General features: G+C 40.1%; 4 protein-coding genes and 1 long non-coding RNA gene across 6 annotated transcripts in view; 3 read left to right on the forward strand and 2 right to left on the reverse strand.

Moving 5' to 3' along the window:
* Positions 1 to 21,536: 21,536 nt before the first annotated feature.
* LOC148898785 (uncharacterized) lies at positions 21,537 to 31,228 on the reverse strand. The gene is made up of 3 exons (XR_016114633.1): positions 31,155 to 31,228; positions 21,751 to 21,884; positions 21,537 to 21,670 (listed from the first exon to the last, which is right to left on the reverse strand). It is a non-coding gene; the product is annotated as an uncharacterized LOC148898785 (long non-coding RNA).
* lzts1 (leucine zipper, putative tumor suppressor 1) lies at positions 21,621 to 33,696 on the forward strand. The gene is made up of 8 exons (XM_088993688.1): positions 21,621 to 21,854; positions 21,927 to 22,046; positions 25,975 to 26,137; positions 26,227 to 26,612; positions 27,888 to 28,061; positions 28,148 to 28,279; positions 29,180 to 29,374; positions 32,940 to 33,696. The coding sequence occupies exons 1-8, from the start codon at positions 21,621 to 21,623 to the stop codon at positions 33,447 to 33,449; spliced, it is 1,914 nt and encodes a 637-aa protein (XP_088849814.1). The 3' UTR covers positions 33,450 to 33,696.
* Positions 33,697 to 34,997: 1,301 nt separating this feature from the next.
* On the reverse strand, positions 34,998 to 43,723 carry hspb11 (heat shock protein, alpha-crystallin-related, b11). The gene is made up of 6 exons (XM_088993692.1): positions 43,617 to 43,723; positions 43,396 to 43,502; positions 41,214 to 41,282; positions 41,089 to 41,132; positions 40,913 to 40,991; positions 34,998 to 36,095 (listed from the first exon to the last, which is right to left on the reverse strand). Exons 1-6 carry the CDS (start codon positions 43,706 to 43,708, stop codon positions 36,001 to 36,003), a joined length of 486 nt encoding a protein of 161 aa, XP_088849818.1. The 5' UTR covers positions 43,709 to 43,723; the 3' UTR covers positions 34,998 to 36,000.
* A 121-nt stretch (positions 43,724 to 43,844) lies between these two features.
* Positions 43,845 to 49,796, forward strand: smn1 (survival of motor neuron 1, telomeric). Its single transcript, XM_088993691.1, has 8 exons — positions 43,845 to 43,963; positions 44,485 to 44,556; positions 44,648 to 44,767; positions 44,851 to 45,042; positions 46,593 to 46,766; positions 48,296 to 48,364; positions 49,441 to 49,551; positions 49,644 to 49,796. The coding sequence occupies exons 1-8, from the start codon at positions 43,916 to 43,918 to the stop codon at positions 49,698 to 49,700; spliced, it is 843 nt and encodes a 280-aa protein (XP_088849817.1). The 5' UTR covers positions 43,845 to 43,915; the 3' UTR covers positions 49,701 to 49,796.
* Positions 49,797 to 55,476: 5,680 nt separating this feature from the next.
* Positions 55,477 to 72,089, forward strand: part of rtkna (rhotekin a) — an 86,761-nt gene continuing 70,148 nt past the window's right edge. Inside the window, exon 1 of one of the 2 annotated variants that reach the window (XM_088993675.1) lies at positions 55,477 to 55,897. In XM_088993675.1, the coding sequence (XP_088849801.1) occupies positions 55,787 to 55,897 (111 nt within the window). In that variant the 5' untranslated portion in view covers positions 55,477 to 55,786. The remainder of the gene's footprint in view (positions 55,898 to 72,089) is intronic. The other variant, XM_088993673.1, reaches the window with a different exon arrangement.

The raw sequence follows: 72,089 nt of genomic DNA on the forward strand, positions 1-72,089 counted from the left end.
TATTGATTTATATAGCGCTTGAACAGCAGCTGAAGCAGTTTACCGCTTTGTATAACCATTCAAATTCTTGTTTAACATTTGAGGTGCAGGATAAGAAGCGAAATGTCAGACACCTTCAAAGAAGTACAGATGACGGCTGAGGAAACCTTTTCATCGATGGACCACTCCTGTACGACTGAGAGCTTACACAAACGTATTTGAGGTGCAGAGCTTTCAGCCGCTCTGCTCCCAACTTCTGGAACTTACTTCCACCCAAATCCCACCTCAAAACCCATCTGTTTAAAATCGCATTCAAAGTTTAGTTTAATCAGCTATTTGAGCATTTATAATTTTATTTATAGTTTTATTGTTCTGGTGTTTTATTGTTCCATTTTTCTTTTTGATTGTAAAGTGTCCTTGGGTGTTTTGAAAGGAGCTTGAATGAAGTATATTAAATGTATTATTATTATTATTACAGTGATACCTCAGTGATAATCTTGGCATATGAACTAGTTTTCGGCGGACGAATCAAACCACACAGCGCCACGGTGGCTGGCGGACTAGTTTTCCACACCTCGTTTCTTTGAGTGCAGACATGGTTTGTTATCGAGTGGAGTACATTTGCTATTATGCGACAGAAAAAGACCCCACCACAGGCGAGGGTTAAGACGAAGAGGAAGCAAAGGAAAATTACGGTCGAGCAGAAGAAGAATATCATCGATTGAGGTGTGCTTTTGTGTGACTTAGCATCCCAGTACCAGTATGCTAAGTTGACCATTGCTACGTGTGGCTAAGGGTGTATCTGTGTTGTCTAAGCAATGGTGTCAGGCAATAGAAGAGTTTGAAAAACTTCTGTTGATTTGGATTAACGAAAAGCAGATAGCAGGGGGCAGTGTGAGTGAGGGTATCATCGGCAAGAAAGCACGGCGACTTCACTCGGATATCATGAGGCAACTACATCAACGACCATCACAAAGGTAAATAAAATGACTTTATTATACAGTACAGTTTATTTCTTCAATTACAATACAATCATGCATTTATTATACATAAAATAAGGTATATTTTGAGTAGTTTTAAGGCTTATTTAGTAAAAAAAATATGTTTTATGGGGACCTAGGAACGGATTATTCTGATTTTTAATTATTTCTTATGGGAAATAAATGTTTGGCAGACGAACTTTTCTCCTTACACACACTTTCTGGGAACCAATTAAGTTCATAAGCTGAGGTATCACTGTATTACAGTAAAGTCTCGTTATATCGATATTCTCGGTAGTCGGAAAAAATATCGATATAACCGGACTATCGATATATCCGATCCTGCGTCATGTAAATTTTCTCCTTGCGTTCATAGAAATAGTATCGTAATAAGCAGTACTATCAATATAACCGATATCGATATAACAAGACTTTACTGTATTATGATTATTATTAGTAATAGTATTATGATGATGATTATTATTATTATTATTATTATTATTATTATTATTAGTGTAGGTCTTGTATACACAGATGAAATGCCATGGAACATCTTGTATCGCTCTTTTACGATGGTAGATGTGTTTGTCCAAATAGCGGGTGGTTGTGTGACGTCACTTCCGGTACGATTCGAACCGGAACCGAACATTTTAGAAAAAATATTTGCAAATATTTCAAAACCTTTAAAATCTATTCTTCGTGTAAACTATGAGAACCGCCAAAATCGTTGCGGATTTAAACGTTTGTACATTGTTTTCACAATTTTTTGTTTTGTTTTCACAACACAGGCTCATACCGGAAGTGACATCACACGATCGTAAAACGCAGCCAATCTTGTTCTCAACAGCCTCAAAGAACATTGGGAACGGCTCTCAGGAGAATATATTCCACATCAGAATTAAATACAAGCATTTTATTTCACTATTATCCACAAAAGGCAGTATAAATGACAGTGCTCTTGTGTGTCATTTTCGATAATCATGCAGGTATTTCAAACGATATGGTCAGCGTGCATCTCGTCACACATACTAGCAGCTGTCACTATGTCCCACGCTTCAAATTAAGAAAAGCTTAATATTACCCAGAATTATAGGGTTGTGGGTCATTTAGAGACAATTTCCCAGTCGAATGATAGAGGAAAGTCTGCAACAATTTCCCCAAATTACCCTGACAGCCAAAACCAAAGTGAAAAAAAAACTTCAGGCAGAAAATTCGACTCATTCCAAACTTGATATTCACAGTGAGGCAGCATAAAAACAGTAATATGTACTTCTAATTGGAACGCAGGAGTCCGTGTGTAGAATAGGAGGTAAGAAAGCGGGTTGGATGGACAATTGAGAAAGGGATCCTGCTGAAGAGGCTCGACACTTGAAAAGAAACAACATCAACAAGAGAGATATGCAGGAGCACAGACGAAATGATGGACACAGGAAGAAAAAAAAAGGGAAAAGAAGTACTCACGCCTCAAATCATTTCCCGCCAAGATTTTCCAGTGGGGTTTAAAAATGCACTGCCATTCATTGTCATGGGCTTCAGAACCAAATACCATAGCACAGCCGGCCTCCCCGTGCCTTGTTATTGTCTTCTGTTCGCAAATGTCACACAAAACGACGTCCTACACATACTAAATAAGGACTGATTTCAATGGGTGAAGGGGTTGGACGGATGGGGCGGGGGCGGGGGGGTTCTGGTACTATTACACATCATTTAAAGGACAACCGACACCTACAGACAAGTTGCGTAAAATCACTTTAAATGACTTCTACTGAGCGTATTTTACAAAGATTCCACGGCATATAGTTACATTTTAAGACTTGCGCTGAATATTCAGGAAGTCTTGTTTGCGAGTTGATGACGATGCCTAACATCACGTCATATCTGGAACGCCCCTGACCGAGAAAGCGACACGCAATGCATTTTGGGTACTTTGTTTGGGCTAAAAAGTTTGTGTTGATCCGCGTTGATGGCGAAATTAGACGGAAAACACATCAATAACGCGATGGTGAATCGTTGTGTGTTGCACCAAGACTACTATTTGATACTAGTTGACACAAATTCCCAGCAGACAAATTAGCCCATTTCCAATGGAGCTTGGGCGCCATCTTGTGCATTTTCTGGGACGCTACATTGGAGTCCTGACGGCTCGAATTGATACGGGAGGACTTCTTTAATCGATTACAAACATTGATGCTTTCCTCTTCAGAACTATTTCAATCATATTCATAACAAGAAAGCATCTTCTCCGAATCTGAAGCCATTGTTTTGATTCTAGAGCAAGGCAAGACGTCCTGGCGTGACGTCACGAACGAGGGGGCGGTACCTTCTAAAACTCGGCATCTCTGAGGTCATTTTGAAGTAGTTTTGGGATACTTTAACTCATTTTTATTGGTGTTTTGCATTTGACTAAAACTATCAGCCTGCGTGTTTTGGGTTTTTTAGATGCTATAAAACATTTTTCTGATTTCAGTTAGGAAACAAAAAAAATGGTGTCGGTTGTCCTTTAAATGTCAAAAGAACAAAATAAATAATTAAATCACTTTCCTTGAGTCATGTACAAGCCTCTTTTAAATTAATCGAGAGTAGGCATTTGCCGATAAACAGATGATACCAAAACTCAATCCAGCAAAAATAATTTAGAAGCTTAAGTAGAAAGAAAAGAAAGTAGAAATGTCGATCTAGCTTTTGCCACTGTACTAGTGGCGGGCCGTGGATTTCATTGCTAGGCCTTCAGTAGTGCTATGTCTGAATCAATCAAGACTCAAAAAAGTATGGTGTGATTTACTCCAAGTCCACCAGAGGCTACCATTAGCCAGGAAGTAACTGATCAACCGTTCTTAGTGATGTCCAAAAAAAATATTTATTTCCTAAATTATATGGGTCTGGAGTTATTTGATCTTGAAATGAGGGCGGCTATCCAAAATACAATGTCATACATAAATATTGGTTCGTATAGGACTTTAACATCAGCTGAAGCTGGAACAAAGCGCCAACATGAGAAAAATAGGAAAATGCTACCACCTTGTGGAAGGGAAAAACATTACCACAGGTAGGGCCAGCACTTTATTGCCACCCAAAAAAAAAAAAAAAAAAAAAAAATCAACAAATTCAGGAATGGTGTTCTACGTTCACAAACCAATTTGTGAATGGCAGTGAATGAGTTAACAACAGTCCATGATTCAGATATTTTTAGGCCAGCAGAGAAGGCTTTGCAGGTCATGAAAGTCCGCCGCTGTACAGTAGGTTGCTAGGTAAGTCTTTTTTACCCACTAGTTAGCCAAGCTTGACAAGTAGCCTTGGGCCAATATGACTGCCATACATTAGCATGTCAAACAATTACAAAAACTAATTTCCTCATTTGACAAAAAATGTAGCGTACTTACATTCACTCATGTGGATCGCAGAGGATGGAATAAGCATCTTAAGCAGGTAATCCAATTCCAAATGGCCTGAAGAACTGGTCCAGAATACCTCCAAAGATTTTCTTCTCAAAAAAGAAAGAAAAAACACCGGAATAGGAACCAAAACTACAAAAAAAAAATCATTCCAGGAACATTTAATCCTTCAACAACAAGCGCAATGAAACTCAAGCACAAACAAGGAATCAACCAGAAGCGACCCCGACTCATAACGAGAAACAGCTGTGCAAGAGGGTAGGGAAGAAGCCAATTGATTGACATAAGAGGGCGAGACCAAGTAAAACGATCACCTTGGCAACATGTCACATCGGAGAAACAGGAAGTGCTTTGGTGCAGTGAATGCTAACCAAGACAACTAGGCAAAATTGACGAAAAGGTTTCTTGAGCCGTCATTTGTACTTCGGTTGTTTCGCTCCTCATCCGAAAAGCTTCATCAGCAAACTAAAATTTTGCTGGTGGCTATGTCCATATATATCAGAATCCGAATCAGAATCAGACTCATCTTCATTGCCAAGTATGTAGAACACACAAGGAATTTGTCTCCGGTAGAACACGTTGCACTAGTATCATCATGAGAAAAATTGAGGCACTATACAGTCCTATTCGGGTTACTGTTTAGAGAGTTAATGGCTTGGAAGAAGAAGCTGTTTAAGTCTGCTGGATTTGGTGCGCATGGATCGGTAGCGCCTGCCTCAGGGGAGTAGCTGGAAAAGGTGGTGGGCAGGGTGCGGAGGGTCCAGTAGGATTTTCCACACTCTTGTTTGGATTCTTGCAGTACCACTGCTTTAATAGGTCCCTGCTCAAAGGTCGGGGGAGCAGAGGACTATTCCCTGAAGGTAATCTGATTACTTCTTTGGTCCTGACTGATTATGTACTATGACTGGCCCTGATTGCCCCATTCGCCCTGGTATTACCTCATCAGCATGACTAAGCCTACGTGGTAACGACCTAAGAATTCTGTGATAAGCATGATGCAAATTAAACATCATACATGAGGGATATACTGTATATGTAGGGCTAGAGCTACCAGCAAAATTTTAGTTAGTTGACGAAGCTTTTCGGATGAGGAGCGAAACGTCCGACACCTTCAAAGAAGTACAGATGACGGCTGAAGAAACCGTTTTAACCAATGGACCACTCCTGTATGACTGAGAAACTAAATGTCACACATGACATCTTTGACCCCGAAAAAGGTCAATGTTTCCAAAAAAATCAGGCCATCAGTTGTCCACTAAACTGCTGACAACAATGTGGGATATTTTAGATGGATTTATTTCAGTCTTAGGTGACAAAAAAAACTCACTTTAGAGCTCAGGGATGATTTTTCTTTAAGGGACCAAAATGGGAAATGAAGAGAGGAGAAGTGCATGCTGAAGGAGGATTTAGTCGAGCCTGTTTGGACGATGAGTGACAGAGCGGAGTGAGAGATGGGAATTCAAGTGGAGGTGAGAGGGGGGGGAGGTACAAAGACACACTGTAAAAGAGGGGGCGGGCAGAGAGAGCCCGAGCGACTTTTTGGAGGAATGTGAGTGTTCAGTGGATGGACTGATTGCAACATAGTCTGCTTTTGACAGAAGGTGAAAGGGGGCATCATCGTCATCCTCGTCCGTGGTTGTCCACATCGTTTTTTTTTTTTTTTTTTTTTGTGGGGAGGTGCTGTCCATGTTTGGGACGAGGAAGAAAGACTGATAAGGTAATTGCCCACAAATATTTCATTGTAAAGTTCCATTTTTCAAAGTGTGAACTTGAAACTTGAGGTGACCCTCCTTTGTCTTGCTAATAGGCTGCCCATTCTACTAATATTTGGACAAGTTTGTATGTCGTGAATGAGGAGTTAGCATTCCCACATTTTCCTATCAAAAACATAACCGTTAGTGGACAAACCTGTTTTTAACGGGATGTTTTATTTTAGTTTTTTTTTTCACTCCTGATCACCTCATATCAATCCGTCTCATTTCATTGAGTAAGACAGCAAAAGGAAGACATTCCGTTCGCATTGCCGTTCAACTTTGTTCAAACTATGCGGAATAAAGTGGGAGCTAATGTGGAAGCCATCCACGTTATTGGGGTGTGACAAAAGGCGAATAGACGCGTCCGAGCATGTTCGACATTGCTGTGCGTTGTCGTTGACAAAACATTGGGTGTGTGTGGCAGGTTTTTCGGAGGATGTTATTGCACCTGGTATCGAACTCAGAGAATTTGAAATTTCACAAATAAATGAAAAATATCGTGCAATATAGTACAGTGATACCTCGGTTTATAAACCCCTTGGCTTACGAGCGTTTCGGTTTACGAACGTTAAATTTATGAAAATTTTACCTTGGCATATGAACTATTTTTCGGGATGCACACGGAGCTGCCACAATGTGGCCCGTTCTCCTAAATGGCGGCCAGCTTGTTTTGGTCCTCTATTCCCAGCCCCCAGTCGTATGTTAAAGCCATCTGATTGGTCAAGAACGCAGCAGCGAGGGGGTGGTTTTCAGACAGAGAGAGAGAATGAAGCCATTCTCCAAAAAAGAAAATGGCTGCCGACATTTTTTTTGTCCTCTATTCCCCGCCCCCAATTTTCAGTTAAAGCCACATGATTGGTCAAAAATGCAGCAGTGAGGTGAGGTGAGGTGGTTTAAACATTAAAAAGACAGACAGACGACAGAGAGAGAATGACAAAATGGATAGAAAACTGTGAAATTTGGACTAATTCCTAAATTATATGGGTCTGGAGTTATATGTGCTTGAAATGAGGGTGGCTGTCCAAAATACAATGCAACACATACAAAGTGTTTATATCGCGCTTTAACAACGGCTGAAGCTGGAACTAAGCCACAACATTAAAAATGGAAAAGGCTGCCTCCATGTGGAAAAGCAAAAAAATTTCCAGAGTCCATGGCCAGCGCTTTATCGGCACCTAAGCATGAAAAAAACAAAACCCGAACTAATTCGTAAATGGCGTTCTGTCATATTTTCAATTCCTGAATACATTTGTGATTGGCGGTGAATGAGTTCATAAGAATGTATAGACACAAGATAAACAACATTAGTCTGTGATTCAGATATATTTAGTCCAGCAGAGAAGGCCCTGCAGGCCCAAAGGGCCCACCACTGTTGTGTGGACAACTAGTTTCATTCAAATGATATGCCCAAAGTGCATGAGGTTGAATGGTATTCGCATAGTTAGCTAGCATGCTACTGTGCCGATGACGATTTTGTTTTTGGGAGCCGTTTACTGAGCGAGTTGCTTGTTCTGTAGCCACAAAGGGACATAAATCTTCTTGTGCCGGTCCCAAGCCCGGATAAATACAGAGGGTTGTGTCCAACGTAAAAGCTTGGCCACAACAAACATGCGGATCAAACCTTTAAGATGGAGGACACAGATTTGCTGTGGGAAAATCCGAAATAAAAAGAAGAAGCGAGCATGCTAGTTAGCATCAAATGTAATGATTATTTCAGACTTCACCATTTTAGATCGTAAATGTTGAAAGTGTCTTACTGACCATTTTCCAAGCAGAAGGAATGAATTCAATTAATATTGTGTTGAAAACATTCCATACCACAGGATCATCTTAAAGACCTGATAATCGGGCCGAGACTGACTTTAATCCGAAGATGTAGCGGGAAAGAAATGTGCAAATTAGGCCCGCTTATCTACTTTGCTTTTAAGAAGAATTCCTTAACAACTCACAACCTAAATGTCGCCTCCATCATTCTGACCTACTGAGAAAGAGACACTTCTTAAAATAACTGTCCTAAATAGAGCATCCCCCCTCATGAGCGAACACTCTGAGTCGCTAACGTGCAGCTAGCGACCGCACATAGCCGACTTTCATTTTCGTACAAAAGTATTCCGCATTTCATCTAGATATTCTTACCCCTTGTCATTGAACAACTGACCGCTAACAAGGTCAAACGGCTTTTTATTCTGGAGATAATAATAATAATAATAATAATACATTTCATTTATAAGCGCCTTTCAAAACTCTCAAGGTCACTTCACATTCACAGGATAAGTGTTTTTGTGGGTGAGCAGTGGCAGCCACAAGCGCTAGCGTTCACTCAACCCGGAATCACTCAAATAGATAGAAAGCTAGCTAGTTAGCGAATAGATAGCAAAAAGCTAGCTGACGAGATAGCTAGATAGTTAATATACTGTAAAGTGTCTTTGAGAGTTTTGAAAGGGACTTAGGAATTAAATGTATTATTATTATTATTATTATTATTATTATTATTATTATTATTATTATTATTATTATTATAGCTAGCAATATAGCTAATAGCTAGTTATCTATATAGCTAATAGATGGCTAGCTAGATAGCCAGCTCGATAGATAGATAGGCAGCTAGCTAGATAGACAAAAGACATTTAAAGAGATTAAAAAAGATATACTGTGTATATACTATATATATATATATATATATATATATATATATATATATATATATATATATATATATATATATATATATATATATATATATATATATATATATATATACACACACACACATACACACGTGTGCGCACACACACACACACGCACACGGGCACAGAGCGTGAACAGATTAAGAGGTGGGAGGATGGTTATGCTCCAAAATGACAACCTTATCACTCGCTGCTCAGCTTGCAGGGTCAACGGGCCCCCGTGCAAAGCAAGGCCTTGTTCTTTTCTACCTCGCTTTTCACATATAATGCTTCAAACAAGACTGCTTTGCTATGTGTGTGTGTGTGTGTGTGTGTGTGTGTGTGTGTGTGTGTGTGTGTGTGTGTGTGTGTGTGTGTGTGTGTGTGTGTGTGTGTGTGTGTGTGTGTGTGTGTGTGTGTGTGTGTGTGTGACATGCTGATTTTGGGAGATTTTCGTTTTTTTATGTGTAATTTGTGCCTCAGAGGTACAATCATGCTAGACAGCTAGCATTAAACAAGCCATGGAAGGTGTTTAAAAAAGGTTAAGAGGTGAACAGTAATTTTAATTTTAAAAAAGTCCAATGTACTTCCATGGGTAAAAATCCACTTTGCTGCTTTTACTCTGGAATAAAAGCCCGCTCGTTGAATATTTTATGAGAGACAAATCAATTTTTACCGAACGCAAAAAACGGACACTTTAACACTTTTGCCTTCATTTATTTATTTTTTTATGGTGATTTATCGGTCCAAATTGATGAATTACCGTATTTCCCAGTGTATGAGGCACATCCAAAAGCCTTGATTTTATTTTTTTTTAATATGACGCTGCACCTTATATGCAGGTTTGCCTTATTTGCAAATTTCCCCATTGTGGGACTACTAAAGGTTTTCTGATTCTGATTCTTATATGTGAAGTAATATTGATTCACAACAGGTCTCGCTCCGACTGTCAGCAGCCACCTACTCCGTTTCCCCCAATAGAATAAGTTGTGCGTAACCCCAGCCTCGACTGTAGCGACTTATAATGTGGTGTGCCTTATACTTTTATTTTAAACATGTATATATTTATATATTTTATTTTGATAAGTGTTTTTCATTCGTTGAAAGTACACCTTATATATGGAAAAGGTTTGAAAATACACCATTCATTGGGGGTGCGCCTTATACTGCGGTGCGCCTTATACACCGGAAAATACGGTAATGGTGTTAAATTTAAGAGTAAAAAATAATGGCTGTTATTGTGGTTGACATTGGACAATTTGTGTATCTCTATCTCTTGTTTCTTATAATATAATTATAATTATAATTTCTTTACAATTGTATTTTCTTTTATAATTGTATTTTATTTATTGTATTCTATTTACAATTGTATTTTATGTATTATTGTATCTATGCTTGTCTGTGACTGGTAAGTGTCCTTGAGAGCTTTGAAAGGCGCTTGAAATAAAATGTATTATTATTATTATTATTATTATTATTATTATTATTATTATTATTATTATTATTATTTGAGATTTTGGTTCGGACTTTGATTTGCCTTATAATGTGTTGTGTCTTATATTTGGAAAACTTTAATATATTCATATATTATAGTATTTGGAAAACTTATAAATGGAATGTTTTTGAAAATACACCGTTGATTGGGGGTGCGCCTTATACACCAGAAAATACATTAATAGTTTTCAAATTTCAAGTAAAAAATAATGACTGTTATTGGGGTTGACGTTGGTTAATTTTAAATTTTGGTTCGGACTCAAGCTAGCATCATAGAATTTCACAAGATTGATTTGCCTTATAATGTAGTGTGACTTATAATTGGAAAACTTGTATATATTTATATATTATATTTTGAAAACTTTTTTCATTCGTTGAAGGTCTGCCTTATACTCCGGTACGCCTTATACTCCATATGGAAAAAGTTTGAAAATTCACCATTTATTGGAGTTGTGCCTTATACTCCGGTGTGCTTTATACACTGGAAAATACTATAATAGTTTTCAAATTTCAAGTAAAAAATAATTACTGCTCTTTTAGTTGACATTGGACAATTAATTTTGGTTCGGACTTTAGCACGCATCATAGAATTTCACAAGATTGATTTGCTTTCGCCGGCCAAATAAAATGATGTGGCGGGCCAGATTTGGCCCTCGGGCCTTGAATTTGACACCCGTGAGCTAAGCTAAGAATCAAATGTGGTGTGCCTTATATTTGGAAAACTTTTATATAAACATATACAGTGGAAAACTTTTTTTCACTCGTTGGAGTGTGCCTTATAGTCCGGTGCGCCTTATATATGGAACAGGTTTGAAAATTCACCATTTATTGGGAGTGTGCCTTGTACCCTGGTGCGCGTTATACACTGGAAATAGTGTCATGGTTTTCAAATTTGAAGTCAAAAATAATGACTGTTGACATTGGATAATTTGAAATTTTGGTTCAGACTTTAGCACGCATCATAGAATTTCACAAGATTAATTTGCTTTCGCCGGCCAAATAAAATTATGTGGCGGGCCAGATTTGGCCCCCGGGCCTTGACTTTGACACCCGTGAGCTAAGCTGAATCAAAACCTGCAATAGTCTTTCCAGGGGATTTTGTTTATCTGTGGTCGAAACCAAATTATGACCAGATTTTCCCCGTGTGGACTTCAATTTTCATATTTCATAATCAAGCCTGTTTAAAAGGAAGTTCCAATGATTTAATTGTCAGACTGAGCGTGAATCGAACTCTAAAAGCTGCCCTTGAGACCCCGTTAAAGTCACATTTACCCAAACGCATTTGCGGCTGTTGATCTCACGCAAATGCCGCCATGGTGTAATTAGTATTTAACCAGCCCCACAAACCCAGTTGACTTCCTTATCTATTAATATGTGAGACGCTTGATTGTTTTGTTGACCCGCGGTCTCATTTAAATGCGTCATCTGAAGCCAATCTCATTTCACCAGAAGGGGGTACGTCATGAAAAACTGGCCCGGTATCAAAAAAGAGGCCAACAATGAGCACAGATAGATGATGTGATAGCTGTTTGATTAAAGGAGATCATTTATCCTTTGCATCTCACAGATGAGACGACATGCAGGACAATGTACCAGTCGTCGGTTTATTATGCAGTGTTACACTCACGCGCCGTAAAACGTCCTCATAGACACTCAACTTTCCCTTTCAGTCCGAGCCTGCTGCTCCGTGTCGTCACCGTGTGGCCCGTAATGACTATCTGCTATTCTGCTCTTCAACCACCGACCCCCACCCCCTTTTCATTCATGCTCAATCTCCTTTTACAATGCACTAAAAGGATTAGCCAATTAGCCGCTATTTGGTGTCATTGTGAGCATGCGTACATGCATACGTGCATGCGCGAGCACTGGCAGTGGGAGCAATGAAAGGGAAAGATACAATAATCCCTCGTTTATAATAATAAAAAAAAAAATAATAATAATAATAATAATACATTTCATTTTTAAGCGTCTTTCAAAACTCTCAAGGTCACTTTACAGTCACAGGGTACGTTTTTCTCTGGGTGAGCAGCGGAAACCACACGCGCCAGCGTTCACTCAACCCGGAAGTAACTCAAATAGATAGCAAGGTAACTATCTAGCGAATAGATAGCTAATAGCTAGAAAATAGATAGCTAACAGCTAATGAATAGTTAGCTATTAGCGATCAAAAAGATAGCTAATAGCTAACGAATGGATAGCTAATAGCTAGCAAATAGATAGCTAATAGCTAACAAATAGATAGCTATTAGCTAGCGAATAGATAGCTTTATGCGCCTTTCAAAACTTTCAAGGTGACTGTTGGTTGTTTTTCTTTGGGTGATCAGTAACTCAAACAGATAAGAAAGCTAGCTAACTAGCTAGCTAATACATAACGTGCCTACAAGCAAGTGGACCTTAAAATGGAGATTCAGATTAGCTTAAACGACTAATTTAATGTCAACAAGTAGGCTGACAGCGTCTCACTTTGTGCGTTCTGATATTCAATGACATTTTTTGAATGGGTTAATGTACATTAAGCAAAGTGATTAAAATTTGGTTTAGATTAATTGTCGACTCATTGTCAGGTGTGGCTAAATGAAACCAATGTTTTTGGTTGCTGATCTAATGTTGGGTTTTGTGTATTTAGAGCACAGTCATGCCTCAAAATGGATGACTAAATTAAAAAATAGAGACTTTCGCTGCCATTGGCGACCTTTTTTAAAAAAAATGTGAGGTTTTAAAAAAATCTGCGATGCACCAAAGGCCGCAATAATCAAACCGCGAAGTATCAAGGGATTACTGTAGATGCAAGTCTGTCCCCCACTCTTCATTCCCATTTAAAGTCTTCACTTTTTTGTTTATTAACTGACATCAGAAAAACGTTTTATAGCATCTAAAATACCCAAAACACGCAGTATGATATTTTTAGTCAAATGCAAAACACCAATAAAAATGACTTAAAATGTCCAAATCTGCAAAAAATGGAGCTGCAAATTGGGCATCTTCAGAAAGTCCCGCCCCCAGTTCGTGACGTCACGCCAACACGTCTTGCATTGCTTGTGAATCAAAACAATGGCTTCAGATTCGGAGAATATGCTTTCTTGTTACACATCCAGTTATGAATATGATTCAAATAGTTCTGAAGAGGAAAGCATACATGTGCAATGCAATCGATTAAAGAATTATATGTGCCATTTTGAGGCAACATTGGAGGAAAATCTCTCACCCAAAAAAAAGAGGCACAAAATGGCGACCTCCAGTGGCCACCTCTGCTTCCACAGGCTGATAAATTCCTTATATGGAGCTTGAATGCCCTCTTCTGGCGGCTTTTGGGTGCAACATGGTTCTCAGCCGAAACATGTACAGCAAAATACGTTGACGCTTTTTTCGGTCAGGGGACGGCGTCCTTTCGTGACGTCACGTACGGACTCGTCATCAACTCAAAAACAAGACTTCCTGAATATTCAGAGCGAGTCTTAAAACGTACAATATAGATATATGCGGTGGAATCTTATTAAAATACGCTCAGTAGAAGTCATTTGAAGCCATTTTACAAATTATGGACACAACTTGTCCGGAGACGCCGGTTGTCCTTTAAATTGCTGCTAGGGGGGTCATATTAGTCATCCCTGCATTTCATCCAGCGACACAAATCATGACATCGGCGTGAGTCTTCGTGCATCCGACAGGCCGCAATGGCTGACGGAGAAAGTGATGGAGTATTACTTTTCAATAATTCAACCCATCATTCTCCGATGCCCCCCCCCACCACCGTCGGCATCCTCCTCCTCCTCCTCTTCTTGCTCCCGTTTAATTTGTGAGTTTAATTTCCCCCGTGTCATGACAATGATAAGGGGAAGTGCTTGCTTCATTACACGGGAGTCATCATCAGTTACTTTGCGTGAAACACAGATTGATTCCGGTTATCTAATGTGTTACATAAGACCAGCAGCAATACATCTCATGTTTTGCATTCAGGCAATCCAACCTGAGAAGAGATGCCCAATAAATCCTACGCGAGTCGATATATTGCCGCCATAATGGGAATAGTTTTCGCTGTGTAGAATTTGAATCGAAATGTCTGTGAGAGAGTAGCCAGTGTAGCGATGAAAAGGTTTCTTTAGCCGTCATCTGTACTTCTTTGAAGGTGTCGGAAGTTTCGCTCCTCATCCGAAGTGCTTCGTCAGAAAACTAAAGTTGTGCTGGAAACTCTGGCCCTATATTTATCCCTAATGGACAGAGGTGGCAGTGCCAGATCTCTGCTCTGATAGGTCCCTGCTCTAAGGTTGGGGGAGCAGTGGACTACTCCCTGAAGCTACTCTGATTACAAACAAAAGAAGTAATCAGATTTTCCACTGAACAATGCGGGGCTGTGGAAATGCTGCCCATCACAGGCACAAAAAAGCACAATCGCCCCAGGGTTGTCCAGCGATGATAGTTAAATGGCACAGAGATTCCTCCCAATCAAAAACAGTGCTGGCATATTCGTCCTGCCGAAAAGGCACAACCGCTCAGCATAGTCTCCTCCTTAATAAATGCCGTGGCCAAAAATGATGAGAAAAAAAAAAATAAATCCACATGACGCACAACAACACAAAGTAACAAAAGAAAACACAAAGACAACACAAAAACAAAACAAAGCAAGGCTCGTGAGAGCACTTGCAGACGGCTGCCTACTCGGACGCCATCTTGGACTTCGAAACATAATAAAATAAAGAATAAAGAATAAAGAATAAATAAAGAACAGACAGACAAACTCATGACAAAACTCTTTTCTCTAGACTTTTTTCCTCTCTTCACTTCTTTTTATTTATCTAACTATCCAGCGACCTAGCTATCAAGCTGGCTACCTAGCTATCTATCAAATTGCGATTTATTAGCTAACTATTAGCTATCTGTTAGCAGGCTGGCTGGCTGGCTATCTGGCTAGCTATCCAGTAGCTGTCTGGATAGCTGGCTAGGTATGTAACTAGGTATGTAACTAGCTATCTATTAGCTATATACCTACCTACCTACCTAACTACATACATACATACATACATACATACATACATACATACATACATACATACATACATACATACATACATACATACATACATACATACATACATACATACATGCGCTTAAAATAAATTGTTTTTTATTTATTATTATTATTATTACTATTATTATTATTAGTAGTAGTAGTAGTAGTAGTAGTAGTAGTAGTAGTAGTAGTAGTAGTAGTATATGGCGCCTCTGGCTATATAGCTATCTAGCTAGCTATAAGCTATCAATTGATTATCTATTAGCTGGATGGCTAGCTTTCTATCTATTTGAGTTACTTCCGGGTTGAGTGAACGCTGGCGCATGTGGCTGTGACTGTAAAGTGACCTTGAGAGTTTTGAAAGGCGCTTATAAAGTAAATGAATTATGATTATACTCGTGCGCCATCTTGGACTTCGATATATAACAAATAAAGCATACAGAAGAAATAAAGAACAGACAGAAAAACTCATGACAAAACCATAACTTTTGTAGCAGTAGTGAAATCGCAATTCAGTAAAAGTGCAGCAGCCACAACGGTTAAGTTATATACTAAAGCTTAAGAAATCCCGACCCAGAGAACAATACTGCGGTCGAGAGTGACCTAAAAAAACAGACACAGTGAACCAGATAGATTATACATGCATCTGTTCAAAATTAACATACAGACAGTGAGAATTAAAACGGTGCCATCTGGCAATGTGAGGTACAGTGGAAAGTTCCACGGTCATTGTGTGGAAGCGGCAGGTATAAATCTTAAAACGCGATAGCACAATGCTGCCTTCCACCGGCTGCGGTAAAAACGATTGGCTATGCGCTATGCTCGATGTCAGTGAGTGTGTATGAGCTTGGAGGGGAAGGTGGGGTGCGGGGGGTCTATTGTGAGTCAGCCTTGCTTTGTGTCAAGCGGGTCAGCGGGTGCTCAAAAGTATGATACCCCCCTTGTACACACAGAAAGCCCCCTGCTTGGACACAAAGAAGCGCAAACACTTTTGTGCGGATAAAAGACGTACACTTGTATCTATCATCCTTCGCCATCTCACATAAAAGCTAACGACACGCCGACCGCTCAATCAATAGTGAGCACTTTAAAACTCATAAAAGTAAAATGAAAGTGTCATTCCAGAAAAACGGGTCATTTGGCTAATATCTAGCGCTATTTTGTAGCTAGCTAGCTAGCTAGCTATGTTGACACCCACAAAACACATCTTTCTGAGACAGGGAACAGCTAAGTTTTGTAGCTAGCTAGCTATGTTGACACTCACAAAACGCATCTTTCTTAGTCAGGGACCAGCTAAGTTCTGTAGCTAAGTAGCGAGCTATGTTGACATCCACAAAACACATTTTTTCTTAGTCAAGGAACAGCTAAGTTTTGTAGCTAGCTAGCTAGCTAGCTATGTTGACACCCACAAAACATATCTTTCTTAGTCAGGGAACAGCTACGTAGCTAGCACACAACCCACACAAGCCATCTGTACACTTGATGCAAAAAGCTATCAACCCCGCTAAACAGAACACAATTGATGATGAACAAGGTAAAATTATCACAGAGAAAGCATCTAGAAGGGATCATTCCTCAAGATGGTGAAAGAAGAAGGTTACGTTCCACATAAAGTGTTTAATGCTGATTAAACCGGCCACTCCATTCCATCAAGCGTCCACCAAGCATCAAACGACCATCACAAAGGTCAATAAAGTAAATGTAAATTTCTCCACTGCGAGACTAATAAAGGCAAATCCAATCCAATCCAATCTAATCCAAAGCAACTTTATTATACAGTACAGTTTATTTCTTTAATTACAATACCATAGCACATTTATTATACATAAAATAAGGTATATTTTGTGTAGTTTTAAGGCTTAGAAAATTAGAAAATTATGTTTTATGGGGACCTGGGAACGGATTATTCTCATTTTAATGGTTTCCCGTGGGAAATTTATTTTTGGGATACACACTTTTCGCCTTACACACTCTGTCTGGGAACCAATTAAGTTCGTAAGCCAAGGTATTACTGTATCTTCAATTCTTTGTTGTTTTTTGGGGGGCAGGGGGGTGTCTCACATATCATCCCGCGGGACACTCCCTGAAACGTTCCATTTGAATCCGTGTGGCGCCAAGATGGCAAATCACAATAAAAAGTGAGGCTCTCCAGCTCCTTCTCCATTGTAAGGTTGAGTCCTTTATTTCACACTCAAATATGGTCTTGGGTCCTTTTGGGTTGAATATATCAACAGGAGTAGAACACAAAGAGCGGCACACTTCAAGACACAAAGAAGCTAACAGCTTTTTTTTTCGTCTTTTAGCTTGTTTGCTTAGTGTGGGTGCGGGGCGTAGTGCGGCCCGATGGGACCGAGGGAGGGGCGGTTAGCATATACAAGGCCGATCCGGGAGCAGGAGGTGTCCGGGTGACAGCGGGTGGGAGAGAAGGCGGGAGTATACGGGCGGATCTTTTGTGAAAGCCTCGAGTTAATCACTTGAGCGGCACACGTCGCTTCTGAGGGTGCACATGTTGTACACTTACTCCCCCCAGGGAGCGGTGGTGCGGTAGGAAGGGGAGGGGGTGTAAAGAGGGAGGTTCCAAAAAAAAACCACAAACACACGCACACACAAAAAAATGCCATTTACATGTCAGTTATAATGCAAAGCCAACCCCACCCCTCAACTGCACATCATTGGACTCCGTTAGCCAAGTAGCGGTTTTTGGGTGTTATGATACGGGTCTGTGCATGTGTGCAGAACTGGACGGATCACCCGTGGGAGGCCTGTTTAGAGGTGGATGCTTAGTAAGTAAAAAAAAAAAGCTGTTTCTTTCACTCTGTATGTGTGCGAGGGCTGTGAGCGTGATAGTGAAAGCCGGAGTAGCACAATGGGGGCGATGACTGTTTGTGGCTTTTGCAGATGAAAAGTTAACAGCATTTGTTTGGCTTGCGTGTAATATCTGCCTGTTTCATGGATTAGATAATGAGATACTGGATTTGTTTTCTTTTATTTTGACGGCGATCAGACTTTTGTTTCCTTTGAATGACTTTTTTTTTGTGTGTGTAAAAGGTTTCTCTGCCGTGTCCTCCGCCCTCTTTATCTTGCTTCTCATTGCATTTCGGCGTGATGTCGTGTCTTGCTTATTGTTTTCTCAGATGATGAAAATTGATCAGCGTTTGCACCGCTGTTTATTCTTTTATTCTTGTAATCAAAACAAGAAAATCAAATGACACTGCCGATGGGTCGCAAGATTGGGTACACCTGGACTAAATCTGTGATTTGTGAATACGAGAGATGTTTTCATGGGAGACTGAAAAAAAACAGTTGATTGACATTTCACAGCAATAATGATGATTTGTAGTAGATTTATTTTTACATGTCGAGATAAGATAAGAAACCCTAAATTCTCACAATGGAGAAATTCCCAAATTCACAGCAGCAAAGTTATGAAAGTAAGAAATACAATAAAGTATTAGGAGTCACCTTAAAGTCAAAACAATATGACAACATAAAGACACAGAGAGTTATTCAATCTTAAACACTTTTTTTCCTGCACCCTCTTTGTTGTTTGAAGCTATTATAGATGAAAGAGCAGAGGATCAAAGTGGCCTTTTTGCTTCGATTCAGAGACGGTATGATGAAATACAATACATATTGGTTTATATAGCGCTTTAACAACAGCTGAAGCTGGAAAAAAAACAACTATCATATACAGGAAATAAAGCAGTCACAAAGATAGTAGGAAGGACCATGAACCATGGAGTAAAACTAAGGTCATGTATGAATCATCCTGAGTCAAATACTAAAGAGTACAAGTGAGTTTTTAGGTAAGTGTTAAAGATGGGCAATGAGGGGATGCTCAATGGCAGGTCATTCCAGAGAGTGGGAGGAGCAACAGAAAAGGTACGGAGGACTGAGGCCATTTAAATATTTTAAAACAAATAAGATCTTGAAAAGAACTCTAAAATGTATAGGGAGCCAGAGTAGGAGTTACTGTATATGCTCCCTCTTACGAGTACCAGTCAAGAGGCGAGCAACAGCATTCTGGAACAACTGGAGACGCTTCAAGGAGGATTGTCTGACAAAGCGCATTACAGTAATCGCGCCGAAATGTGACAGACATAAATTACCGCTTCAAGGTGCTCATGAGAAAGTCGACTCGAAAACGCTAAAATGTATAGGGAGCCAGTGAAGGGTTGCCAGAGTATGTGTACACGCCTGCTACGAGCTAAGCTTTCAAAGTAAACACGAAGGTGTATCATCCATTAACGAAAACGAGATTGGCTTTCCTGTCCGATGTAAATCCGCTTCAATTCCAAGCTGCGACTAACAGTTCCACACACATATGCTAACTACTGGACCACCGTGCAGTCCACCATGATATCACATAAATAAAAATAATGAGTGTATTATGTATCGCCTCTGGACATGTGGGATATATACATAGCGGGCCAGAGCTACCAGCAAAATTTTAGTTCGCTGACGAAGCTTTTTGGATGAGGAGCGAAATGCCCGACACCTTCAAAAAAGTACAGATGACGGCTGAAGAAATCTTTTCATCGATGGACCACTCCTGTACGACTGAGCTTACACAGACGTATGAATTTAAAACTATTATCTTTACAATGACCTTTGACCTCTCATGAAATCACAGCCATACCACCAAAGGTGTACCTCATTGCGGCTAAATGACCCTTTTAAGCCCGATGTGATGTGATTAACTCCACGATAGTCCAGGTCTTTGTTTGCTGCGGTTATTATAAGGGGGTAAGGGGTTGAGGACCAGCTGGTGGGAGGGGGTGGGGGGTGCCTCTGAGCGTGATAGCACACCAGTCTCCACCGTGGGGCAGATCATGTCACATTGCATCTGGGGCCTCATTGTCTTTTTCCGTGGATGGACAGAATCACTCGCGTCGATGTGGAATTATTTGGCGGGGGGGGGGGGGGGGGGGGGGGGGTAAACATGAAGAATACATGCATGTTTTTTCAGTCAAATGAGGGCGAGGTATGAATCAAATATTTGTGGCCAGTCAATATCCCAATTTGTTTAAAAGTAGGGCACAAAGGCCTTTTGAGTACAATCCAACGGTTAAGCCATAAATCGAAACACACAATGCCGGGCACAGAGCCAACACAGGCTTTTTTTATTCCACTGTGTTTACTTTGCAAATGAAAGCACACCTGCTCCAGGTGTCGCCCTCTTCAACGAAGGGGAAGCAATGAAGTTTCAATAAGCAACCGTTAAAATTGCTTTCAACCAGTGCCGGCATGAATTTTATGAGAGAGGGAAAAAGAGTAGCTTCCATCTTCTTAACTTGTGGACAAATGGACAAAATCCGACTTCAATGGACAGTTAGGATGGCGTGAAAAAAAATCATTGGCATCGCCATACCCACTCTTGAGGAAACGAGGGTGCGGAACAAAAAACCTGCTGGACCCTCCGCACCCTGCCCACCACCTTTTCCAGCTACTGCTCCATGCGCACTGAATCCATTAGACATTTAAACATCTTCTTTCCCCATCGCCATTAACTCCCTAAACAGTAACCCTAATATAACTGTATAGTTGTCAGAGATGTTCGATCGGACACTGTGGACAAAGACTCGAACCCAGAAATATTGTCTTTTACTGCCGGCAGGAGACACAGTCATTCATGACAGACGTCTGAATTCTCCAGCCCTCTGCCAAGCTATTCATTGAGAGTATATGCAAATTATAGTGATACATTAGGAAAACATAGTGTTCTTGATTAGAATACCACACCTCTTGAAGTTCTAAGCACGAACAGCTGTAAGCAATAAAACATTGTCTTTTCCATGAACTGATAAATTTGTAACCTGGCTAATGAGCTCTTCCTGTGAAGAAGTTTCAAGTCGTAAATTGCTCCGGTGATAAAGGAGTTTCACAAGTCCTAAATTCTGTCCAAGGCCAGATCTCTTCGATGAAGATGACAGTTTAACTTGCTGTGTCTGTTGACCTCAAATTGACCCCAGGTTGTCTGTGCTTCAATTGTGTATTCGAGTCACACATGTGGACTAAGCATATAACAGCATGAAACTTTTAAATATGATAATTTATTATTCTGTCTAATCTCTATCACTCTCTAAACAGTAACCCTGTATCAGTGCCTCATTGCAATTTTTTAATGATGATACTAGTGCAGCATGTTCTCCCGGAGATAAATTCCTTATGTCTTCTACATCCATATTTTGCAAATTTCCCCATTGTGGGACTATTAAAGGCTTTCTGATTCTGATTCTGGCCAATAAAGAAGATTCTGATTTAACTTAATCGTGCTATGTTGCAGATGAACTTCTCTGGAAGGGTCATGAGCTGAGTCAAACCCCCTTTAGTTGCCCGGCGGGAACATGGGAAGCGTCAGCAGCGTCATTACCAACGATGAACTCAACAGTCAACACTGCAAGGCGTCAGAGTTGAGGTTGAAAAACAGAACAAATCAACCTCGACGCAATGGCGGCTGCAGTCTTGATAACCTACTCAAGTGTGGCTTCACTCAGGCCTCCTCTTCTTCGCCCGTCCATCTCCCCAAAGGCCTCTCGCACTCCCGGTCGGGACGAAGCGAGGATTTTTTTTACATCAAGGTGAGCTCGTGTGCTTTTTGACGTGATCTCCTGTCGGGTAAAGACGAGAAAAATGAATGTGTTTGACATCAGGTGAGTCATAACAAACCGAGGGCAGCGCACCACAGAGGCTCAAAAGAAGACTACGTCAGTGGATGGAACGGACAGGAGAAATCTGACCAGCGACCCAAACTCATGTCGGGAACTGATGGGGTAAGAATGATGTTAATGTCAATCCACCAATTGGTGGGCCATCAGGGCGTGTAAGGCCTTTTCTGCGCCGAATCACATACTAATGTACTTATATTCTGTCCATGAATTATTATTAAATAATTCCAAGTCGTCTTTCAGCTTCTTTTCATTGCTTTTCCCCTGTTGTGCTTCTTCCAGATGTGTGTTTTCATATTTAAGCATTTAGCCAATCACATTTCAGACATTATTTGTTACCAGGGTAAGAGATCTGCCTATACACCGTCTCAATCAGTTCTGCAGACCCTGCACTCCAGCATAAAAATCAATGGCGATGAAACTGTTGTTTTAACTAATCAGACTTTGAGTTGGCAACACAATGCTTGCTGGAAGGCTCTGGAAACGCCGGTTTTTGCAAACTATGTCATATCTATCATAGTATGATAAGCGCATACTGGCCAGAGCAAGCACACTGTATCTGTTGCGAGCTGCAGAAGCAAATATGTTGTTGTGTTGATTTCATGGCAGTTTTGTCAACCCGCAATGGCTGAAGGAGGCGAAGAAATTGATTTGGTTGTAGAAATACTGTTCAAACCATTTTAAAGATGGACTTTTCAAGAAAAATGGACATCATTAAAAATAGCAAATAATATTGCAATTCCATGGGGTTATCATGAATCCACTTGTTCATAGTAAAAATTCAAACAGTTTAATGCCAGTATTTCTTGTCACTCACTGCCAGACCAGTGGAAAAATATGTCCACTCTAGTGCCATGGTTTTTGTCATTTTCACTCACATTCCAGGAACCACAGAACATAGATATACAATAGAGAACAAATTTCCCCATTGTGGGATGATTAAAGGCTTTCTGATTCTGATATTGAGTTTTAGGACTACATAAACATTGAATGCAGCGTAAGAAACTTCAGACTCTCTTCTTTCATCAGAAAAGAAGTTAATTATATATATATATATATATATATATATATATATATATATATATATATATATATATATATATATATATATATATATATATATATGGGTCTGGAGTTATATAAGCTTGAAATGAGGATGGCTGTCATGAATACAATGCAATACATACATATTGGTAGCACTTTAACATCAGCTGAAGCTGGAATAAAGCATTAACATCCCTTGTGGAAGGGGGAAAATGCTAGAGGTCTGTCCAGCGCTTTACGGGGTGCCGGTAAAGCGCTGGACAAGCAAGAAATACCAAAACTGAACAAATTCGAGAATGGCGCTCCGATGTCATATTTTCCATTCACAAATAAATTCAGGAATGGCAGTGAATGAGTTAAGGTTCTTCAAGTCACAAGTTATTTCCTGTCCAACGGCACCCTCTAGTGGATTGATTCAGACATAGAATTACTGAAGGCCGAGGAATGACATGCACGGCCCGCCACTGCAATCCACGTATCATTGTTTCATGACATATGAAACATTGAAGTCTTACATTTGTTCGAATGATTGTTATCATCAGTCGATTGTTATCATCAGACGTATGTAAATTTCTCCACTGCGAGACTAATAAAGGCAAATCCAATCCAATCCAATGCTTACGTACAAATCGGGATTCTTGACTTGGATTGGATATGCCTTTATTAGTTTCGCAGTGGAGAAATGTACATTTCACAGCAGCAAAGTGATGAAAGGAATGAAAGACTTCTACTTAAAAAAAAAAATTCACGGTCATAACGGCACAAGGGAAGCCATAACGATAATAAGTCTCGTGATAAAATTGAGTTTGACACACCAAAAAAAGTAATCATAATGACATTATATACTAAGTGCTTGGCTATTATAATTTTACATTTAGTACATAGCCAATGGTTCGACAGCAGTGGGTAGAAGAAATTCACGTGTATTGTACAATTGACAGGAAGTCGTTTTGGCCCCCGGATCCGACTTCCCAGCACTCCATTATGCTCCATTAATGAGTCAAAGACTTCAGGAGTGCAACGTTTTTAAAAGCTAGAGGTCTCACAGCAGGTAGCGGACAGTTGTCACTTGAGTGAACCTTCGTCATTTTCATAATTAGCCCCTTTTCCAAATGAATAACCTTGATCGACTCAGGGATGGTGTGGGAGGAGGGGGGCGGGGGGTGATTTGAGCCATAAGGAAGTGAAAATGACCTTTCTAGAAAAGCATTGGAAGCCTCGGGGATCCCAGGCCAAAATTGTGAGGCACAGGAAATGGGAGATAGATCAGCATCCAATTGAACTTGGTAGATAAGGAGAAGAGGGGGTTATTTTTTCAAATCATTAACCCCCCACTCTGCCCTCCCAGCCCATATCCCAGTCATGTAGTCGGTGAGGAGGAATGCTGAGCTCACAGGCGTTCCATCTTTACCACAGTATTATTAACAACCCAGTAAAGGGCGATTCATCTTCCTGTTGGCAGTATATGAGGGGTGGGTGGTGTGGTATACAGAATGAAGGGGGAGGTGGGGGTCAGGGTAAAAGAAGGAAGGGAGCTACTATAATGTTCCACTTGTGTCTTTTTGGAACAATAGAGATGGAGAGAGGCTGCGGCATTTAGGTTGTACCTACTTTGCGTGGTTTGACCTGGCGCGGGGCTCAAATCTAGCATGTCAGGGTCAAGGACTACTTGTGCTCTTCATGCTTGTGATACTTGAAGGGATTGTGGAGGGGCTGTTTTATCTGGCTGTGAATCAAGCTGGCTGCGTTCGTGCTCACAATTTTGCAAACATTATTTTTTTTCTAATGGACTGCTGCACCGGCTTGCACAAGTCTGCAAAAATACAAAAAAATCTGATTGGATGGATGGATGGATGGATGGATGGATGAATGGATGGATGGATGGATGGATGGTGGGTTGGTCGGTTAGTTGGTTGGTTGAATGGATGGATGGATAAATGAACGGATGAATGAATGGATGGATGAAGGGGTGGTTGATGGATGGATGAATGGAGGGATGATGGATGGATGAGTGGATGGATGGATGGGCGGTTGATGACTGGATGAATGGAGAGATGATGGATGGATGAGTGGATGGATTAGTGGGTGGGTGGATGGATGGATGGATGGATGGATGGATGGATGGATGGAGGAGGGACAATTGATGGATGAGTAGATGGACGAGTGGGTGGTTGATGGATGGATGAGTAGATGGACGAGTGGGTGGATGGATAGATAGATGGATGGGTGGTTGATGGGCGAATGGTTGAATGGATGGAGGGAGGTTGGATGGATGAGTAGATGGATGAGTGGATGGATGGATGAATAGATGGGTGGATGGAAGGGTGGTTGATGGATGGATGGGTGGATGGATGGGTGGGAGGTTGATGGATGGATGAGTGGATGGATGGGTGGATGGATAAGTGGATGGATGAGTGGATGGATGGATGAATGGATGGGTGGGTGGATGTATGGATGAATGGATGGACGAGTGGATGGATGGATGAATGGATGGGTGGGTGGATGGACGAGTGGATGGGTGGATGAATTGGTGGATGGATGGATGGATAGATGAATGGGTGGATCAATGGATGGAAGAGTGGATGGATGGATGGATGGATGGATGGATGGACGGATGGATGGATGGATGGATGGATGGATGGATGGATGGATAGATGGATGGATGGATGGATGGATGGATGGATGGATGGATGGATGGATGGATGGATGGATGGATGGACAAGTGGATGGTGGATGGGTAGTTGATGGATGAATGGATGGTGGGTGGTTGATGGATGGATGGATGAATGGATGTATGAATGGATGGATGGGTGTTGAGCCCGAATCTGGCCAAAGTTAGCTGCTGGGACTTTTGCATCCTGGTCTCTGTCGGCCATGGGATGTGCATTTTGTAAGGCCATCGGATGAAAGGAGTGAGTGACTATGAAGAAGAAAAAAAAGTGCAGGAGGCGGGAATGGCATTTCTGACAATGTCATTTCACTCTTGTAGACCACCGCTGAAAAGTCGCTGGTCCGATCGGCTGCATACAAGCCTTTCATTCCCAGGAGTGTCTCCTCTCCAGAAGCACAGCGCAACAGCCTGGACCGCATCCTGAGCCAAATCGACAAATCAAAGAGTCCCGACATCCGACACAAGCAAGACATGTCCTCTGGTGTTTATCCAAACGACATCGATCAAAACGTTATGATGGAGATGAAATGCCAAACAAGCACTCATATGAATCCCTAACTCTCCTTTCAGGGAATCTGTCAGACTCCGGTCGCAATTCCATGTCGAGCCTCCCCACCCACAGCACCAGCGACAGCCTAAGTGCATCCACGGCCCCCGTCGGTCACAGCGACGGGAGCAGTGCTCCCGTCAACTGCCTCCTCAAGGGAGGTCAGCCCAATTTGTCCCCCTGGGTGAACAGCGGTAGTCGAGATGTTGGCTACAAGGCTCGTTTGAGCCCGGGGGGGTTGTCATCAAAGGCTCAAAGCGACGGCGGCTCCCCGCTATCTTCGGATCGTCCGAAACGTCTCTCGGAAACGACGGGAGGGAGTCGCTCCCCCTTGACGACTGATGAGTCACTAATTGAAACGTTGGAACAAAGACTACTGGAGAGAGAGAATGAACTGCAAGAGTTAAAGGTCAGAATTTGGCTCTTGTGGCACCTCATTGAGTTCAATCTTTTCCATCTAAGTCTTTTCATTTTCATCTGTCGCTATAATGTCAACTGCCAATACAGTTTTTCCTCTGAAACTTCTCTCTACCTAATGTTGGGGCTCAAAAAATAATAAAACCAAATTGTAAAAGGGAGTGAGAAAGAGAGATAGCGCAATAGATAGGTCGCTAGGTAGATAGCTAGATAGATAGGTAGCGAGAGAGAGAGAGAGAGAGAGAGAGAGAGAGAGAGAGAGAGAGAGAGAGAGAGAGAGAGAGAGAGAGAGAGAGAGAGAGAGAGAGAGAGAGAGAGAGACAGACAGACAGACAGACAGACAGACAGACAGACAGAGAGAGAGAGAGAGAGAGAGAGAGAGAGAGAGAGAGAGAGAGAGAGAGAGAGAGAGAGAGAGAGAGAGGGACAGAGTGAGACAGAGAGACAGGGGGAGGCAGAGAGACAGAGTACCGCGAGACAGAGAGAGAGACAGAGAGACAGAGATGGAGAGAAAGAGACAGAGTGAGAGAAAGAGACAGAGAGACTAAGAGAGAGACAGAGAAAGAGAGAGACCGAAAGACAGAGACAGAAAGAGAGAGACAGAGAGAGAGAAAGACAGAGAGAGAAAGAGACAGAGACACAGAGAGAGAGAGAGAGACAGAGAGAGACAGAGGGACAGAGAGAGACAGAGAGAGACAGAGAGAGGCAGAGAGACAGAGTACAGAGAGAGAGACACAGAGAGAGAGACAGACACAGACAGAGAGAGAGACAGAGAGTGAGAGAGACAGAGAAAGAGAGGGAGACTGAAAGACAGAGACAGAAAGAGCGAGAGAGAGAAAGACAGAGAGGGAGAGGCAGACAGACAGACAGACAGAGAGACAGACAGACAGAGAGACTGAGAGAGAGACAGAGAAAGAGAGACGAGAGACTGAAAGACAGAGGCAGAAAGAGAGAGAGAGAGAGACAGAGAAAGAGAGACGAGAGACTGAAAGACAGAGGCAGAAAGAGAGAGAGAGAGAGAGAGAGAGAGAGAGAGAGAGAGAGAGAGAGAGAGAGAGAGAGAGAGAGAGAGAGAGAGAGAGAGAGAGAGAGAGAGAGAGAGAGAGAGAGAGAGAGAGAGAGAGAGAGAGAGAGAGAGAGAGAGAGAGAGAAATTTACTTCTACCATATTACCCAAAGCTGGTTAAACCTCATAATCATTTCTCCAATCGACTGATTTCGTATCACTATCAACATATTTGCTGAGATTTCTCCCAAATCGACAACAGGTGAGCTACGAAGTGAAAGAAGCGGCCTCCTGCAAGTTCTTCGAGGAAACACTAAAGTATTGCGCTGACGAAATGCAAGAATTAAACCCCCGGTGCTCCGCGTCGTTGCAACAAGCATCGCAGATGGCCGCCGACAATCGCCAAGCTCTGCAGCTGCAGGTCAGCCAACTCCAGGTCAGAACACCTCAACTCTTCGCTAACGAGTAACACGGCGGGCGAAATTGTTCCCCCCTCGTGATGAGCTTTTGCATCCCGCACAGGCAGAAAATGAGAAACTCAAGGAGGATCTCGCCACGCTAACCCGAGAGAGGGATCTCATTGAGCGAAGACTGACAGCCTACGAGGAAGAGAACACGCATCTCGCTCCGGCGCTCGAGGAAACTCAGTGGGAGGTGACGCATGATTGCGCCTTTTTTTTCCAGGTCGAAGGGAACACATCGGATGAATTTGACACATTGCTGTTGTTGAATTGTTATAATAGCTATTGGCTAGCTATTAGCTAGCTATTAGCAAGCTATTGGCTATCTATTAGCTAGCTATTGGCTAACTATTGGCTAGCTATTAGCTAGATATTGGCTAGCTATTGGCTAGCTATTAGCTAGCTATTGGCTATTGGCTAGCTATTGGCTAACTTTTGGATAGCTATTGGCTAGCTAGCCAACATTGGAGTCCAGAAGGCTCGAGTTGATACGGAAGGACTTCTTTAATCGATTGCAAACATTTATGCTTTCCTCTTCAGAACTGTTTGAATCATATTCATAACTGGATGAGTAACAAGAAAGAATCTTCTCTGAATCCGAACTCTGAAGCCATTGTTGTGATTCTGGAGCAAGGGAGTGTGTGACAAATAGTGACGTCACGAACAAGGGGGCGGGATTTTCTGAATCTGCCCAGTTTTCGAGCTCATTTTGTGGCAGTTTTTGGGACACTTTTATTTTTATTGGTGTTCTGCATTTGACTCAAAATATCAGCCTGTGTGTTTTGGGTATTTTAGATGCTATAAAACGTTTTTCTGATGTCAGTTAGGAAGCAAAAAATAGTGTCGCTTGTCCTTTAAGGATAAAGGGGATTGATTCCGACATTGCACTATTGAAGGCCTAGGTATGAAATGCACGGCCCGCTACTGGTAAAATGTGTATTTCATGACTAGAAAAATACCAAAACGCCAGCAAGTGGTGAGAAATATGTATCTCGGTCTACAAAGATGACAAAATTTGACTCTAAAATATTCAAGGTTACAAGGCACACAATAGACGACGACACTGTGATTTTTTTTTCATGTCCCGATAAAGGTGTGTCAGAAAGCGGGCGAGATCTTCCTCCTGAAGCAGCAGCTGCGAGACAGCCAGGAGGACGTCAGCCACAAGCTCAATGAAATAGTCGCCCTCAGGGCACAGCTGAAGGAAATCACAGCCAAGGCGGAGATGCTCGAGAAAGAGAACAAAGACGGCGGCGACAAGCTACGCTCCCGCATTCCCCAGGTGAAGGTTAGGTTCTTTCGGAATGTCTTTACATGCACCGGTTCAAGGTGAAATGGAGGATAAGGACTGACTTATTACAATTTTGGATAAAAGTAAGAATGTCGAGTTGCTTAAATGTAGGTCCACTTGAAGTTAAAGTGTATTCAAGCAGGCTCTCTGGTCATAATAATCAGGGACATCGGCAATAGACACTTTTCAAAAACAAGAGCACTCAGATGAAGTGAAAGACCGTTTTTTTTTTGTTCTTGTCATCAGAGTTTCAGGGAAATTATTTCGCTGCAGCACAAGTAGACAACTTTGTGCACTGGTGCTCAATAAAGCTGCAAATTCCCAGTTTTGATTGACATGTTTTGGGCGTATTTTTAATAAAATAAGCTGATAATGTGGGGGGGGGGGGGAATAATTAACGAATAAAATAAAATAAACCCTCGGAAAAAATATGATAAAAACCCAGCAAATTTTGCAATAAAAAGAAATCAAACTGAATGAAAAAAAGACATGCAACTCAAAATGTAAAACAATATGAATGACATTGGGAATGGATATCAGAATCAGAATCAGAATCATCTTTATTGCCAAGTATGTAGGACACACAAGGAATTTGTTTCCGGTAGAACACGCTGCACTAGTATCGTTGTCAAAAAAACTGCTAAGTGGCACTATACAGCACTCATATTTTCATCATCTGAATTTATAATGAATTTCGTGGATGTTTTCGTGGAAAATGGAACCGATTACTCACATTTGTATTCATTCCAATGGGGAATGATGATTCAAAATATTTAAACTCCAAACTTCCAATTTAGGTGTGCCAAAATGAACTCAGCGCCGTGAGAAAGAACCACGATGAAAACCCAGCACATTTTGCTTTAAAAAAAATCTAACTGAATTTTAAAAAAAAGTACATGCAAATAAAAAAATAGAACAACCTGAATTACATTTGGGAATTGAAATTTTCATCATGTGAATTTAAGATGAATTTCGTGAATGTTTTTGTGGAAAACGGAACGGATTAATCACATTTGTATTTATTCCAATGCGGAATGATGATTCAAAATACTCAAACTCTACTTTCCCAATTTAGGTGTGCTACAATGAACTCCAGTGCCTTGAGAAAGAACCACGATCAAAACCCTGCAAATTTTGCTTTTTAAAAAAATCTAACTGAATTAAAAAAAGTACCTGCAAATAAATATTTAAAACAACCTTAATTATTTTGGATTTTGAATTTAAGATAATATTTTGGTGTATATTTTCAGAGAAAATGGAACAGATTACTCACATTTGTATTCATTTCAATGGGGAATGATGATTCCAAAAACACAACCAAAACCTAGCAAATTTTGCTTTAAAGAAAAAAAATGTAACTAAATAAAAAAAAGGACATCCAACTAAAAATTTAAAACAACCTGAATTACATTGGGAATGGAAATTTTCATTATTTGAATTTAAGATAAATTCTGTGGATGTTTTCGGAAAAAATGGAACGGATTACTTACATTTGTATTCATTCCAATGGGGAATGATGATTCAAAATATTCAAACTATTTTCTTTCCCAACTTAGGTGTGCCAAAATGAACTCCAGCGCCTTGAGAAAGAACCGCGATCAAAACCCAGTAAATGTTGTGTAAAAAAAACTAACTGAATGTAATTGAATTACAAAAAAAGCACCTGCAAATAAAAATTTAAAACAACCATAATTATATTGGGAATGGAAATATTCATCATTTGAATTTAAGATAAATTTGGTGGATGTTTTCAGAGAAAATGGAACGGATTACTCACATTTGTATTCATTTCAATGGGGAATGATGATTACACATACTCAGTCTCTTCTTTCCCAATGTAGGTATGCCAAAGTGAACTCCGCTGCCTTGGGGAAAAAAAACACAACCAAAACCCAGCAAACTTTGCTTTAATGAAAAACATCTAACTAAATTTTATAAAAAGGACATGCAACTAAACATTTAAAACAACCTGAATTACATTGGGAATGGAAATTTTCATCATCTGAATTTAAGATAAATTTGGTTGATGTTTTCGGAAAAAAATGGAACGGACCACTAACATTTGTATTCATTTCAATCGGGAATGATGATTCAAAATACTCATAGTCTCTTCTTTCCCAATTTAGGTGGGCCAAAATAAACTCCAGCGTCTCGGGGGGAAAAAAACACGATCAAAACACAGCAAACGTTGCTTTAAAAGAAAAATCTAACAGAATTGTTTTAAAAGGTACCTGCAAATAAATATTTAATAAAACCGGAATTACATTGGGAATGGAGATTTTCATTATCTGAATTTAAGATAAATTCTGTGGATGTTTTCGGAAAAAAATGGAACGGATTATTCACATTTGTATTCATTCCAATGGGAAATGATGATTCAAAACACTAAAACTCTCTTCTTTCCCAATGTAGGTATGCCAAAGTGAACTCCGCTGCCTTGGGGAAAAAAACACAACCAAAACCCAGCAAACTTTGCTTTAATGAAAAACATCTAACTAAATTTTATAAAAAGGACATGCAACTAAACATTTAAAACAACCTGAATTACATTGGGAATGGAAATTTTCATCATCTGAATTTAAGAATGATGAATTTGGTTGATGTTTTCGGAAAAAAATGGAACGGACCACTAACATTTGTATTCATTTCAATAGGGAATGATGATTCAAAATACTCATAGTCTCTTCTTTCCCAATTTAGGTGGGCCAAAATAAACTCCAGCGTCTCGGGGGGAAAAAAAACATGATCAAAACACAGCAAACGTTGCTTTAAAAGAAAAATCTAACAGAATTGTTTTAAAAGGTACCTGCAAATAAATATTTAATAAAACCGGAATTACATTGGGAATGGAGATTTTCATTATCTGAATTTAAGATAAATTCTGTGGATGTTTTCGGAAAAAAATGGAACGGATTATTCACATTTGTATTCATTCCAATGGGAAATGATGATTCAAAACACTCAAACTCTCTTCTTTCCCAATGTAGGTATGCCAAAGTGAACTCCGCTGCCTTGGGGAAAAAAAACACAACCAAAACCCAGCAAACTTTGCTTTAATGAAAAACATCTAACTAAATTTTATAAAAAGGACATGCAACTAAACATTTAAAACAACCTGAATTATATTGGGAATGGAAATTTTCATCATCTGAATTTAAGAATGATGAATTTGGTTGATGTTTTCGGAAAAAAATGGAACGGACCACTAACATTTGTATTCATTTCAATAGGGAATGATGATTCAAAATACTCATAGTCTCTTCTTTCCCAATTTAGGTGGGCCAAAATAAACTCCAGCGTCTCGGGGGGAAAAAAACATGATCAAAACACAGCAAACGTTGCTTTAAAAGAAAAATCTAACAGAATTGTTTTAAAAGGTACCTGCAAATAAATATTTAATAAAACCGGAATTACATTGGGAATGGAGATTTTCATTATCTGAATTTAAGATAAATTCTGTGGATGTTTTCGGAAAAAAATGGAACGGATTATTCACATTTGTATTCATTCCAATGGGAAATGATGATTCAAAACACTCAAACTCTCTTCTTTCACAATTTAGGTGTGCCAAAATAAACTTCAGCGCAAGAAAAATGAAGCTGATCTGCTGAGAGAAAAAATGGACAAACTGGAGCAAGACTTGGACGAAAAGTCCAAAGACCAGAAGTCGCATAAGCGCACATCATCCCCTGAGCCATGCAGCCAAAAACAACCCGCAGAGCAAGTCTCCACCGTCCACCAGCAAAAAGAGGAACATGAGTCCACAGAACTCCTCCACAAACAAGTGGAGAGACTAAAACGGCAGCTCGATGAGGAGAAAGCAGCTCAGAAAAGACTGGCAATCACTTTCAACCAGGAGAGGAGCACGTGGAACAAGGAGAAGGACAAGGTGATCAAGTACCAGAAGCAGCTCCAGATCAACTACCTGCAGGTGCATAAGAAGAACCAGGACCTGGAGCGACTTATGAAGGAACTGAATGCTGAACTGGAGGCTCGGGCGGGGCTGGCCCTGGATCGCAAGTACAGTTCAGGGTTGCAGACCTATGATGATGTCATCGCCACTGAGATATGACTTCCTGTTGCCACTTTTTTTAACACTAAAGCTTTCACAGCAGACACTGGAGGTCATCGCTATTGCTAATGATTACTACTGTAGCGCTTAACATTTTTTTTGTGACATTTAATTAAACCAATCAAAATATAATTATAAATTATATCATTTTGTTGTGCATGATATTAATTTATTGATTAATTTACATGATTTTTTAATGCTATTTTTTTGTACTTTCCAGGATCTTTCATGATTAAAATAATGTTCAGTTGACTCAATTATGATTGCAATGCAAATTATTATGGGAGTTGAAAAATAACTAAGAATATAAAAATTGCATAAAATATAGCTTTTAAGACATATTAATAATGCATTTTTTATTTTACTTGTGAATAAAATATACCATACAATACTCAGTTTTCATTAATAATAATAATAATAATAATAATAATAATAATAATAATAATAATAATAATAATAATAATCTTTTCCTTTCGGCTTTTCCCTTCAAGAGGGTCGCCACTGCAAATCAGTGTCCTCCATCTTTAGAGGTTTGATAATAATAATAATAATAATAATAATAATAATAATAATAATAATAATAATACATTTCAATTATAAGTGCCTTTCAAAATTCTCAAGGTCACTAAGTCAATACATTCTGATTACCAGACGATGTGCAAAAATGTCTCCTCTCCAGTGCCAGGGTTTTTGTCATTGTCAGTCAAATTCCAGGACCCACAGAATATTGAGTTTTAGGACTACATAAACATTCAATGCAGCGTAAGAAACCCGAGACTCTCTTGTTTCATCAGAAAAAAAGTTTTTTTCTAAAAAAATCAAAATTATATAGTTCTGGAGTTATATGAGCTTGAAATGAGGGTAGCTGTACAAAACAATGCAATAAACAATACATAAACATGTACATATTGGTTTATATAGCGCTTTAGCACTAACATGGAAATGCTACCCCATTGCGGAAAATAAAAAACATTGCCAGAGGCCATGGCCAGCGCTTTATCGGCACCTGAGCATGAAAAAAAACCTGAACAAATTCAGGAATGGCTCTCTACATCATATTTCCAATTACCGAATACATTCGTGAATGGCAGTGGATGAGTTAAGCATAACACACACGCACACACACATATACACTTATGTTTGATTTTCAAACATGTATCATGATTATGTGTTCCCGTCAGGAAAGACCCATCACCCTCTGCTCTGTTTAAACAGATGTTGATTGTGATGTGTCCTTATCAAGTTATGAGTAATACTCCATGCATGCCAAGAACAAAAGAGCCACATACTGGCAACGGGATTTAATTAGATTTTATGTCTGATTTTGGTGTAATCAGCTCACTTAGAGAAGGGGATGATTGGACAAGGGGGAAAACAATCTCATTCTTAAAATCCAACTAAGGGTGTGTGTATGTGTGTGTGTGTGTGTGTGTGTGTGTGTGTGTGTGTGTGTGTGTGTGTGTGTGTGTGTGTGTGTGTGTGTGTGTGTGTGTGTGTGTGTGTGTGTGTGTGTGTGTGTGTGTGTGTGTGTGTGTGTGTCTGACAGTGAGTAAGTTAAAGGACAACCGACGCCATTTTTTGATTCCTAACTGACATAAAAAAAACATTTGATCGCATTTAAAATACCCAAAACATGCAAGCTGATATTTTTAATCAAATGCAAAACACCACTAACAATGACTTAAAGTGTCCCAAAACTACTTCAAAATGATGTCAGAAAGTTTCAGTTTCAGAACGTCCGTCCCGCCTCCTTGTTGTGACATCACGGCAGGACGTCTTGCCTTGCTCGAGAATCAAAACAATGGCTTCACATTCAGAGAAGATGCTTTCTTGTTACTCATCCAGTTATGAATATGATTCAAATAGTTCTGAAGAGGAAAGCATACATGTTTGCAATCGACTAAAGAAGTCCTTCGTCTCATTTTGAGGACTCCAATGTAGCGCCGAGAAAATGGACATCATGGCGCCCTAGCTCCGTTGGAAATGGGCTGATTTGTCTGCTGGAAATTTGTGGCAACTAGTATCAAATAGTAGTCTTGGTGCAACACACAACGATTCACCATCGCGTTATTTATTTTTTCCTTCTAATTTCGCCATCAACACGGATCAACAAAGTTTTCAGACCAAACAAAGTACCCAAAATGCATTATGTGTCGCTTTCTCGATCAGGGGGGTTCCTTCAGTGACGTGACGTCAGGAATCGTCATCAACTCAAAAACAAGACTTCCTGAATATTCAGCATGAGTCTTAAAACGTAAAATATAGCTATATGCCGTGGAATCTTTGTAAAATATGCTCAGTAGAAGTCATTTGAAGTGATTTGACAAATTATGGACACAACTTGTCCGGAGGCGTCGGTTGTCCCTTAAAATAAACATCGTTGGTGATTTGAGCGCATGCTGAAAATATCACCCAAGCATCTCCCCATCGGCAAAGAATAACACTCCACAAGTCTGTAAGACTTTCATTCATTGTTTTCCACTGCTTTTGCACCCCCCCTCCCTCCAAATCGCCCCCATGGCAGGATCAGCCCCGGTAGTAATGCTTTGTCCTATAATGACTTGCGCTCCAGCGGGCATCTCCGTGTCATTGGACGGCCGTTAAGAAAGCCCCCGAGAAGACGCCGGCCGATAACTGAAGCCTGCCCTGCAGTAACATGATAATGACACTCTCATATCCTGCTGTGATTCTCCTCATCGGTCCACAGTCAAGGATAAAAAAGGGGCCGAGAGGGTGGGGGGTGTCTGAATTCATTAGGGGCGTCGTCGCATCTGCACACCGTATTTACATACCTGCCGACTTCTAAAAGCAGAAAAGCCTAGTAATACGCCGGGGTCCAAGTTACTGCAGTAAACAGCTTTTCCGCTTGTTAGCGTGTTTTTATCGCTTCAAATAATGTACGGCGTACTACAACTTTTATACGAGAATTGTAATCATTTAAACGGGCAGCTATTAGCCAAGGTTGATAGGTATGAAACTCAAATTCGTGTCATTTTCACCTTTTCTTAAGCGAAGTCTAACTCCTGGAAATGCTTGGGAGTATTCCTCACGAAGCGACTGTAGTTTTCTTGGACTTTCCACACTTTTTGTTGACTTTTCTCTGGCCGATACCATTACACGACAATGCTAAAAACGACGCTAACTCTTGAGTCTCGATTCCGGGAATGAGCTGTCACTCATGATTCCAGGAAAGCCCCGTACCATGCGCATGCGCAATTCATCTAAATAAGCTAACGGCTAGCACTGTGGCGATCGCCTATTCTCGTGTTTTGAATTGAATTAACGTTGAGTACAGTACTTACGATTTTGAATTTTTTGTTTTTATTGGAAACCTTAATTTTCATTATGAACCCGTAACCCAGAATGGGATAATGAAAACCGTATTTTTTACGGCAAAACCGGAGTACAGTGATACCTCAGTTTACGAACTTAATCGGTTCCCAGAAAGTGTATATAAGGCAAAAAGTGTGTCTTCCAAACATTAATTTTCCATAGGAAACCATTAAAAATTAGAATAATCCATTTCCAGGTCCCCATAAAACAAAATTTCTCCTAAATAAGCCTTAGTACTACACAAAATATACCTTATTTTATGTATAATAAATGTGCTATTCCATTGTAAGTAAAGAAATAAACTGTACTATATAATAAAGTTGTTTCATTAACCTTTGTGATGGTCGTTGATGTATTTGCCTCTTGATGATATCCGAGTGAAGTTGCCGTGCTTTCTCGGTGATAATACCCTCACTCACACTGTCCCCTCCTAGCTGCTTTTCGTTAATCCAGATCAACAGAAGTTTTTCAACCTCTTCTATTACCTGAGACCGTTGCTTAGACAACACAGAAACACCCTTAGCCACACGTAGCAATGGTCGATTTAGCATACTGGTACTGGAACGCTAAATCACATAAACGCACACTTCGGTCGTGTTTTTTGGTAATCTCCTTCTTCTGCTCGACCGTAATTTTCTTTTGTGTCCTCTTCCTATGCCAAGATTATATTGTCGCGAATTTAATGTTCGCAAGGCAAAAAGTTCGTTAGCTATAGCGTTCGTAAGCCGAGGTGTCACTGTAGTTGGCAGGTATGTATTTACTGCACTATATTCACGTGGAATATGCTGATTGATGACCAAAAGCCCTCTTGCTACTGTAAATAAGCCATCTAGGTAAATAATGAATGAGTCAATAAGGGTGTAATCGTCACTGCCATGACCTAATTACTCATTACACCCACATCACTCAAATGTGCTATATCGCAATCATACCCATGAGCAATTAGTTGCTCTTTAAATATCAGGGGGCTTGTTATTGAGCCCGGTGTTTTATACTTTTATTGGTTTATTCAAAGAGCCACGCTACAGCACCGCCTCGGCAAATCCCCGACCTCCTCTGCAGTCGGTAAAGTAATTGGGGAGGGAGTCCCAGAGGGTCCCCGAGCGCCCTGCTCAACCTGATAAGATGACATGGCGGTGGGGAGGAGTGGGTGGGGGGGATTGGGGCAAAGTTTAATGTGGCTGTGTGGAGGATGGGAGTAGCCAGTGTGCTTGTGCACATGCTCGCGTGAGCTAAAGCGAATAGGGTTGGAGTCTTTGGAGACTTACTGCTTGGCTGGGAAACCATCTGGAGCCCACTAGCCTCCGATTGCCGCACCCGTGAACCTACACCCCCCACCCCACCTCTCCCCAGCAATTCCCTTTTCTATTGGGCTGTCAATATCGATGCATGGGAGAAAGCCTGTCCAGATGCCAATTCAAGCCTCCCCTCGCCTTCATCTGAAAATTAGTTAATTAACTGTATCTCTCTCTGAGCGAGAAAGAAATGCCCTTTGTATTGGTGCCATTCCACCCACGCCAGCTTTTTTTCTGAAGCGCTGCCAAATTAGCAGAAACAGATGAAAACGCGGCGAAAGGGCTCTTCTGTGAATCTGTATCTTTAATTAACTTGGGTTGAACTAAGTAATAATATGGACCGGGCACGTTCTAAAAAAAAATTAAAAAAAACACCGAACGAAGCAATGCATAGAATGAAGATTCAAACCGGGAACCTCTTCAGTAAAATATTAGTAAAATCCGACTTCTACGGACAGTTACGACAGCGGGAAAAAAAAAATCATTGGCACCACCTAACCACTCTTGAAGACTTAACACACTACAAGAACCAAGACAAGGTCACAGAAAACCCTAGTGGACCCTCCACACCCTGCCCACCACCTTTTCCAGCGACTGATCCATGCACACCAAATCCATTATAATAATAATACTATTAATAATACATTTAATTCCTAAGCGCCTTTCAAAACTCTCAAGGACACTTTACAGTCACTGGATTTTTTTGTGCAGATGAGCAGCGGCAGCCACTGGCGCCAGCGTTCACTCTACCCGGAAGTCATATACATCAAATAAACATATTGGATGCCAACATGCCAATTAAGACATTTAAACAGATTCTTCCCATTAACTCTATAACTCTATGGCCATTGTCATTGTCAGTCGAATTCCAGGATCCACAGAATATTGAGTTTTAGGACTACATAAACATTTAATTAAAAATTTAAATAAATAAAAATAGTTAATTCCTAAATTATATGGGTTTGGAGTTATATGAGCTTGAAATGAGCTGTCCAAAATACAATGCAATACTTACATATTGGTTTATATAGCGCTTTAATAACAGCTGAAGCTGGAACAAAGCGCTAACATGGAAAAAAGAGAAATGCTGCCCCTTGTGGAAGGTAAAAAAACATTGCCAGAGGCCATGGCAAGCGCTTTATCGGCACCCAAACAAGAAAAAAAACAAAACCCGAACTAATTCAGAAATTTATTAGATTGGATGTACCTTTAGTCGTCGCACAGTGGAGAAATTTACATTTCACAGCAGCAAAGTTATGACAGGAAGAGGAAAGGAAAGAAAGAAGTAGAAAAACAAAATACAGGAGCTGCTGGAAAGGCATCTTGAAGTAAAAAAAAAACACAAAATAAACTAAATAACAACACAAGACACGGAGAGTCAGATAGCGCTCTATGTCATATTTTCAATTCCCAAATAAATTCGTGAATGGAAGTGAATGAGTTAAATCCAAATTAGCTGTCTTTTTTCACATTTTGTGTCACCAAATCGAACAACAATAAAAAATGGTTGCTTTCACACCAAAATGAGGCCATGGTAGAAATAATTTATAGAGCAGCGCGGAAGAGCAAGAGTTTCATGTGTCTCAATCTAGATTCCAACAGAATGTGCAGCGGGTATAAAATGTCTTCACAACAACAGGAAAAAAAAAAAAACAGCTTTTTGTGAGATAAAAAGATGAAATGTTAAACCTAAAAAAGAAACACAGCAATGGCTATCAAACTTGTGTTAAGATAGGAATCAGCACATTAAAAGTGCCAGTGATTGACCCAATATGAAGTTCAGGTGTTCTAGTCAGCTTTTCTCTGCCTGGGAGGTCTTGGGCTAACACTGCGTTAACAAAGTGTTCATAATTCCTACTGCTTTGTCTAAATAATAATAATAATAATAATAATAAAAATAATAATAATCAATAGTCAAGGTACAATACATTTCATTCCTATGCGCTTTTCAAAACTCTCAAGGACACTTTACAGTCACAGGATAAGTTTTTTCCTGTGGGTGAGCAGCGGCAGCCACACGCGCTAGCGTTCACTCAACCCCGAAGTAACTCAAATAGATAGCAAGCTAGCTAGCGAATAGATAACTAATGGCTAGAGAATAGATAGCTAATAGCTAACGAATAGATATCTAATATTTAGCAAATAGATAGCTAATAGCTAACGAATAGATATCTAAAATTTAGCGAATAGATAGCTATTAGCCAGGGAATAGATAGCGATTAGCTAGTGAATAGATAGTTATGAGCTAGAGAATAGATAGCTATTAGCTAGCGAATAGATATTAGCTATCCATTCGCTAGCTATTAGTTATCTATTCGTTAACTATTACATACCTATTTGCTAGCTATTAGCTATCTATAAAATAGCTATCTATTAGTTGGGCAAATAGATAGCTATTATCCAGCCAATAGATAGCTATTAGCTAGCGAATAGATAGCTATTAGTACTTGAGACGTGAAACAAAATGGCAGACCAAACAATGAACAGCCCTTAAGATGGTGTAAACAAAACAAACGGCATAATAATAATAATAATAATAATAATAATAATAATACATTTCATTACTATGCGCTTTTCAAAACTCTCAAGGACACTTTACAGTCACAGAATAAGTTTTTTTTTGTGGGTGAGCAGCGGCAGCCACACGCGCCAGTGTTCACTCAACCCCGAAGTAACTCAAATAGATTGCAAGCTAGCTAGCTAGCTAATAGTTAGCAAATAGATAGCTATTGACCCAGTTTGCGTTCTGCTGAATGGTGAAGCCATGACAATGCCTCCCAGGACGAGAATTTTGTGACGAGCCAGTGGACTTTTACGTCAAATTAACATTTACACCTATTTTGTGCACGGCGACAAAGTGGTCGTATCCTGAAGTGATGATAAAACGAAGATGAGTAACAGTGCCACCGTCGAGCTGGAAAATGAACACAAAGTAAGGAAAAACAAGTTACGATTTGCCCCTTAGTTAATTTCGTGAATTATTTTTTTTGATCTGATCATGTTGAACCTACTGAAATAGAATTTGTCTGAAGCTGTCCCTCTGTGAGTTTCAATTCTACAGAAAAAAAAAATCTGTTAATGAGGAATTTGTAAAGCAAGTGAGTGACGAATACATGCAAATATTCCTCATCCCTACCTTTTTCACCCACACACTCAAAGTGAGAGGCTTCTTCCGTTGTGTTCTTTTCTACTTTTATATGCTTGACTGCAACAAACAAAGCGAGGGGGGGGGGGAAAGAGTCATCAGGCCTGTCCAGAAGATTTAATTAACTCATCAGCAAATTTCACTAAAATGAAATGAACAATGGCTGTGTTTAGATTTAGGATACAGCCTTGGAGAACATTTAACAACGCGTGACTCATCTCTGAAGCTTTGTCTGAGGGCATCATTATGGAAGAACTCTATTTTAACTCATTTTTAGGAACACCTGGAGCCTTGAAAAGAATACAGTGAGACCTCAACTTACAAACACCTTAACTTACAAACTTTTCGTCTTACAAACGTCAAATTTATGAAAATTAAACCTTATAATAAGCACTATTTTCATAATACACACCCACCACGGCTGGCGGAGTGATCTTCGGCGGAAGCACACGACCGAACAGCACCAGAAGTTAAGTTACCAACCAGTCCTTATGGAAGGTGACTCTCTTTCCATAAGCCATCAACGACCATCAAAAAGGTAAATAAAACTTTATTTTACAGCACAGTTTATTTCTTTAATTACAGTCCTCATGTAATGCGCCTCTCTTTCCAAACAGCAATTCCCTTTGACCTTCGACCTCCAACGCCATTCCATCAAGCCATAAATGACCATCACAAATGTAAATAAAGTGACTTTCTGATACAATTCAGTGTATTTCTTTCATTACAATACAATAGCACATTTATTATACATAGAAAAAGGTATGTTGTGTGTAGTTTTAAGGCTTATTTAGTTGAAAAGCATATTTTATGGAAACCCGGGAACGGATGACTCCCATTTTAATGGTTTCCTATGGGAATTTTTTTTTCAAGATACACACTTTTCGCCTTACACACTCTGTCTGGGAACCAATTAAGTTCGTAAATTGAGGTCTCACTGTATAACTATTTATGCTGCATTAATCTACCTTGATTTTGACTTGGAATGACGCGAATGCATATAACATCACTCTCCTGACATCATATCTAAATCAAATTCACATGTCGATTTTGATATGAGTTTGAGATAATAATAATACATTTAATTTCCAAGCGCCTTTCAGAACACCCAATGGCACTTTAAAATTAAAATAAGATTATACAGAACAATAAAACCTTGAGAGTTTTGAAAGGTGCTTAATAAATGAAATGTATTATTATTAAGTATTATTATAAATAAAATGAGAAATAACAACATAGCAGTTTTAAAGGACATCATGTTTTTGTTTCCAAACTGACATCAGAAAAACGTTTTATAACATCTAAAATACCCAAAACACGCAGGTTGATATTTTTAGTCAAACAAAATGAGTTAAAGTGTCCCAAAACTACTTCAAAATGACCTCGGAGATGCCGAGTTTCAGAAGGTCCCGCCCCCTTGTTCGTGACGTCATGCCAGGACGTCTTGCCTCGCTCTAGAATAAAAACAACGGCTTCAGATTCAGAGAAGATGCTTTCTTGTTACTCATCCAGTTATGAATATGATTCAAATTGTTCTGAAGAGGAAAGCATAAATGTTTGCAATTGATTAAAGAAGTCCTCCCATATCAATTCGAGCCGTCAGGACTTCAATGTAGCGTCCCAGAAAATGCACAAGATGGCGCCCAAGCTCCATTGCAAATGGGCTGATTTGTGTCAAATCTAGTATCAAATAGTACTCTTGGTGCAACTTCTAATTTCGCCATTAACGCGGATCAACATGAAGTTTTCAGACCAAACAAAGTACCCAAAATGCATTCTGTGTCGCTTTCTCTGTCAGGGGTGTTCCTTTAGTGACGTCAGGCATCGTCATCAACTTGAAAACAAGACTTCCTGAATATTCAGCACGAGTCTTAAAACGTAAAATATAGCTATATGCGGTGGAATCTTTGTAAAATACGCTCAGTCAAAGTAATTTGAAGTGACTTTACAAATTATGGAGACAACTTATCCGACGGCGTCGGTTGTCCTTTAAAAACTAAACCGTGAATGCAATTTTAAACAGATGGAATCACCCAATTGCAATTGTTGCAAAAGCAATGTTCACATTTGAATGACGCCGTTATTTATTTATTTTTATATATAAATGACATTATTAAATTAATGTGAAGTGGGTCTTATCGATTATGTTCAATTTATTTTTTTTTCAACTCACCGTTATAGCTGTCCATGGTCACTGAAGAAACATTTGTCATTTCTGCAAAACGAATGATGAATTCCTGTGGAAACATTCCCGTGGACATCCAAAACGTATTGGGGTTTCTGTTTCAAAGATGAAAAAAAAACACTACTCACAGCTAAAAGTCGAAATACTGCAATCGACCCATTTACAAAATAGTACGGTCATAACAAAAAAACAAACAAACTCACCCTTACCCGTCAATAATATTTTCCGGTGGGTGGTTCTCATCGTTGGAAGCAGCCAGAACAACTTTCGCCCCCAGGGAACAAATAGATGGCTCACCCATGCCGTCAGAATGACAAACAAGTCAAAATATAACCTAAAACGTAGCCTATTATGCAGTTTCGCTAATACACACAACCAACCGTTGCTACGCCAACCGTCTGCGTCGCAAGAAAAAGACGTCACGTCGTTTCTATTACGTCACAACAGCGACGCGTGTAGCTCGTTCCCTGTGAAACAACTAGCTGTGAAATTAGCCACTGGTTTTTAAATGGCGAATGGGTGTAAAGACGTGTTATTCGTTCGGGGCACCGGGCAGGTAAGTCATATTGTGAAACCTTCACAATATTAAATTATAAATTGCACGTCGAATAACGCTACATCTGTGTTGGACACAGCTTTTAAGGTACCAAAATCAACACGCTCCAGTAATTTCAAACTTCCGTAAAAAAATCAACTTCGATTTAATGAAAATACGCTATGGTTTGGTCGATAATTACCTTGTCTCCCAGGACGAGACGGAATAAATTCTTGAAACTGTTCGAAACCACTGCAAAGTACACCATTTTAAAACAGTGTCCTACACGTTGTACGGTTTTGTCCGGCATGTTTATAAATTGGAAAGATTCGTTAATTTACTGGAGAGCAACAACTTACTAACAGCTAGATCTTTTAAAAATTGTTTTCAAGGGTACTCACATTTTGGTTATTATATTTAAGGCATCATAACTCTTTAATGACCACTGCCAGCAACTGACAGAGAAACACAGGCAAAAATACGTATCATCATGCATGTTAAATTGTTTATCCAAGTGTAATATTTTATTTTATTTTTTGTAGAGTGACGATTCAGATATTTGGGATGATACCGCCTTGATAAAAGCATATGATAAGGCTGTTGCATCATTTAAGGTAACAAAAAAAATCATGATTTCATGCAGTTCGTTTTTACTTGTTTTCTTGGTTATCGGACTCACAGATATGCTTTTTGTTGACATGCCAGACGGCCCTTAAGGGGGAGGATGATCCACAAGCTTCAGTCAAAATCCCACCAGGAAAGAAGCGCAAGAATAATAAAACAAAGGACATCAGGAAAAGAACAAATGTAGTGACGGATAAAGAGGTGAGGATGTTACCGGTTGTAGTAAAGAGAAAGTAAAGAAATTGTATTTCCTAATGATTCATGGATCATCGTTCTTGTTATAGTGGCAGGTTGGAGATTCTTGCTCAGCGTACTGGTCAGAAGACAGTCAACTATACTCGGCTACCATCTCCTCTGTCGACAAGGAGAAGGGCACGTGCATCGTTGTCTACACAGACTACGGCAATGAGGAAGAGAAGAACCTGGAAGACTTGCTTTCGGTCAACTCTGAGGATGATGAAGAAGTCAAAGCCACGGTAGAATATGAGATTTGATTGCGCGAGTATCTCTCTCTTTAAAGGATAACCGGCGCCTCCGGACAAGTTGTGTCCGTAATTTGTAAAATCGCTTCAAATGACTTCTACTGAGCGTATTTTACAAAGATTCCACCGCATATAGCTATATTTTACGTTTTAAGATTTTCGCTGAATATTCAGGAAGTCTTGTTTTCGAGTTGATGACGATTCCTGACGTGACGTCACAAAAGGAACGCCCCTGACCGAGAAAGCGACACACAATGCATTTTGGGTACTTTGTTTGGTTTGAAAACTTGTATGTATGTTTACTCCTCAGAGGAAAGTGACTTGTATTTCATTGCTACATGCTTATAGTAGGTTCATGCACAGCTTGTAGCCACTTCATGCTTCCTGTAACTCTCCGTTACTGTATTCTTTTATTTATAAATGCTCTTTTGATGTTGCATCGATCGTTCAAAAAATTTCTTTCCTGTAGCAATTTTCTGACAAAATCTGTGATTGTGTCCCTTAAAGGACAACCAACGCCTCCGGACAAGTTGTGTATGGACACAATTTGTAAAATCGCTTCAAATAACTTCTACTGAGCGTATTATACAAAGATTCCACCCCATATAGCTACATTTTACGTTTTAAGACTTGCACTGAATATTCAGGAAGTCTTGTTTTTGAGTTGGTGACGACTCCTGACGTCACATCACGGAAGGAACACCCCTGACCGAGAAAGGACACATTGTAGCAGTCCTTTCATCACGTCAATGCATTTTGTGGTACTTTGTTTGGTTTGAAAACTTCGTGTTGATTCGTGTTGATGGCGAAATTAGAAGGAAAACACATAAATAACGCAATGGTGAATCATGTGTTGCACCAAGACAACTATTCGCTGACACAAATTCCCAGCAGACAAATCAGCATATTTCCAATGGAGCTTGGGCGCCATCTTGTGCATTTTCTGGGACGCTACATTGGAGTCCTGACGGCTTGAATTCATATGGGAGGACTTCTTTAATCGATTGCAAACATTTATGCTTTCCTCTTCAGAACTATTTAAATCATATTCAGAACTGGATGAGTAACAAGAAAACATCTCCGAATCTGAAACCATTGTTTTGATTCTCGAGCGAGGCAAGACGTCTTGGCGTGACATCACGAACAAGGGGGCGGTACCTTCTGAAACTGGCCACTTCCCGGGTTCAATTTGAAGTAGTTTTTGGACTCTTTGTCATTTTTATTGGTGTTTTGCATTTGACTAAAAATATCATCCTGCGTGTTATGGGTATTTTAGATGCTATAAAACGTTTTTCTGATGTCAGTTAGGAAACAAAAAAAGTGGTGTCGGTTGTCCTTTAAGATTTGCTTGATTTAATAACTTAGGGGAGTTTCAGCAGACAACATGAAAATGAAATATTTCTGAAACCTCACACGCTTATTACTCTTATCTCGCAGGCATTCATTTTTTTTGCTCGGAATGATGGAAGACTATGTGGCAAGGCCACATTTACATTTTCTTTCCACAATAGAAGTGACAATGATGTCTTTTTCTCCCAATTTAGACACTAAAGGCGGAATCTTCCACAGAGGAGAGTGACCGATCAACAGAACCAAACCATTATAAGCAGCAGCCGCACAGTAAAAGCCACAAGGCAAAATTCCACAAGACACCACCCCCGATGTGGGCTCCGGGATTCCCTCCCCCTTGCCCACCACCCATGCCACCATTTAGACAGGTAAGACCCCATTGTTATTAAATATGAATTCATATTTCTGTCACAGATGTTCGATCGGACACTTTAGACCAGGGGTGTCAAAGTCGTTTTTTGCCGCGGGCCACATTGTAGTTATGGTTTCCTCTCGAGGGCCGTTATGAATTTGGGGAACCCATTAGAATATTTACATCCCTTGAAATATTACATATAGATCACACAGCAAATTAATGAATAACTCAAAAATATGAAATTTTGGCTCAGATTTTAGCAATCATCATGCAATTTAACAAGTTCGATTTGCTTTCGCGGGCCGAAAAAAATGATGTGGCGAGCCGGATTTGGCCCGCGGGCCTTGACTTTGACACCTGTGCTTTAGACAAAGACTCGGACCCAGAAAGATTGTCTTTACTGCCGGCAGGAGACGTAGCCACGAGACAGACGCCTGAATTCTGCAGCCTTCTGCCAACCTATTTATTGACAGTACATGCAAATTTAAAGGACAACCGACGTCTCCGGACAAGTTGTGTCCATAATTTATAAAATGGCTTCAAATGTCTTCTACTGAGCGTATTTTAATAAGATTCCACCGCATATAGCTATATTTTACGTTTTAAGACTCGCGCTGAATATTCCGGAAGTCTTGTTTTTGAGTTGGTGACGAGTCCGTACGTGACGTCACTGAAAGAATGCCCCTGACCGAAAAAAAAAATGAATTCTTTAATCGATTGCAAACATATATGATTTCCTCTTCAGAACTATTTGCATCATATTCATAACTGGATGGGTAACAAGAAAGCATATTCTCCGAATCTGAAGCCATTGTTTTGATTATACAAATATAAAATAAATACAAGATGTCTTGGCGTGATGTCACGAACAGGGGGCGGGACTTTCTGAAAATGCCCAATTCGCAGCTACATTTTTTTGCAGATTTTGGACAATTTAAGTCATTTTTATTGGCGTTTTGCATTTGACTAAAAATATCATACTGCGCGTTTTGGGTATTTTAGATGCTATGTCAGTTAAGAAACAAAAAAGTGACGTCGGTTGTCCTTTAAGTGATACCTTAGTCAAAAATAGTTTTCTTGATTAGAATAGCACGCCCCTGGGCGTTCTAAGCGCAAACAGCTGTAAGCAATAAAAGATTGTCGCTTCCATGAACTGATACATTTGTAACCTGGCTAATGAGCTCTTCCTGTGAAGGAGTTTCAAGTCGTAAATTGCTCCGGTGATAAAGGAGTTTCACAAGTCCTAAATTCTGTCCAAGGCCAGATCTCCTAGATGAAGATGACAGTTTAACTTGCTGTGTCTGTTGACCTCAGATTGACCCCATGTTGTCTGTGCTTCAATTGTGTATTCGAGTCACACTTGTTGACTAAGCATATGACAGCATGACACTTTTAAATATGATAACTTCTTATTCTGTCTAATCTCTATCAACTCCTCAGTTACTTTGCTCCATATTTGTGGCCCAAATGTCTCATCAACTGGTCCATCACCTCCCATTGTTCAGGGGAACCTAATAAAATGTTTTTTTTTTTCACTCTCAGGGTAGAAAAGGACATTCTGGTGGTCACGGGCATTTCCCTCCTCCCCCATGGATGCAATTCGGCCCACCCGTAAGTATAATGACAGTTCTAATGAACGTGTACATTTCGTGATTAACTCATTCACTGCCAGACAATGGGCAAAAATGTGTCCATTCCAGTGCCAGCGTTTTTGTCATTTTCACTCAAATTCCAGAATATTGAGTTTTAGGACTATATGAACATTCAATGCAGCGTAGGAGATAGTGATGTGTCATTCGCGAACGAACTGACTCTTAGAGCTGGATCTCTGAAGTTGACGAAGAGAGTCGGTTCGTAACAAGGAGCCGGAAATGGGAGCTGACTCTTTTTGTCCTCTATTCCCCGCCCCCGGTCTTCGGTTAAATCCGCACGTGATTGGTCGATATCCATTGAGAGGAGGGAGGGGGGAATTACAGACACACACAGCAGTTAGGAGAGGGGACGGGGGGTTACGGTAGACAGGTGGAGAAATATTATTACATTATGCTGTTATTATCATTCAATTATATTTTTTACTAGTTGGTATGATAGCATTATTAATATTAAAAGCAAATTAGTGACAGCTGATCAGAGTAACCACAGGGAAAGTGAAAGTTAGTGGATGCCCTCTGTGCACATATAAATCAAGTCATATACATAAAAATATTTGATGTAGTGTATTTTTTACACGAGTAATTCGTTTTTCACATAATTTTACATATTCTTTTGGTAGTTCATTAATTTAAACAACAAAAACAAACAAACTGAGGAGCCATTTGGGAGCCAAAAGAGCCGGATCTTTTTGGTGAGCCGATCCAAAAGAATCGGCTCTCTGAAAAGAGCCGGCATTCCCATCACTAGTAAGAAACCTTAGATTCTCTTCTTTCATCAGATTAAAAATAGTTAATTCCTAAATTATATGGCGTTATCTGACCTTGAAATGGGGGTGGCTGTACAAAAGGCAAATGCTGCCCCCTCGTGCAAGGGAAAAAACATTGCCAGAGGTCTGACCAGCACTTTATCAGCACCACACAAATTCAGGAATGGCGAATTCGCGCATGGCAGTGCATGAGTTAAATTCAAATATTGACCGTGCGCGGATCTACCGCATGTCAGCTTCTTCCATCACTCTCGGTTTGTGCCTACAGATGATCCCGCCACCTCCCCCGATGAGTCCCGACATGGGAGACGACGACGAGGCCATGGGCAGCATGCTCATCTCCTGGTACATGAGCGGTTACCACACTGGCTACTACTTGGTATGGATTCTTTCATTTGGGTCATGCGTATCTGGCACGTTCTAAAATTATCTTCTGCTGGAATTTGATTCGAATCAACTGTACTTTTGTAGGGTTTGAAACAAGGTCGCAATGAAGCTGCCAAATGGACCAAGCCGCACCAGAAATGAAAAAAAAATGGTGGCTATACTTGTTGGATTACATCCACCGTGGCAGAACAGTTTTGTATTCACTGTAAATAGATTTAATAAAGCATATTAAATAAACACTCTAACTGCCTCGTTATTTCCTCTTTAAAAACATTCGATGACAGTATCTTACATACAGTGATACCTCGGTTTTACAAACCACTTGGCTTACGAATTTATCGGTTTACGAACGTTAACTTTATGAAAATTTTACCTTGGCATACGAACTTTTTTCCTACACAGAGCTGCCTCAATGAGTGATGTGTCGTTCGCGAAAGAGCCCGTTCTAACAACAAAATGGCAGCCGACTGTTTTTGTCCTCTATTCCCTGCCCCCAGGTTAAAGCCACATGATTGGTCAAGAACGCAGCAGTGAGGGGAGGTGGTTTAAACATTAAAGAGACAGGCAGACGACAGTGAGAGAGTTTCAACTTTTTTAGTTCAAAGGCAGAGTGTAGACTGCAAGGTTAAAATATCCCATCAATCAGGCTGCACAAACAACCCGCACAAGCCATCTGCACACTTTATGCAAAATGCTATCAACCAAGCTAAACAGAACTCAATTGATGAGGAACAAGGTAAAATTAGCGCAGAGAAAGCACCTACAAGGGATCATTCCTCAAGATGGTGAAAGAAGAAGGTTACGTTCCTCATCAAGTGTTTAATGCTGAGGAAACCGGCCACGCATACTCAGAATAACAAGATATGCACGAGCTTGTAATAGCATTCCTCGTCCAGCAGAAGTCAGACTCGTATAAAGGAGTCAAAATATTACTTTGAAAGGCGCATGCAAAAGATGTTGAGAAAAAAAAATCTTGTCACACTTTTACATTCATCTCCTCGACCTATAATCCAGAAAGAAACCACCGCATCTGTCACTTTTACACCCTGGATCAGGAGCTATGCAGGAACATCTGGCAGACATGATTACAACGTGGAGACACATCAGTGAAAGTAATCCTGCAAACCCTCAGGACATTGGCATGAAAATCATTTACGAGCCAGAGAGAAATTGAAAAATATAGGAGGAAAATTAATGGAGGATGCTACAGAATCGTGCACGTTTTTTTATAATGTACATTGGTCACATCCGTGACGGAGAGGCAAACGAACGCAAATGTCACGTTGACCCAATTGATTTCCACTCAGTGTGATTTTCTTAGCCGTCGTTTCCTTCAAAACGGCATCCTAAAAACGTTTCCTATTGTGAAAAGCGCTACGGAAGCACTCTATTTCGTTTTATATTTAGAAGATAGACGACCGCGTGATTGTAGACTCGAAAGCCACAGTCATTCCTATGGGTTCTTGATGCTTTGGTACACTGAAAAGGAAGGAAAATGTACCCAAAAAAATGAATGTTGCTCACTCCCTCATTGGATATAAGATGTAACGGTGGCTTAGCATGCAGTGCATTTAGAGTACAGTGATACCTTGGCTTACGAACTTTGGTTCCCAGAGTGTGTAAGGTGAAAAGTGTGTATCCCAAAAAATAATTTCCCATAGGAAACCATTAAAAAGAGAATAATCCGTTCCCAGGCCCCCATAAACAGAAAAGAATCTGTTGTAAATTAGATATCAAGTAGACAGGATGAGCTTAACACAACTAAGTACTGTAATCAGATTAGTTTCAGGGAATAGTCCTCTGCTCCCCACAACCTTAGAGCAGGGACCTATCAAAAAAGGGGTCTGGTACCGCCACCTCTGGACATTAGAGATATCAGCAAAAATTTTAGTTCACTGACGAAGCTTCTCGGATGAGGAGCGAAACGTGCAACACCTTCAAAGAAGTACCGATGATGTCTGAAGAAACCTTTTCCTTGACTTTTGTGACGAGTGAGCAAAGAATAAAAATGGAGCCGTTTACCAAACAAAATATAGTTTGCGGGATTGACGAAAAGAAGATACAGATAAAAGCAAAAGCTATCTTTTCCTTCCAGACGGTTTTGAAATGTGCCATGACAAAGCACACGCATAAGCGCATTGCTTGTGTGGAGCTGAGCTGCCCAAAGGGCTCACTCACATGGAGGCTTCCGAGAGGAGTTGAAAGGCGGGCAGGTCCGTTTGGAGAAAACGTCCCTCAAACCTCAAGCTCCCAATATCTGTCTACCCCCTACTGACCAACGTGGCGTGAGACCTGTAAACATAATCTGCAAGTCACACACATCGTCTGGGAGCCTCACACACACCTCCCAGTGAGATCACATTGCGGCATGAGATGCAGAGCCGAAAGCTATTTACGCAAGCATCCATCAACAAACTGCATGCTTCTAAATAACAGATTTTGGGGTGACTGCAAATGATTTATTTTGGTTAATTTGTTTTTAAACCGTAAACGAAGCATTTGAACAGACTTTTGATACTCCGTCAGTATGCCTTGATGAATTTCAATAGATACGCAATTACCGTACAGGAAAATGGATAGGAAACAGTGAAATTTGGACTCGTTTCAACTTTGATAGTTCAAAAGCAGAGTGTAGACTGCAAGGTTAAAATATCCCATCAATCAGGCTCCACAAATAACCCGCACAAGCCTTCAGTACACTTGATGCAAAAAGCTATCAACCTAGCTAAACAGCACACAATTGATGAGGAACTGGATAAAATTATCGCAGAAAAAGCACCTACAAGGGATCATTGCTCAAGATGGTGAAAGAAGAAGGCTACGTTCCTCATCAAGTGTTTAATGCTGATTAACCCGGCCACTCCATTCCATCAAGCCATCAACGACCATCACAAAGGTCAATAAAACCACTTTATTATACAATACAGTTTATTTCTTTAATTATAATACCATAGCACATTCATTATACATAAAATAAGGTATATTTTGTGTAGTTTTAAGGCTTAGAATATTAGAAAGTATACAATTATGTTTTATGGGGACCTGGGAACGGATCATTCTCATTTTAATGGTTTCCTATAGGAAATTAATTTTTGGGATACACACTTTTCGCTCTACACACTCTGTCTGGGAAGCAACTATGTTCGTAAGTTGAGGTCTCACTGTACGTGGAAGATTGTCAGGAGTATTTATCAGTGGTGGGCCATTCGGGCCCGCAAGGCCTTCTCTGCTGGCCTGAAAATATCTTAATCATAGACTAATGTTAATTCTATTTTGTCCATGAATTTTTATTAAATAATTCCAAATTGTCTTTCTGCTTCCTTTCATTGTAAATAAAGTGTATTATTATTATTATTATTATTATTATTATTATTATTATTATTATTATTATTATTATTATTATTATTATTATTATTATTGCTTTTCCCATGTGCTGTTTCCATATGTGTGTTCATATTTAAGCATTTAACCAACCACATTTCAGCCGTCATTTGTTACCAGGGTCAGAAATCTACCTGGACGCCTTCACAATCAGTTCTGAAGGCTCTGGAGCATAAAAATCAACGTTGATGAAACTGTTGCTTTGAACAATCAGAGTTTGAGTTGGCAACCCTTGGCCTGCTGGAGATGTCAGAGTTTTCTCAAGCTATGATTGGCTAGTCACATGATTGGCTAATCACTAGCCAATCATAGTCTCACTAACCGCTGGTGATGAGAGCATACTGGCCACAGCTAGCACACTTTATCGAGCTGCATGAGTAAATATATTGTTGTGTTGATTTAATCGCGGTTTTGTCAACCCAAAATGGCTGAAGGAGTGTTCCCTTTATTTATTTTGAGGAGTATATAAACATAGGTCGCTTATGTTCCCCGAAATATGCACTTCACAAGATATAGGCCTACTTATTGTATAAGGCCGGCAATTTGACTATCACACTTAAGTTAGAGGTCTGTTAGAAGGGCATAAAAGTCAAGTGTCAAGAGACCAAATGTATCTATGACAGTTTTTGTACCTCCAAAGGCAGGGATGTGGTTAACTTTTTAATTAAACGGCCTAGAATCCCATTTTCTGCGGAGCGCCATAATTTCTTTTGAGACAGGAAGGCTACAAAAAGGATGAATGTAGCTATGGGAAGGCCAACATGACCCAGAAATGACCTTGAGGTCCATTTTTGTGAATTAACATGTTTACACTGACCTGTTCCATTGTGAGAGTCTAGCGAGTGTGCATGCATTCCTCCTGTGGGGTTTCATCTACCCAGCAGGTTTCCGTTACCATGTGGCTGTGGCCTCTGTTTCACTGTGACTGATTTTCCCTGACACTCTGACCTCCGCAAATTCCACTCACAGCAGGTCCAGTGAATAGCCGGTGGTGCCAAGTATTGACAGGCAAATCCCACTTCGATTAACTGTTTATATCTTTACAAAGACTACACTGCCAGTTAAGCTTGGATTCTTCTTTTCCTTTCGGCTTTTCCCCTTCAAGGGGTCGCCACAGCAAATCAGTGTCCTCCATCTTTAGAGGTTTGATCCGCATGTTTGTTTTGGCCAAGCTTTTACGTCGGATCCCCTTCCTGACACAACCCTCTGTAATTTATCCGGGCTTGGGACCGGCACAAGAAGACATATGTCCCTTTGTGGCTACAGAACAAGCAACTCGCTCAGTAAAAGGCTCCCAAACACAAAATGGCAATCGGCACAGCAACATTCAAAAAAGCAAAAACTATGCTTGGATTAATTTATCTAAAATATTTTCTTGTCATTGGGCGATTTTTTTCAGTGAGGCAGTGGCAAGTGGCAGACAAAATATTTACAGAACATTAGGTTTCAGAACGTTTATTATGTGTATACTGTAGAGTAGATGGATGTTTTCAAGCTTAACATACCCGATCTTTCATGATGTTAGATAGGTTCGTGTGTAGGTGGGATGGATGGATGGAAGATCGATTGATCGATATATTGATAGCTCATTAGATTGTTCGATTGTCAGATTGTTAGATTGTTAGATCGATAGATTGTTCGATCAATAGATCGCTAGATCAGAATCAGAATCATCTTTATTGCCAAGTATGTAGAACACACAAGGAATTTGTTTCCGGTCGAACACGCTGCACTAGTATCATCATCAAAAAAATTGCAAAGAGGCACTATACAGTTCAATTTCAATTAGATTGCTAGATAGATAGATCAGCAGATCGATAGATTGTGAGATCGTTAGATCGATCCATAGATTGTTATAGATTGATAGATTGATAGATTGACAGATTGATAGATCGATCCATACATTGTTAGATCATTAGATAGATCGAGAGATAGCTTGCGATACAGCGAACTCGATAGCTTGCTAGTTATCTTCTATAGATAGATCGATTCACAAAAAAATACTACCAGGAAATGTGTGTGGTTTTAAGTAGCCCCCCCCCAAATAAACTTAATGAGACTTAAACAAAAAAGGCCTGAAAAAAACATTTCAAATGATAAAAGTGTTACAGGTGTTATTTATCCAAGGAAAGTCGACGAGCAGTACAAGTCACAACAGCAACCAATAAGTGTGAAAAAAATAAAAACACCATTCAAAATATTAATTAACATAAAACATATTGTTAACAAAAATATTCGTTAAACATTACCCAGCCACGTTGCTAAATAATCATGTTGTAAGTGCTCAATAAATGCTAAAATTTGCCAAAATGTACCAATATTGACTAAAAGTGCCTTATTATCATTAAAGAGCTGATTGTATACTATGCCAAAATAATTTTACTTTTCTTTTGTAATATGAATTTCTGTAAACTGCGTGAATCAGTCGAATTTGAGTACATTTATTCAGTTCCGCCTTCAAGTGTAATCTTTCTCTTTGGAAAAGTTCGACAGTCTTCGCTGTGAGGGGGCAGGCCACTCTCGTCGCCGGTGGAAGTGTTTGCGAACGGGGAAGGGCAAACTTTGGTGACGGGCTCCGACACTTTAACGTGACCGCACAACAGTGGACACACGTTTTCGTGAAAGTTGCCTTCGAGGGAGAACTAAACTCCTCTTTCAACTTCCACTTTTGAAAAGCGAAGCTTCTCTCGGTTCGAACGACTCGCTACCCGGTGGGGGCACCCCTGTGTGCTCCACCTGGATCCCAGTTCGGCGTCTCGTTTTCGGATTGAACTCCTCGGACTCCCGGCGGTTTGTGGATAAAAAGAGTCCAAGCGGGAGGCTACGTGTGGAAGCTGCCACCAAGTATGTTTTGTCGGAATCAAACAACCCGAGCCACGGTTGCCCGCGGTTCGGCTCTTGAAATGGAGATTCGGCGAGGGAAGTTCAGAAAGAGTCTTTACGTGAAGACATCACAGGTAGGCATAGCATCAACACGCCATTAGGGGGGTGGGGTGTTATGGTTACACAATCTATTTATGTTTCTATTTCTATCATTGAACCTTTGGGGTACTTTATTACATGTATCATTGAAAATGCTTAATTTGAAGTTGCATTTCTGTGTTCAGTGATCACGTTAAAGGGACAGTGTACAGCACTGGTGTCTAAGTAATAATAATAATAATAATAATAATAATAATAATAATACATTTTATTTCAACAATAAAACAAAGCACATAACAATAAAACCATAAGTAAAATGATACATAATAAAATAGCAGATAGAACTATACATTGAAATCAATTTTAAACAAGTGGGTTTTGAGGTGAGCCTTGAAAATAGGGAGGGAGTCAATATTGCGGATGTTGGGTGGAAGAGAATTCCAGAGTTTGGGAGCAGAGCGGCTGAAAGCTCTGCAACCCATCGTGGTGAGACGGGCAGAGGGCACATAGAGGTGAAGGGAGGATGAAGATCTGAGGGAACGGAGATTTGAAGCAGGTCAGAAAGATAGGGAGGGGCAAGTTTATGGATGGCTTTGAATGTAAACAGAAGTATTTTGAATTCGATACGATGTTTAACAGGTAGCCAGTCAAGGCCTGGGGGCCAAATCTGGCCCGCCACATCATTTTATTCGGCCCGCGAAAGCTAATGGAACTTCATGAAGCTTTTTAAATTCAGAAACAACATTTAAAATTGTCCAATGTACACAATAACAGTTATTATTCTTGACTTCAGATTTGAAAAGCTAGGCATTCATTAATGTGTTGTCCGTTTTATATGTCATATATGGAAACATTCCAATGGCTTCCCAAAATTAATACCAGCACTCGGGAGAAAACCGTAACTACAATGTGGCCCGCGGCATAAAATGACTTTGACACCCCTGGTGTACAGTATTTAAAAAAAACACATTTTAAAAAATATGAATTATTTTTAAATCATTCTATTAATTTCATTAATGTGCAAAACGTGTATTACATCAGCATGAATTTTAAAAATAATTATTGTTAAAGTGTTCACTAATTATATGACATAGAACTCGCCTCCCCGACAGGAAGTTGCCATCCTTGGCCATCTTTCTATGACGGAGACAAATTTAGCAAATAGTGTACCTCAAATTTTTTGTCTCTAACATGAAACGTTGATGAAGGCATCAAAATGTAGACTTTACACTGACTTTACACTGTAAAGTCTACATTTTACCTGTGTATGTAAAGTTTACATCCACAGGCAGTAATGTCTACACAGCTAATTCAAAATGAAGGCCACAATCTATTTTAATGATCGGCAATTTTTTTGCTCTTGGTGAAAACCAACCAATTGCAACTACGCGTGTTGAATTTGGCTTGACCGCATGACACACATCATTCTGATATTTCTAATTTCTAATTGGATGATGGGCCCTGTTAATGTGGCCGTCTTCTTAGAGCAGTTTTGGATATGCACACTATCAGTCGTGTTACAAGTTTGAACATCGAACATGTCTTTGGTCATGCATTAGTATGTTGCATCATTGTTCATGGTGAAATTGTCTTGGTGTTTATCGAATACTCATATTCTTGCAAAAAAAAAATATATCTATATAAATTACAGTAAAGTCTCGTTATATCGATATTCAAGGGAGTCCGAAAAAATATCGATATAACCGGGACTATCGATATATCCGACCCTGTTTGCATGTAATTTTCTCCGTGCGTGCATAGAAATAGTATCGATATAACCGGGACTATCGATATATCCGATATCGATATAACGAGACTTTACTGTATATGTAAAGACCAATTTGGGTCACAATTATGAGCCTTCATAGTGCTCAATAGCGAAATAGACGCTAAGAATTTATGTGGTAAAATTGTGTTTCCCAAAGTTTACTGAGTGAAGACAAAAAAGATGAATAAAGTAAAAAACCCTAAGACACATTACCAAACAAAAAATAGGAGGAGGTCCCACTCATGAACTAACTCATTTACCGTACTCTTTTTATCTCATTTCGAAGTCACACTCATGCATTCAGTGACACTTGCTCTTTCGCTTTAATTACACTCAAGAGCTGCACTGCATTGTGCCTGTCGCCAAATAAAATTTTAATTGCCTTTCCTTATTTACACTACACTTTCCAATTGCTGTATTTAGCATTTTTCCCCCTTTAAATGAAACAACATAATAACCCAGCAGGGATTTGAGTCGTTTTGATGTCCAGTTGTGGATTGGTATAAAAAAAAAAACCTTAATTTCATTTTCCATCTTCTGCTTAATATTGCGCATTGATTAACAAATATAATTGTGCTGGGATACTTGCACCAGAAGTAATAATGGTCCATTTTGAATTAGATGCTGATATTTTCTTCTCCTCGCTACCTTTTCTCAGCAAATTTTCTCCATTTTTATAAACGGTTTTATAAATACAGTGATCCCTCGGTTTACAAACCCCTTGGCTTACGAACCTTTCGGTTTACGAACATTCAATTTATGGAAATTTTACCTTGGCATACAAACTTTTTTTGGGATACACACGGAGCTGCCACAATGAGTGATGTGTGGTTCGCAAACAAGCCCCTTCTCCTAACAAGAAAATGGCAGCCGACCGTTTTTGTCCTCTATTCCCCGCCCCCAGTCTTCAGTTAAAGCCACTTGATTGGTCAAGAAAGCAGCAGTGAGGGGAGGTGGTTTAAACATTAGAGACAGGCAGACGACAGTGAGAGAGTTTCAACTTTGATAGTTCAAAGGCAGAGTGTAGACTGCAAGGTTAAAATATGCCATCAATTAGGCTCCACAAACAACCCGCACAAGCCATCTGTACACTTGATTAAAGAAGCTATCAACCCAGCTAAGCAGAACACAATTGATGAGGAACTAGATAAAATTATCGCAGAGAAAGCACCTACAAAGGATCATTCCTCAAGATGGTAAAAGAAGAAGGTTGTGTTCCTCATCAAATGTTTAATGCTGAGGAAACCGGCCACTCCATTCCATCAAGCCATCGACCATCACAATGGTAAATACAATGACTTTATTATACTGTACTGTTTATTTCTTTAATTATAATTCCATAGCACATTTATTATACATAAAATAAGGTATATTTTGTGTAGTCTTAAGGCTTAGAAAACAAGAAAGTAGAAAATTGTGTTTTATGGGGACCTGGGAACGGATTCTTGTCATTTTAATAGTTTCCTATTGGAAATTAATTTTTGGGATACACCCTTTTTGCCTTACACACTGTCTGGAACCAATTAAGTTCGTAAGCCAAGGTATCACTCTATAATTTGGACTTCAAGTATGTGTGTTTTGGGGGTCTAAACTGTCAATTAAAGATGGAGGAATGTTGATAGTGCAATAGAGGAAAAACATTAGAAGGATAAGACATCGATTCTGTCTCTCCATTTCCAGTCTCTGACAATTCTAGCCTTCTTTTAGCCTTTTTATTGGCGGGGGTTCAATCATCTCGCAAGGAACCAACTTTTGAACTTCTGGAAGTCATGTACACTCCATCCTATATTGATCTGTTGTCACAAGTCACGCCGCATACCCTGCTGAGTTCACGTGTGACACACAGGGGGGAGGCCAGCATTTCCCGTGGGTCGGGTTGGTAAAGTACGGGGTTATTATAGAGGAGTGGATGATGATTTGATTTACACGGTTTGCTGAGTGATCAAAGTCAAGCGGTAACATGCTTCACTGTGTTCCCATTGCAAGTTTATCGGAAATGGGACAAAAAAAAATAATTGAAATTGAGGGTCAGGAGAAAGCTGTGACACATTGCGACAAAATTTTCACCCTCTCCATCCCTCCCCAATGTAATTTGAAAGTGGAGGAGGTTTTTTTTTATACCCTGTAGCCGCGAGGCAGAAGTGTCAAAGACACATCGGTGTCACCTGCAATGCTGATGGCTCCGTCGGTCAGGCAGGTGTTAAAATTGACTGTGAGTAAGGGTAGAAAGACACCAGCTCTCTTTATTTCACACTAGTCTTTTGTCAGGAGACAGTTCATACTGCCGTACCCCGCAGCGATGTAGCCAGTGATGACACTCTCAATTCAGGCAGCAGCAATTAATCAAAGAATTCCAGTACCGAGCATACATGGGGTGAATCTAAATTGCTCCTTCGAAGCAGCTCAAATCCCCCCTAGCAACACCCTCCCTATTGTAATCGGCAAGTGATCAAGGATAGACTCAGCTGCCGGTGCGTGTTCAATCACAAGTAAACAATAAATAAACAAACACACCATCGGCACTTTCTTTTACCATCTGCCAATGGCCACCTGTCACGCCGAGTGACTCGACATGCAGATTGGCTAAAGGGTACACACTGAACATTGCTAATTGGATTGGATTAGCCTTTATTAGTCTCGCTGTGGAGAAATTTACATTTTATAGCAGCAAAGTGATGAAAGTAAGAGGAAAGGAAAAAAAAGAAGTAGAATAACGAAATACAGGAGCTGCTGTAATAAAGGCAGCCACTCTTGCGGCGCCATCTTGAAGTCAAAACAACAAAAATTAATAACAAATAATATGACAACACAAAGACACAGTCATTCATTCTTCTGCACTTGCTGTACCCTCTTTGCGACATGAAGCAGTTCGAGATGAAAGAGGAGAGAATCAAAGTGTCCTTTTCACCAGTGGATTAGGGACGTCATGGTGAAATGAACACAAAGCTGTAACATCCACTGACCAAAAGAGATTGTGTCACATCTCCTATGCCACGTAAATCCGCTTCAATTCCACGCCGCGGCACTTCCACATATGTCCAACAGCACCGATCTTTCCGCTGAACAAAGCGGGGCTGTGAAAATTCTGCTCATTACATGCGCAAAAAAGCACAATTGCCCCAGAGTTGTCCAGTGATGACAGTGAAACGGCACTGACATTCCTCACAAATCAAAAACAGTGCTGGCATATTTGTGCTGCCGAAAAGGTGCAACCGCTCAGCACAGTCTCCTCCTTTCCACACAATGCACAACAGCTCAAAGGGACAAAAGAACACACAAAAACAACACAAAAATAACAAAAAAAAAGACTTGTTAGAGCGCTTGCTGACTCCTGCCTACTCGGGCGCCATCTTGGACTTCTTTTCTTTTCTTTTTTAAATCCACTAGTATTAGGTCAAGGTGACAGCTCCAAGTTGACAAAAATAATATCTTCACCTTCACATGTACATATTGTGTTAAATAACAGTAAATAAGTTCTCAATGATGCCCTCGTGGGGCTCTAGTTCACCTCCATTGGACTTCCATGTTTTTGGCTTTGTCATTGTTGATAACAAGGCCCTTGCAGTCATCCTGCGCAAACGCGATGATGTGGTTGGTGCTGCGGGTTGGCAAAAAAAAATCATAGGTCAGCAGTGGGCTGAGCATGCATCCCTGTGGAACCCCTGCACTCAAGGTAATGATCTTGGAGTCTTTTGTTCCAGCCTTGACACTGTAAAAGTCGAGCATACGGTTATCGTCGGAGGTTGTGAACTCCCAAGAGTTTCGTATGAGCTGTTGGGGGATTCATTGTGGTGAAAGCTAAACTGAAGTCTAAACGCAGCGGATTTAACGGCCTCATTTGGGTACGCTCCGAAATGAAAGCCTTTGAGGTAGTTTGCAAGGGTAATCGATGGTTTATTATCAGCACATTGCTTTCGGCTTAACCACTGTTGCTCTAAAAGTGACTGCTCTGTAATTTAATTCTAAGATTATTACAGACAAAAAAAAACCTCTTGTTAGTACACAAGTTGAATCGTGTCGAGTTGACCTTTGAATTAGCTTAACGTTCAGTCATCGGACATATCATCGCAATTGGAGCAAAATGGTGAAAAGGCTGAGATAGTTGGCCAGTGAGTATTGAATTTCTTTATGTATTTATTTATTTTTAGCTATTTTCCTGGAGGCGGGAGGCAAATGGAGCAGAGAGTCCGACTGTGTCTTGTCTAACTTAATGGCTGCTATTTTCATTATAAAAATATTGCGGAATTAGGCTGTCGTTTATATGTGAGGATTGGGAGGGAACAGCCTATTTTGAGTTGAATAAACTGCTTCCCAAGCCCCCCGATTAGAATTTGATTGCAAAATGTAATGTATGATTGATGATGTGGTCGCTGTTTTCTGGCTCAACACCATCTGTGGTTTTCGGGGGAGGGGGTCATATTAGTCAGGGAGTCAAAAACTGCAAAAGAAGCCAAGCAAACAATTCAGTGCACCTGTCGTGTTTCCATCTAAATCTCTTCACTCACCATCCTGTTGATCGGCTGCATGCTTCCTACGGTGGGAGCGAAAGAAATCTCTGCGCTGGCATCAGGCCTTTCCTTGATGCTCCCTAAAATCTATTTTGTCGTCTGAAGCCACCCAAGAGACGCTAAAACATCCGTTATAATAATTAACATGGAATGTACTCTATTTTAATGCCTTCTGTTATTTTCTAACCCGGTGATGCTCACCAACCACTCCATTGTGGTTACCACCAACTTTGCAAGGCCTGAAAGTGGTTAGGCTAAAAAGTGCATGTGTGTGTGTAATGGCGCGCCCTTCTGCCCACAGTTCTCTCCAAGATCTTTGATTTGGCCATTGAAGACATATTTTACGACGTCATGTTTGAACATTTGGCTGCTCCATCTCACTAAAAAAAAAGTCATAACGGCGTCTGCGCGGAGCAAATCGGTGTTCCTTTGTTTTCTCGAACCAAGTGCAATAACCTCGCATTGCAAAAGGGATCTTTTGAGCGGATGATTCACAAGCATGGAAAAATCATACGTTTTTATTTGACTAATAGTTTCAGAGGGAGAGAGGGAGAGATAGGAAGACAGGGAAGAGCGGAATAGAGAGGAGCGAGAGAGGGATAGAGAGGAGAGTGAGAGATAGAGAAAGAGAGATAAGGAAGGGTAGAGAGAGGTAGAGAGTGTGAGAAATAAGGAGATAGAGGTAGGTAGAGAAAGGTAGAGAGAAGTAGAGATAGGTAAGGAGATGTAGAGAGAGAGACAAGTAGAAAGGGAGGGAGAGAGAGAGAGAGGAGATCGAGAGGGAGTGGTAGAGAGAGAGTGAGAAAGAAGGAGAGAGAGATGATGAAAGTGAGAAAGAAGGAGAGGGAGAGCGGCACAGAGAGAGAGAGAGGGAGAGAGATGGAGAGAGGGAGGAGAGAGAGAGAGGTAGAGAGAGAGTTAGAGAGGGAGGGACAGAGTGAGGGAGAGAGAGTTAGAGAAAGGGAGAAAGAGTTAGAGAGTGGTCGAGAGAGATTGGTTGAGAGAGATTGGTAGAGAGAGAGAGAGGAAGAAGGAGAGAGAGATGACGAGAGTGAGAAAGAAGGAGAGGGAGAGCGGCAGAGAGAGAGGTAGAGAGAGGTAGAGAGCGAAGGAGCTGTAGAGAGAGGTAGAAGGGTAGAGAGAGGTAGAAAGAGAGATGTAGAGAAAAACGTAGAGAGAGAGAGTAGCGAAAACATAGAGAAGAGGTAGAGAGAGTCAGCAAGAAGTCGAGAGAGAGAGAGAGGGAGAGAGCGAGAGAGACGTAGAGGGAGAGAGGTAGAGAGAGGTAGAGAGAGATTGGTAGAGAGAGTGAGGAAGAAGGAAAGAGAGAGGTCGAGAGGGAGAGGCAGAGAGTTAGAGAGAGTGAGAAACAAGGAGAGGTAGAGAGAGAAAACGAGAGAGAGGTCATATAGATGTTGCCACGGCAACACTTTAGCCGAAAATAAATAAATAAATAAATAAATAAAAAAATAAATAAAGGCAGAACCTCTTAGACCATGTGCCAGTTGAGGAAAGAGCGGTGTCCAAGGAATGACAAAATACTCTTTCAGTGCGTCAAAGGAACTCTGTGTACTCGATCAACAATGGCCCCCCTCGCTGCTCCGGAGCTCCCCCCCCCCCAAAACGCTTTCCGACGTCATAAAACGCCAAGCAAACGGTCCCGTAGGTGCTCGAGAATGGATGCACAATTTTCATCCTCCATTTACCCCCGACTCAAACTGTCCATTAGTTGTCAAATTTAGCAAGTGTGTTTATGTTGCCCCTAATGCCTTCTGTCAATGGCAGTCGCAAAACGCTCGAAGTCCTCTTTGAGAATCCAAACTAAGTTCAACCGGCTGTAAGCTTTCCCAATGTGCCGACAGACTTTTTTTCCCTTCAAATGTTGAACACTAATTTAAAGCAGATTCGTGTGTATTATAGGTGTTCAATTACCTGACATGTTTCGGCGTGTACTTCCGCCTTCGTCAGAGTGTCACGGATACACTGTCTACATACACTGTCTGTAAGTAAAGAATCTGCTTTAAATTAGATATCAAGTAGACAGGATGAATTTAGTACAACGAAATGTTGAACACGTTTTTCTGTATCGATACACAACTTTGCATGCTTATTGCTGTGGGGGCCATATATCTGGTCATGCTCTGCATGAGTGCTCGCACAAATGTGAGGGTGGGGGGTGTATAGGGGGAGAGGTGTCTAATCTGGTTCTTCACTTCCTTCTAGCCATGAGAACAAATCAACCATGGCCAACTACTGAGCGTAGACATGAATTGGTTGTTTAAAAACAGAACATGCTTCACTTAAAAGATGTGACTTATTTCACGACCAAATTTCATAAATAATTTACTCACAAAGATTCATAACAGATGCGTTTGTGAGAATTTCACATAGCAGTAGTAAGGTCCCTGTTGCGGTGTAGCACTCAAACCTTCAAACTCTCATTTGCATCTTCGCACACTGACTGAATTTCATCTCACTTGTTTGTGATGACACAGAAATAACCCCCGAAATTATGGGTCTGGAACCTTTTTGACTAAGAGAGCCATGAAAGTAAAATACAGTAAAGTCTCGTTATATCGATATCGGATATAGCGATAGTCCCGGTTATATCGATACTATTGATATGCACGTACGGAGAAAATTACATGCAAACAGGGTCTGATATATCGATAGTCCCGGTTATATCGATATTTTTTCGGACTCCCTTGAATATCGATATAACGAGACTTTACTGTATTTAGAAATATTTTTCAGTGAGAGAGACACACACAAACCCACACACACACACACACACACACACACACACACGCACAAACTCGCACCCACACACACACACGCACACACACCGACGTCTCCGGACAAGTTGTGTCCATAATTTGTAAAATGGCTTCAAATGACTTCTACTGAGCGTATTTTACTATGTTTCCATCGCATATAGCTATATTTTACGTTTTAAGACTCGCGCTGAATATTCTGGATGTCTTGTTTTTGAGTTGGTGACGAGTCCTCACCCTACGTCACATAATTTAAACAAATGTTGACTTGAGACTAACAATGCTTTCATAAAGCGACAAGTTTTGATTTTCGTCATGACTTTCTCCATTTTGTTTATTTTGGCGTTCGAGGTGATAGTCTGAGTCGTCCACTAGCGTCAGCGGCGTCATGAATAATCCCTCAGTCATGTAAAAGCTGCGAAATAGTAGCAACACCCTTCAGGATGAATCAGTGCACGTCTTCACCAATAATAAATTTCAAGCACAGTATCAAAACATTGAACTGCATGTTTTTTTTCTTAGTACAAGAAGAATTTTTTTTTGACAGGGCTCTCGTATCAGATCTCAGGAGTACCCAATGTTTCTGCTACTCATCATTCACATCCTTCCACATTCATTTCCTGTCAACCCGCACCATCCTCGGGAGAGATGTATTATGTGGGACAATCTGCAGCTTTGAGTTTCAGGTCCCCCGATGTTACAAGTAAAATGCCCCCCTCCACCCACCTTTCCCCTCGAAAGCACTAACCCACTTTCCTGAACACTCAGGAAGTCCTCTTTTGTCTTATCCTCCACACTGTCAAAGAAGATTACTGTTTGTACTCTTTTTTTTAAACTTTCTAGCTTTTATTGTTCTTCTAGTCTTTCTTTCCGCTTTAGCACTTGCCCCCTAGTGACTTTCACCGTAACCCGTCGGGGCCCGACGTTAACAGGTTATAAAATGAGAGCTCGGCTGTCTCATGCCAAAGGTATCTTCTTTGTGTGAACAAAAGACCTCCACTGTTAAACATTGGCAAAGACACACACATATGCACGCACGCACGCACACACACACACACACACACACACACACACACACACACACACACACACACACACACACACACACACACACACACACACACACACACACACACACGTAATGTAGTAATGTCTGGATATCATTTACGGTGTCTGACACTTATAGCTAGCCCCCCCTACTATGAGTTATTGTTCAAGTCTTCAAGTCTCATGCTCAGTTGTTCTTTCTGATACCTTTCTTGGATTTCTCAAAGGCACATACAGATCCGCCGCCCCCCACACACATTTTTAAAGGACAACCGACGTCACTTTTTTGTTTCCTAACTGACATCAGAAAAAAGTTTTATAGCATCTAAAATACCCAAAACACGCAGGCTAATATTTTTAGTCAAATGCAAAACACCAATGCAAAACACCAATGCAAGACACCAATAAAAATTACTTAAAATGTGTAAAAAGTACTTGAATTTGAAACCGGAAGTGGCCAGTTTCAGAAGGTCCCGCTCCCATGTTCGTGGTGTCACGGTAGGATGTCTTGCCTTGCTCTAGAATCAAAACAATAGCTTCAGATTCGGAGAATATGCTTTCTTGTTACTCATCCAGTTATGAATATGATTCAAAGTTCTGAAGAGGAAAGCATACATGTTTGCAATCGATTAAAGAATTTATTCCGTGTCATTTTGTAGCACCGAATGTAGCACCGAAAAGAGGCAGAAGAGGGCGAGAAAGCTCAGTGGAAAGCTCAGTGGAAACGGGCTGATTGATTCCTTACAATTTTTGTCAGTGAATATCAAATAGATGCTCGGTGCCACACACAAGGATTCACCATCGCGTCGTGTTTTCCTTTTAATTTTGCCATCAACACGGATCAACACGAAGTTTTCAGACCAAACAAAGTATTGCAAAATGTATTGAGGTGATGCAAGGTGTATGTCCTTTCTTGCTGAGGGGCGTTCCTTCAGTGACGTAGGGTGAGGACTCGTCACCAACTCAAAAACAAGACTTCCGGAATATTCAACGCGAGTCTTAAAACGTAAAATATAGCTATATGCGGTGGAATCTTTGTAAAATACGCTCAGTAGAAGTCATTTGAAGCCATTTTACAAATTATCGACACAACTTGTCCGGAGATGTCTGTTGTCCTATAAGGCTGACTATTGATGGTGGTGTAAAGCATTGGTTGGCACTGTCAGCAACTCTTAGTCACAATTCCAACAACTTACGTCAGCCCGTTAGCAGTAAAGTCATGGAGGCTAAAGATTACGTAGCATTGCCACACACCTTTTTGGCCATTCCTTGTTTTTTTTTCCCCTCAGAACAAAGCGCCCGCTGTGCTTTTCTGCTATTCATCAAATAGCCACAGTCTCTTTTGTACAAAGGAATGCACCGCCAAGGTTAACAATTGAGGAATGTTTATGATTACTATAGGGTGACTCCCAAAATACATGTGAATTTTAACATCCGTTTTATGAAGAATTATTATCATTTTGGAAATAATGTTACTTTTTGTTCAATTTTAACCTATTGGTGACAAGCAAAAAAGTCATTTTGAACTCATTCACCGCCATTCCCTGAATTTATTCGGGAATTGAAAGTATGACATATGACACCATTCCCGAATTTGTTCGGGTTTAGGTTTTTCTTGCGGAGGGAAGGGTGGCGATGACGCACGAGCTAGACCTCTGGCAATGTTTTTCCTTCCCACAAGGGGGCAGCATTTGCCTTTTGTACAACCGCCCCCCTTTGAACCCCAGAGAACTCCAGACCCATATAACTTAGGAATTAAGTGCTCTTTTTTTATTGTGATGAAAGAAGAGAGTCTAAAGTTTCTTACGCTGCATTGAATGTTTATGTAGTCTTAAAACTCAATATTCCTGCAATGTACAATACAATACATATGGATTTACTGTATTTTCCGGTATATAAGGTGCACCCAAAAGCCTTCATTTTCTTCAAAAGATGACTCTATGCCTTTATGCAGGTGCGCTTTATATGTGAAGTAATATTAAGCCACAACAGGTAAAATGTTGTGTGTCTTATATTTGGAATTTTTTAATGTTTTTATATATTTGGATAACTTTTCTTCATTCATTAAAGGTGCGCCTTATAGCCCGGTACACCTTATCTATAGAAAACGTTTGAAAATACACCATTCTTTGGGGGTATGCCTTATACTACAGTGTGCCTTATACACCAGAAAATACGGTATATAGCGCATGAGTAAAAATGACAAAAAAAAATGGCACTGGAGTGGACACATTTTTGCACATATTCTGGCAGTGAATGAGTTAAAAATATAATTTTCGTGACTCACTTCCCCATTTACATTTCTGTAATTATTTACAGTTGATCATTGTAGGAATGGAGGTTTCTCTGTGAAGTCGCAAAGCGACATGAGAGCAGATGGGTGATAGAAGGCCCAGCTGGCACGCCACTGCTTTGAAACGCTCCTTACTGGACCCCAATGGCTAACTGCCTTGTCCATTTTGGTCGTTATGGTCGCAGTCTTCCTGCTGTCCGCGGCAATTGTTTTGTCCACTAAGGAAATCATGTGTTCATTATACTTTGTTTATCTGTGTCATCAGCATGATCACCCGCAGGCATGTTCCCGCGTGATCTACTTTAGTGACTTCGACATGTGATGTTTGCTCTGCTGCATCATCAAAACAAATCGTTTCCATGGTCCGGTGAGGATGGGCATTTTGCAGTGAATTAACTATACGATACGTACTGAAGGTTTTGGGACTCGTGACCAGTGAAGTGTTCCCTCAAACTTGCATAATAAACACTAAATTTAGGACATAAATAGTGTGGGTTTTCTCTGGGGCCTCTGGTTTCCTCCTACATTCCCAAAACATGCATGGTAGGTTAATGGAGCGCTCTATATTGTCCTCGGTTGCGATTGTGGTAGTGAACAGTTGTTTTTCCATGTGTGCCCTGCGATTGGCTGACAACCAGTTCATGGTGTAGCCCTCCTGCTCGTCTGAAGACAGCTCGGATTGGATCCAGCAGTTTTGTGACCCTTGTGAGGATAAACGGCTCAGATAATGAAGGGCTTGTACAAATCCTTGTGGTTTTTGTACTTGGTATCTTGTTTTTTTCTTTCTTTCGTCAGGTCCAAAAGAGGGAGCCATTGCTCCATGCAGAATAGCTAGAGTGGAAGGTGAAGGCCATCTTTAATTTTCTTGGCACTTGGAAAGAATTCCCCCTAGTTATTTATTTATTTATTCATGTATTTATTTATTTTTTATTTATTTGTTTGTTACTTGTTATTTTTTATTTATTTGACTATTTACTTGTTTATTAAATTGCATTTATTAATCTATATATTTATTGACTACTTATGTACTAATTTATATTTATTTATTAGACTACTTATTTACATATTTATTGAATTTTTTATTTATCTATTTTTTTATTTGACTATTTACTTGTTTATTAAATTGTATTTATTACTCTATTTATTTATTTATTTATTGACTACTTATTTACTTATTTATATTTATTTAGGTATTTATGTATTGTTCTGTAGCCACAAAGGGACATTTGTCTTCTTGTGCCGGTCCCAAGCTCGAATAAATACAGAGGGTTGTGTCAGGAAAGGCATCCGACGTAAAAGCTTGGCCAAAACAAACATGCGTATCATGCCTCTGAAGATGGAGGTTACTGATTCGCTGTGGCGACCCCTTGAAGGGAAAAGCCGAAAGGAAAATATGTATTTTTTATGAGACTATAATAAAGACGTTACTTGTTACTTGTTATTAGTTTTTTTTATTTGACTATTTACATATTTATTAAATTTTATTTATTTATCTATTTGTTTATTTGACTATTTACTTGTTTATTAAATTGTATTTATTAATCTATGTATTTATTTATTGACTACTTATTTACTAATTTATATTTATTTATGTATTTATTTAGTCATTATACTACTTATTTACATATTTATTAAATTATATTTATTCATCTATTGGTTTATTTGACTGTTTACTTGTTTATTAAATTGTATTTATTAATCTATTTATTTATTGACTACTTATTTACTAATTTATATTTATTTATGTATTTATGTATTTTTTTATTTTTTATTATACTACTTTTTTTACAAATTTACAAATTTTTATTGATTGATTTATTTTCATGCAGTCATTCACATGAATTTTCAAAGATCAGACATTTTGTGACAAGTGACAAAGCAAGTGTCTCTCACAGTTCTGCGGTTTTGGGTTGAAATCTCACCAAGGGACTTCCTCTGTGGAGATTTTGTGCTCCCCGCATGCTGATGGGAGAGTTTTGACCTTGAACTTGGGCTAACCGCTCACATCCCAAAACCTTTGGTGATTGGAATTCTCAAAATTAACCATTATCAGAACTCTGAATTAATGTGATTGGCTGGTATCGATTTCAGGGTGTACTCTTGAACTGTAAAAAAAAAAATCAGTTTTTATCGACTCCGGCTGACATTGTAACTAGAGCAAGAAAGTCTTGAAAATGGATGGTAAATGTTTTCCCTCAAATCAACACAAAGCGCTTGGCAGGGTCTCCAAAGTTGAATGTGCTCCTGCATATCTTGAGAGTCAAATTCCTCCCCCACCCTTATTATGCTGACATGGAATTTGTTTTGATGTATTCGCACTCACCGAAAGATTTGTACGTCTGTGTCGACGTATAATTTCCAACATGACTCGCCACTACAACTCCGCCGCGTATTTGATGGTAAATTAGAAGGCCGATCAGTCAGAATTTACTGAGGGAAACTAATACGCCTAATAACAAGGTAGGCCGCGGATGAGATTTATGATGTCGTTGCTCTGCCGCGGTGACAGACTTATGACTGTGCAGCCGTTGGCGCAGGTCTTTTCTTCACGCGACGTAACCGAGGAATGACCTCCAGGGGGATTTTTCCATGACATGTCTGCTTTTACAGCTCATCACCCGCTGCTGTCCTCGGGCCCGGCGGATATGACCCAATGTCTGCCGTGACTATGCCGTGGAATTGAACACCTGAGAGAGAAATAGAATGGCTGAATGTACAGAGGGGCATTCTATTGTTGTAAATGTTTTGTGAAAAATGACGTTCATTAACTAATTTACTTCCATTTCTGAATGTATTCCTGTTTTTATTCATGGAGCACCATTCCCCAATTATTTCGGGTTTTGTTTTTTTCTTGTGAGGGGGTGCCGCTAAAGTGCTGGTCAGACCTCTGCCAATGTTTTCCCTCCTACGAGGGGGCAGCATTTGCCTTTTGTAAAGCCAGCTCCATTTTAAGTTCAGATAACCATAACCACATAACGTAGGAATTAACTCTTTTTTTCTGATGAAAGAAGCGAGTCAAAGATTTCTTCCGAATGTTTATGTAGTCCTAAAACTCAATATGCTGTGGGTCCTGCAATTTGAGTGAAAATGTCAAAAACCCTGGCACTCTCCTCCTTCTTTTCCTTTCGGCTTTTCCCTTCAGGTGTCACCACAGTGAATCAATGTCCTCCATCTAACCCGGTTTTGTACATCCTCTTCTTTCACAGCAGCTACCTTCATGTCCACTTTGACAACATCCATAAACCTCCTCTTCGGTCTTCCTCTTGGTCTCCTGCCTGGCAGATCAAGGCTCAGCATCCTTTCTCCCGATATAATCACGTTGTCTCCTCCCGACTCCATTTCCCCCTGTAGAAGTAGTGCGTAACCTTAACCTCAACTGAAGAGCGTTATAAACCTTGTTTCATTCATTGAAGGTGTGCCTTATAATCCGGTGCACCTTATATATAAACACTGGCACTCTAATGGACACATTTTTGCACATTGTCTGGCAATGAATGAGTTAAATGAGAATATTTGTCAAATGCTAATTCCGAGATGGGGGTGGAATTAGAATGTGGGCTGGATGGATTGAGGTCTAAGGTAGATGGATAAACGGACCAAAAAGATAGACACCAAAATACTGAGGACTAGACAATTTGATGAAAGCTCCGTTTAGGAGGGGTGAATGCAAAATAATCCAATTGCGATTCGAACCCCTAACATCAGACCTGTAAGGAGATCATCCTCTTTGCAACCTTGAAATAAATGTACCGTATTTTCCAGAGTATAATGTGCACCCCCGATGAATGGTCTATTTCCAAACTTTTCCATGTATAAGGTACACCGGATTATAAGGCA

This window comes from Hippocampus bargibanti, linkage group LG04 (genome assembly GCF_051943395.1).
Source record: "Hippocampus bargibanti isolate YZ-2025 linkage group LG04, ASM5194339v1, whole genome shotgun sequence".
Classification (NCBI taxonomy): domain Eukaryota; kingdom Metazoa; phylum Chordata; class Actinopteri; order Syngnathiformes; family Syngnathidae; genus Hippocampus; species Hippocampus bargibanti.

Excerpts from the sequence above, each read along its gene's own strand:
- lzts1 (XM_088993688.1), top strand. The coding sequence starts at position 21,621 with ATGGGAAGCGTCAGCAGCGTCATTACCAACGATGAACTCAACAGTCAA. Across the intron at positions 21,855-21,926 it reads AGGATTTTTTTTACATCAAG|GTGAGTCATAACAAACCGAG; the intron begins GTGAGCTCGTGT and ends GTTTGACATCAG. Across the intron at positions 29,375-32,939 it reads CCCGCATTCCCCAGGTGAAG|GTGTGCCAAAATAAACTTCA; the intron begins GTTAGGTTCTTT and ends TTCACAATTTAG.
- hspb11 (XM_088993692.1), bottom strand. The coding sequence starts at position 43,708 with ATGGGTGAGCCATCTATTTGTTCCCTGGGGGCGAAAGTTGTTCTGGCT. Across the intron at positions 41,283-43,395 it reads GACCATGGACAGCTATAACG|TCAAGCATATAAAAGTAGAA; the intron begins GTGAGTTGAAAA and ends TGTTTGTTGCAG. Across the intron at positions 36,096-40,912 it reads TGTCGCCGTGCACAAAATAG|GGCAGGCTTCAGTTATCGGC; the intron begins GTGTAAATGTTA and ends ATGTTACTGCAG.
- smn1 (XM_088993691.1), top strand. The coding sequence starts at position 43,916 with ATGGCGAATGGGTGTAAAGACGTGTTATTCGTTCGGGGCACCGGGCAG. Across the intron at positions 45,043-46,592 it reads ATGAAGAAGTCAAAGCCACG|ACACTAAAGGCGGAATCTTC; the intron begins GTAGAATATGAG and ends CTCCCAATTTAG. Across the intron at positions 48,365-49,440 it reads GGATGCAATTCGGCCCACCC|ATGATCCCGCCACCTCCCCC; the intron begins GTAAGTATAATG and ends TTGTGCCTACAG.